This window comes from Triturus cristatus, chromosome 1_1, assembly GCF_964204655.1.
Source record: "Triturus cristatus chromosome 1_1, aTriCri1.1, whole genome shotgun sequence".
In the NCBI taxonomy this organism is placed as follows: Eukaryota; Metazoa; Chordata; class Amphibia; order Caudata; family Salamandridae; genus Triturus; species Triturus cristatus.
In genome coordinates, this window is record NC_140579.1 from 981,366,648 (window position 1) to 981,438,736 (window position 72,089).

Sequence of the window (72,089 nt, forward strand, 5' to 3'; positions counted from 1 at the left end):
ATCAACGTGAAGTTCAGATGCGATGGGAGACGGCTGTGTGTTTTTTCACATAGAAGGACTGTTTTTGTTTTAATGAATGAAGACCTATAGAGACGCTTTGCTGCGATCGGCGTAGATATGTTCTGAGTTAGTGAACAGTAATAACCTGTAGCTGTTGCTACAATATATGAGTTTGGCAGTAGAGTTTCCAGTTTAACCATTAGAGGCATTAGGAGCATTCAAAAGCTTGATTCATTTATTTTGTGTATTCATTTAAACATGTATCCAGATATCTATGAGCTATTTCTAGATGCACCTGAGTTATTGCTTTTACATGTATTTAGAGAATGCAGACTTTATTTGCTCTAAAGTGATTATCATATACTTTTGATGAGTTTTTCAGGTTTGCAATGTAGCATTTCGATTATAGTTGCTTTTTAATCATGATTTGTTTTGAATTATGTATTTTTGTGTAGCCACTTCAACACATGAGTTGCTGTTTCAACATGTGCTTTTTAGTAGTTGTGACTTTCAATTTAGACATGTGGTTTTAAATGGTTTTGCTTTCAATTGAGATATGCAGTGCTTCAATGATAGTTTTGTTTTTCAGTTATGATATACGGTTGCTATTTGCTTTGCAATGATTCCATATTTGCAGTTAAGAGATGTAGTGCTTCATTACATATGTGAATGTTGATGATCAAGGGTCATGGGGTGCAATGTAGTGAATCAGCCACTTTTGTGGTCTGACACCCTATGATGACCCTCAACCACCACCATTCTGTACTGACTTAAGTGTGTTCTGTTTTTTAGTGGAATAGTCTTTCCAAGAATAGAAGGTATGGGATGTTGAGGTGCAGTCTTGTGGGTGGTGGTGCACACATGTGCTCAATGTTGTATACTGAGGGATTAAGTGTATAATGTTATTTGGGTTAGGTGAATTATGACTTTGACCTATTGGCTTTGACGTGGTCTAATGTCATTCTGCCTTCTGACTTTACCTTGCTTCAAACTTTTCTGTGTGCACAGTGGTGCTTGTAAGTTGTGTGGATGAGAATTATAGGTGCTATTTGACATGGTCTCATGTCATCTTGCTTGTCTGATTCCATCTTGCTTTGGGCCTTTGTGTGCATGGCTTAACTAACTCTGAAGCCATTTTCTGTGCCTGCACGAAGCTGCAAAGTGGGAGGGCATGGTCTGCTCTTTTTTCCGCATTTTACTGACTAGAGAGAACTGGTTCTTATCAGAGGAATGTACATGGTTTGACTTGTAGCCATAGCAAAGGCCTGATCAACCGTTGCTGTGACCTTAGAGCAAGCTGGTACGGGCTCTCAGGAGAAATAGGGGCGTGGCTTGCTAGAAGCTTCGCTGTGTTTTGAATGTGTATTAAAAAGGAGAGTCTATACTGGCTTGGTGGAAGTTCATCCGTGGAGCAGACGTGTTGTCACGGAAGAGTAGAGGCTGGTGTCACCTCTGAGCTTTCACCTGGTTCAAGCAATGGACTCCCCTTGAGCAAAGCGGGGTGAAATGATGGAGCATTAGGTGAGGTGTCTCTGCTACTAACTGTCTCTTGATTCTTTTCTGAATTCTTTCCTTTCCTTCTTATTTTCTGATTCTTATATCCATACAGATATATTTGCCTTGATTGGGTTTCAATCATACTATTGATAATTTAGAGTCTGCTATGTTAGGTGCATTTGGCTCACTGTGTAGTGCTATTTACAAATAAATACATCCCAGATATACCAATTCGTCTTTTCCTTGTAGCAGGAGGTGTGGACTCTTCTTGGCCAAGTATTCTGTTGTAGAAGGATGGGTGAATTCCCTTCTAGCAGGTAATTGTGTTATAGGAAGTTGGTCTAATCCTAACAAGTGATGCGCAAATTATTGTTTTCTTGCCTTGCCTTTGGGGGAGTGTTGAAAGTTTGCCCACCTTAGGAAGTGCTGTGTATATGTTATATTCCATAAGTTTGGAACTGATATTCTCTCCCTGGGAAAGTGACGGTACATTCCTTGGTCCAGGGGAGATCTAAAGTTTGTCATTACACTCACCAGTATACAACATTAGGATTTATAAACTTTTCTGTGGTCCCTGACCATTTGTGAAAGAGGTGGGGTGTAATACTTACCCTGAATTCCTCTGAGCGCTCCCAACTTTTAGAATGGGTTGACTCGGGAACAGGCAATGCTCCATTCCCTCCCAAGAACATTTTGAAAAAGTTGGGTGAAATAGTATATTTTAAAGCACACACTTTCACATGCATTTGCTCAAAAACAATTATCCCTTGAATGGCACTCATTAAATATTAGGTTACTTTAATGGTTTGTCAAGTCACTGATTTGACGTCATTTTTTCGACTGTGCAATGGGTGCCTCTGTATGTCAATAATTACCTTAACTGTGCCAGGACCAGCATTGTGTCCTGGATGCCTCCCACTGGATTCAAGCTAGCCTGGCTGATGAGAGTTGATGCCCTGAAACCGGTCCCAGGATGCTTGTTTCTGGTTCAGGGAGGACCTGGCTTGGTAGTTCTAACTGGACTGTTCCCATTAGGCACAGGGTGATGCAGCGGAGTTTACCAGCTCAACAAATTCATACACACAACACTCATTTGGGCCCATATACATTCATACATTCAATGAGCTAGTAAATATCCACTGGTCATCAATTTTGTTCACCCTAAGAAACCTCTACACCAGTACTCTTACCATTCCTGTCTCCTGAGTAAATGCACATTCGAAAGATCTAGTAGTAGATTAGATTAGGGAGGAATTAATATAATACATTTTATCTTTTATTCAAAGAACCACAGACTCAGAAGGAGTTTTAAAAGTTTATCTGAATTAATAATTTTTGTGAGTCAAATCAGAATACACATAGATATACCAGAATTCTCCATAAGGAAAATAGTACTGTCAGCTTATAATCAGTTTGCATTAATACATTCTTGCAATGACAGCACCTGAGGGGAGAGAGAATAGAGAGCAAATACGGAGCATTTAACCCTACATTTATATTTACCTAGAATGGTGTGGGGACCCCGACATCAGAGTGTCAAAGATCCAGGACCAGTTCAGGACAGGGAAGGTGACCTCTTCTAGTGTAACGCCAGCGTTACACCCCTCTCTGGTGCTACTCTCTCGGGCTCGGGCTCGTCCGGACCCCTTCCTAGATGTGCCTCCTCGGTTGTTCTGCAAAATTTCCCTAGTGTTGGATTCTTCAATCAGATTGCAGCAAAATTGGGCAGCATCTCAGCATAGCATCAGCATCTCAGCATCAAGTGTGTCTAACTATCTAGAACTTACCTCTGTTATACCAATTCAAATGTATGATCCACCCCCAAATGTTTCAATTCCATGTTCACCCACAATTTGATTGGGCTAGGCAGTGGGGTGAGGACATCACACCATACTAAGTGCAATCATTTTCTTTAGTCTATTGTCTAATTCTCCGCTCCTTAATTTTAATACCCACAAGCTTTATTCCCACAAGCATTTCATATGTGGATCGATAAGTCTGTAATACAATGTTGCATCTTCTTCCTCTCGTAGGGTCAAGAGTTGTTCTTCCCATGTCCTTGCTGGGCTTAGGGTTTGGCAGTCACCCAAGGAGTTCATCGTTTTTCAGGACAAGCAGAAGTCGCGCAGGCGTAGTTGCCACAAGAAAACAAAGACATGGTCACCCTCCAAGGCCCAAATACGAACTATTAATAAAGTCAGCGAAAAACATGTTAGAATACAAATTTAAATGAATTCACTGTATACCACTTACTTCTACTCTCACCCCATTTACTTAATAAATCTTTCGCATTAATGGCTTAGTAAAACTTGCATAGGTTAGTTTCAGCACAGCATGTGCGTTAGTGCGTTACTTTTAAGCAGTCATTTTAGAAGCTATTGCGCAGCTGCCAAGATTTCCCCCAAGCGGCAGAAAACGTCATATTACGTAGATGTAGTAGATGGATGCGCAGAAGAGTTCCCGCGTTTTTAGCGGCCATTTTAGGACACTCGGGTTATTCATTAGTGAAGGACATAGGAAAGCGTCCCCTAGATACAATATGTAGAATGTGGATCAGAATTAATAATCATGAACAGGTTGATTACAATGTTAAAGGTTATTCGAGAGGATTGCCTACGAGCAAGTTTCTTTCATACGAAACCTTGCTCCATCAATCCCCTCTCTGATGGCATTTTATGCCATCACTAGATTCTATTAAATCAGATGCCAACTTTAGTATTCTACCATTTCAATGTCTTCAAAACTTTTATTCCTTCCTTTATCTTTCTTAAATTGGGATCCTTTCATTCTTTTGTAGATATTCCCTTTCAATTCTTCAAGTCGTATTTCTTCTAATTTTCTTTTCCTACCCTTCTCATTCACTTCGTACCTCTTTCTTTTCCCACTGCATTTATGGCAACACATTATCATCAAAACTAACAAAGTCATGTCCATAATTGGCAATAATATTTGACCTAAGATACCCTTACCTATGTTAGCAAACCAACTACTGATAGTGGAAAAGCTATTCGCTATTTTCTTCCATACACTGTCAACCTCCAGTGGTTTCAGTTCCTCTTCCAAATGAGTAATATTTTTAATATATCTTCCAATCTCTACACTTTTGTCAGGTATATATGTGCAACAATGTTGCGCTTTCAGCATTTTACAGACTCTATCCTCTTTTGCCAATAAGATATCAAGGGCAAGTATGATTTTGCAAAACCATAGATCTAACACTTCTTAAATGGAGTCCTTTCCATCAGCCAGGACCGGAGCCCAGGTAGGCCCGAAGGCCTTCGCCGACGACCGGAATCGAAGACTTAGATTGTTGAGAGTCGCGTCGAGTGTTGGAGAACGCGATCGAGACAATGTCGTCGAAGGGGGGAGGATTGCGCGCCAAACAGGAAAACTGGAACGGTTCCGAACTGGAGCATGAAGAACACATCTGAGCCCGATGGCGGAAAAAAACAATCTGAGGATGGAGCCGAAGCCCATGCGCAATACGATCCAAAGGAGGAGTCACATACCTTGTGACTTCCAAAGACTTTCCAAGAGAAAAACAACTGCAACATCCGGGCCCAACACCAGATGGCGATCTATGCACAGTGTGTAGATCTGCAGCTCTACATGCCAAGAACAGATGCATACTGGTAAGTAGCATATTACTTTTGTCTTCATGTAATTTACAGGTTAAGTTGCGTTTATGTGCATCAACTATATCTATTGTCTTCATTGTTAGGAAATATTCACCCATGAATTGTGAGTCTCTAGAAGTAAGGACAGGGTTCATGCTCTTTCACATGGGAACTTCTGAAAATATTACATCTACATTTGAATAATTATACTGCAGTTTTCCAGTTCAATAAAATAAACTAGCTAATACACTACATGAAATACCATATGTCAAGGGTAAATGATGATAAGTTACCCCTTCAGCTACTGAGTTTGGCAATTTCATGCAAACATAACAATCACTAACTTCCATAGTTTCTACATAATGTACTAAGAGATTTGCAAATACATTTAAATCAGTTTCATTCTTATCTGCAGTGTGGTGTAATTCTAACTCATCTGGTGTTTCTAAGTCTACTCTGTCTCCTTTAATGTTTGCAACTTTTGTATGTGTGTTAGTACTATTCTGTTTGTCAGTAACCATCAAATAAGGAATAGCTATGGCTAATATTACCCATATTACAAGGATTAATATTAGACTACATATACATATTTTACAACACTTCTTTATACAGCTTGGTTTGGGGTTTCCAGTAACTGTATCATCAGACACTTTTGGCGAAGAACATTTTTCTCTTCTTTAATTCAGAACCTGATATGAGATAACACCTTAAGCGTCTTCTCTCTTTTAAGTCGGTCTCACTTCTTCCTCAATTTGTTCAACATTCAGCTCCTCATCACTTTCTTCATTTAAGTTGAGGTTTTCAAAGTCTTCAAGAATAACATATGTCCATTCAGGACCCTTGAACTTGTTATTCAATGTCTTCAATCTTTGACTCCTTCACTTTGGTATTACTTTGGAAGGTCCAGATTAAAGAGTTACTTCATTTACTTGATCAGGTTCTTCACTGATTGTCTTAAGACAATATCTCAATCTCTTGATAATTCTTGGCCAATTATCACCTTTTTGACTTTTCTTAAACTTCACAGCACTGCCAGGTTTTTCAAGACTCTTTTTATTTTCTTTAGCTTTTGGCACAACTTGATCAGCTTCGACTTCAGACTTCCTCTCTATCTGACCTTGTCCAGGGCTTATTGATTTGGCCTGTTCTGCCTGGATGGGTTCATCTACCTCAATCTGACCCTGTTCAGGATTAGTGATGTCTGTTTTTTCATCTGTATCCTGAACTTGCGTTTCTATGCCTATCTGGTCCTGTTCAGGTCTTTTTATCTTCTTCTGCCTGAACGTTTTCTCTAAATCCTAGCTGTCCCTTCTCAGATTCCGGAATGGGGCTTTGAGTTTCTTCTGTCTGAGTATATTGTTCTCTCCTTAGCTGTTCCTGCTCAGGCTCCCTAACAGTTGTTTCCCTACTTTCCTGAGCGAGTTCTTCTATATTCAACTGCTTGTGTCGTCGATGAGGAAGTGCGTGTCGACGAATGCTTCTTCTGCTTAAGTCAAAGGCACCGTAGACAACAGAGGCCTCACCTTCACTGACACCAACGTCGATGGAGATGTCGCTGACGACAGAATCATAGCCGGCATCATAGATGAAGAAGTTGAAGTCGTCGTCGTAGAAGCCACAACAGCAGTCCTCGTCCACGGAGGAAGCGACGACGAGCTCGTCGACGAGATAACCAGTTTTTTAGGCAAAAACTGTTCAGATAGAGTCTTGGACGCCTGAGAGTCAGATCTTGGGGGCGTAGAGGGTGTAGACAGACTCTGGCTTTGTCAGCGGTGGCTTCGTCAACGGTGGTTTCGTCGACGTTGGCTTCGTCGACGGAGGCTCAACAACGACGGCACCTTCTCTCGTCGACAGTGACAGCATCGACGGCTGCATCCATGCATCTGGTTCCTTTGAAGTCTTCAGGTTCTCTGCTTCAACGGCGACGGTCTTCTTTGGATACTTTGATGCCAATCCAAACTGCTTCGCATCCTCCAAAAGAACTGTTCTCTTCTGACGCTGGTGACGACGAATCAGAGGAGGATGAAGAATTTAGGGCTGCTCGCAGTCCCGCTGAGCTTCAATTTAAATGTCAGGATTTTGATGACGACCAGGAGTATGAGGACTTTTCAGACCGTGCCAACCAGCCTGCACTGGATCTTCCTATGGCGCAGATGCCTATGTCCCTTATTTCCAACCTTCAATTCATGCTGGACGATTATTACAGACGCTTTCCAAACTCGGTCCAGTCTTCTCCAGCACCACAAGCACCTCTTCCACCTCCGCTTCCTACAGAACCGGTTTCTACGCCTTCTACTTCGGTGTCCAGGTTGCCACACCAAGACGCTCCTCATGTCATTGAGGAGGATGATGATGATGCTGATGTTGATGACAGAGAGGAGGGTGAGCTAGATCATAGATCCCTGATCACGGAATGGGACAATTATCAGATTCAAACACCTTCCCCCACCGCTCCAGCTCCTCTTGATTCTCCGGTGGACATAGGTGGATTTCATGTCCTCATGGAAAGAGCGGCAAAAAGATTTCACCTCCCGATGGTCACTAGAGAGGAGGATTGTTTCTTGTATGACTTCAAGGATCAGCCACAGAAACAAGTGCGTGCAATTCCAATCATCGATTTTATGTGGCAAGAGGGTCTCAAGCTCATGAACACCCTAATTCCATTCCTGCAGTCCTGCCACGACTAGATAAAAAATACAAGGCCCCAGAAAATTCGCCTGCTTGTCTTATTGTACAGCCGAAACCTGATTCCGTTAATACTCAGGCAGCACAACGTTGTGCCAGGAATCCCTCGTCTCCAGTATCGGCTCATCCGGATTGTGAGGGGAGACGCCTTGACGCCATCGGTAAAAAATTCTCCACTATGGCTGCAACTACGGTCAGAGCAGCCAATTCTCTGGGTATCCTCGGCCGTTATTACCGACAAATGTGGTCAGACATTGCTCCCCTTGTAGATTTACTACCAGAACCTTCTAAAGCAGAGGCACTGAAGATTCTTCAAGAAGGGGAAAGGATTTCCTCGGAAATTATTGATTGTGCTGTTGACGTGTCTTCTACTGGTTTCCGGCAACTGGCGGGTGCTGCTGTTCTCAGGCGGCAGGGCTGATTAACAGCCACTTCTTTCCGTCAAGAGGTATAGACGAAAATATTGGACATGTCTTATGACGGTGAATCGTTGTTTGGCCAACACATCGATGATGCCCTTGAGACGATCGAAAAGGACACCGACACTGCTTGTGCTCTCGGTACACTTCAATTTAAAAAACAGCCCTTTCGGGGTGCGAGGGGTCGAGGCTCCTCCTCTTCCTTTCGGGGAGGTTCCAATCAATACCGACACTACTATTCTTCTCAAGGCCAACAACGTTGCTCCTCCCAGACTCAACAGAGAACCGCCAGCCGCGTCTTACCGGCAGTACAGAGGTAAATCCTCTTATAGAGGAAGGGATTCCTCCAAGAAACAATGACTTTTTCCATCTACCATCCTTGATGCCTTCCACCCTTGTGAAGGTTGGAGGTCGAATCTCCCACTCCTACTCCAAATGGTCTCTGATTACTACAGATTAATGGGTTCTATATATTGTGCGCATGGGGCACGTTCTAGAGTTTGTCAAGATCCCTCCCAATTCTCCACACAGAGGTCCTCCACCCAGAGGCCCAACTGAAGGAACTTTTAGGTCAACTAAAAATCTTATTGAGAAAAGGCGCGATCAAAGTGGTTCCGAACTTACAAAGGGGCAGAGGATTCTATTCGAGGTTCTTCCTAATACAGGAAAAGTCAGGAGAATGGCGCCCTATTCTGGACCTACGCGCCCTAAACAAATACATCAAGAAGCAAACATTCTGCATGTTGTCTCTTCAGGAGGTCCTTCCTTTACTGTCCCATGGAGAGTACATGACCACACTGGACCTTCAAGATGCTTATTTTCATGTTCCTATTGTGGAAATGTGGATTCTCCTGATCAGTTATGTCCCCTATCTTGGACCCCAACGGTTCTATATGCATGTTACAAATACATGTATGTTCCCTCCAGTTCCAGTTTCTAAGAACGCAAATATATGTGTGTCTACCGTCGACATGTTCTCTGTCAGATCCGCCATCAATGGGCTGGATATTCGATTCCTAAGTATGAAAGGCCACCGACTTTATATGGCTAAGTTACTCCATTTTTACAGTTCAGGCAAGTAGGCCCGATTCTGTCCTCAAAGCCTTTCCCTGCTCTCTGTCTCTGACAGCTTCAGCTTGAGCTCGCATCTGTATCCATGAACTTTGTCCTACTCCCTGTGCAGCTAACGGTGCCTGCCTCGGCCAGTTTTCGCCTGCCTGCCAAGAAGCTGTATTTCACCTTCGAATTATCTATCTTGCTCTTCAGCCGATGCATTCCTGTCTAGTGATTTAGGTAAACATTTCCTTTAGCTCACAAGCAAAGGACTCAGCCTTTCCGTCCTCCTGCAAGTGATTCATAGCCCTGCTGCCATGGAAAGTTTTCTGCCTCTCGCATCTCATATAGACACTTAGGCGTTTGTGCACGCACACAGTCAGTATAGACTAGATTCTGTCCGAGAGTCCTTCCTCGTGGATAACATAGTTCTTTAAACATAGGATGTTAGATATGATTTGGGATTAGGTTGACTTGACCCCCCAGACTTCTCGTCTCCACATGTAGAGCTAAATGTCAAGTCCCCTTCACCCCCTAGTTGCACGTTACTCACACGTCATGCTGCTGCGCGCGCATCTATGCCAAGTATTATCTTATAGATCCACCTATGTCTGATAATCCTAACCAATCATGTTTCTTTTATTCCTTATTACGCCTAGTTTCGATTACGTACCTGTTATGTCACTTTTCTTATCAAATGTTACGCCTTCTACATTCGTTTCATTGTAATGTACTTATTATAAAAATGCATGTCTGTCAATAAAGTATTGTACTTCACTTCCTGAACCCTCGTGGTGACGGAACCTGAAGGCCGCGACTCGAGTCGGCCATTTTGAGTGGAATAAAGCCCATTTAGAAAACCTCTTATACCACGGATTCTGCCTCTTGTTATTTTGAGCTATTTTACTTTATTTTAAGATTCCGTATGAAATTCAGTCCGGTAAAGAAGATTTTATTTACCACATAATGGCGCCCGAACAGGGACACTTTCTCATCTCACGCGCCGGCGGTGCGTTGCAGGCCCGGTCTCCTGCCACAGCTGGACGGACCATAAACGCGTACCAGCAGGATTTCCTGTAAGCTCCCTCCGGTCAAGCGGGGGCGACTGAGGCTGCGATCAACCCAGACGAGGCGGTGAGAAGTGCGAAGTATCCCGACCAGAGCCTAGCTGAGAGAGCAAGGTCCGAGGTATACAGAGGCCCACCAGATATTTCGAAATCCCGATGTCCAGAGGGTCCGCTGTCCGCAGTCATCGAGTCCTGTCCATTCTCTGAGGCCTTCCGTTTCAAGGAGCTACTCGGTGAGTACCATCGCCGGGGAGGCGTGTTGACGCGCACATAGGTTGTGCCGGTCAAGACGGATTTGGGTACACAAATCCGGTCTGCACTGTTTAGCAGTGTATATGTACTGTTTAGCAGTATATCAAGTATTCCGAAGTATGCAGTTATTGTCAAGAATTCAGCGTGGTGATTAGTTAGGCAGACTGTCATCATTGTCGGTCATTGTTAAATGTTTAATGTTTAATGTTTTCAGAAATGTCTTGCATATTGTGGTATGAATGATTGTTCATTGTTCACTGTTCATTATTGGGGTTTTTTCGTATTAAGTAAGTTCAAGAGTAAGTATCAGATCAGTTGTCAATATGCCGCTCTTCTCGAAGTTAAGACAGATTACTACCAGAAAAGGGGTGCTTGAAGAAGCAGTTCCTATTCCTCCTAGGGACACTCCAGGGCATTTTATGTACCATAAGCATGGCTTAGATGCCATATTGTTTCTTGATCTATGGGTAGATTATACCAAGGGATTGCCGGAAAGTCAAAGGTGGCCCGTAGCGGGAACCTGGGATGCAGAATGCATCATGAAAGTGGAGGAAGAGTTATGGAAAAGAAAGGTCAGACAATCACAGAAAGACGCTGTTGAGTTATGGCGTAAAGAATCTCATAGACGAACAGAAAAAGCACGTAGACAAGAAGAGAGGAGTAAAGAAAGTTCAAATAAAGTTCAAGAAAATCTATTAATTAAGGAAGGTATCCGAGTGAAATCAGAACAAGTAAATAGACAAAGAAATGCTCTTATGAATGGTATGTATCCCCTTCTAGCCGAAGGACTACCTAAGGCTGCTCCAGAGATGCCAAAAGACTTGCCACCCCCATTATTTCCAATTAAGGTACATCCAAAAGGGCATCCCAGAACCGCAGAAGATGTTTTTCTTTCCTCATATCTAGACGACGCAGCTCCCGAGTATGCTAACGCCGCACCACATAGACCGTCTGGTGGAGGGGTTCAACGTCAGGATCAGGTATCTGTCCCCGTGCAACAGCAAGTCCCGACACAAGCTTCGGCAAGCACATCTGTTTCCGCATCTGTCTCCGCAGTCGACTCTACAGAGGTATCGACACCCATAGTTGCTGTGTCACGTTCAACGAACCCATTCACACCCGACGCCCCAGATGGGGCCACGGGAGGTGCTAGCATTACCTTTACACCACCTAGAATAAATAAACTTGTCTTTCAAGAGTCAGCACATTCACGTACACCTAAATTCGTAAGTGAACGTACGCTTAAGGAACTCCTTGTAAATTGTAGATATGACCCGGTGGTTGGTAAAGAGGACGAAATGGTCCTGGCATCATTACGTATCAGGCGAGCCGCAGAGTATTTAGCAAGGTTACCAGGAATGACTACGCATCTAGATAACATATATCATTTTGTTCAAACAGGACGAGATCCAGGATGTATTAACAGAGCTATGGAATTCCAGAAAGTAGAAATACAGGGGGAACTGTTACGTTTCCTCATAAACTGTGTGATCAGAAATCAAGACCGCCCGGGGGTAGACCCGAATGCAATGCTTATTCTTACAAGATGGAGTCAGAATATATCAGAAGGGAGACACGATAAGCAAAATTGTATAATAGCCATGTGCCGAAAAATCCGTAAAGAAATAGAGCGTATTCATGAAGAAAGATTGGGAACAGACGAGTTTGAGCAAGATGAAGTGTCCGAATCAGGGAATTCCGCAAGACAGTCAGAGACCATAGCCTATGTAGGCAGAGGAGGATCCTGTGATAATGCTAGATGTTTTTCTGATCCCATACACTCTGTATGCCCAAATAATAGCAGAACGTATCCGACGCCTATAATAAATCTGAAGTCTCCTGAACATTCGTTTCAAGCCGCAGATAAAATACTACGAGAACGAAGGGGTTACCACCTCCTCGATTCCATGGATGAGCAAGAATTAGCCAGATCAGCCGTTCACTGGATTGACAGTCCTGAAAAATACGGTGATGAGACCGTAGCACACACGTTTTTTAATCTCAGTACAGATGAACAACGTTTAGCTGGAATCTATATGATTCAGCAACTCCTCATATTATATAAGAGCCAACATGCTGACCCTGGTCCTTTACCTGATATATTAACGGAACTACTCACGAACAGATGGAGAGGTTCTAGTAACAAGCTAATTAAAGAGATATTAGTGTCACGTAAGCAGTATGTCCTTTTTGTAAGTCCGGATTCTCTCTCGCTGCCCCGCAGAGAAAGAGCGCCGTACTATATGGATAGACAAAATCCCCTACGAGAAGTGCACCCAATAAAAGGCGAAGACAATGAGTTTCACCGTGTATTTGTTTACACACCCATATCAAAAATGGAATTATTAGAAATGAAAAAAGTAGTACCTAGTCATGACAAAGACCCAGCGGGTTTCCACCGAGAAATTAAAGACATGTTACTGATGGGAGAGTACACCTTTCCTGAATTAGGGATGAACAAGAACACGAGCATAGACGCATGAAGGATACAAAAATGAAAATGCTAGTTTCTCAGACAGTACCAGCAGATGGTCACAAAAAGGGTGTGACACATTCTGGTGATTCTGCAGTTCCTGTAAAGGGAACCTGCAATTACTGTAAACAACTGGGCCATTATGTACACGATTGTCCAGTCCTGAAACGTAATATAGCTACAGGTATTGCAAAAGAGAGACCACGATTAGTTAGACAAGATCAGAATGAACAAGGAGCTATGCAGCATGGACAGTCCATGCCAGTTCAACAACAGTCCATGCCAGCCTCACAACAACCCATACAGTTTGTGCCAGCTGCACCACCGTTGCCTGCTACTGCCACACAAACCACAACACGACAAATGTATCAGACTGCACAGTATGAATACCCTGAGTATCAGCGTTACGCATGAACCAGCCTAGAGAGGGAAGTTGACTTACCGCTTATCGAGATTCCTGTAGATCAAGAAGGACCTTATGTACATAGTGAATTATTAGGTCAAGATAGAAAATTCTTACTCGATACAGGGGCAAGTCGAACAACCATAAAACGTAGTGAAGTTCCAGGGGCACCCCTCTCAGGCTCTCAAAATGTTTCCCTTGGTTTTTCAGGAAAACCTATTGTTAATGAAGTATCACAGCCTCTACCACTTACGATAGGACCTTTGACACGAACTACAGATTTATTGCTTACTAAATCATGCCCAGAAAATCTGTTAGGAATTAAAACTCTGAAAGCACTAGGAGCCATAATATGTTGTTCTCCGGAAGGAGTAAGGTTGTTTTTACGTGATTTTAAAGGTCACTATGTGTCTAGAGACATGGATCCCCGACTACAGACTTTACCAGTACATCTATGGGCACAAGGCCCTACGGATGTTGGCTGCATGAACATTACACCCTATCGAGTCACACTGAAAGCAGGAGTGGTACTACCACGAATGCGACAATACAAGTTACCGCATGATGCTGTAGTGGCTTTGCTGAAAATCATTGATGAGCTGATTGCCCAGGGAGTAGTTGTAGAAACAGACTCCAATGTATGTAATTCACCGATAATTCCGATTCTTAAACGAACTGATCCTACTGCCCCACCAGTGTACCGATTGGTTATTGATTTGCGTGAACTAAACAAGTGCATTGTACCACAATTCCCTGTGGTCCCTGATATATCATCATTGTTGACAGCAATTGATTCCGAAGCAACATTCTTTACTGTAATCGATCTCAAGAATGCCTTTTTCAGCGTCCCAATAGATCCGGAAAGCCAATACTTGTTCGGATTCAGTTTAAATGGGCGCAGCTTTAAATTCTCACGCGCTCCCCAAGGATTCACAGAAAGCCCCAGCATCTACAGCCAAGCACTGAAACGAGAACTTGACAGTATCCACATGCCAGTCAATACTGCACTGCTTCAATATGTCGATGATCTGCTGATCACAGCGAGAAGCGAGCCAGAATGTGAAAAAGCTTCTCTGACAGTTTTACATTTCCTAGCCGACAAGGGGCACAAGGTGTCTCCTTCTAAGCTGCAATTCTGTGTCCAGCGAGTTATTTATCTTGGTCACTCGCTGTCCAAGGAGGGAAGGCAGCTTACACCAGATCGCATCCAGTTAATTGCTAACATGTCAATACCCCAGACACAAAAGGAGGTGCGGGCTTTCATAGGCCTCACTTCATATTGTAGGCAGTGGATCCCTCAGTACGCATTTCTAGCAAAACCACTCATTAAGTTAACCACACAGGAGGCAGCCACATCGACTGTTCTCCCTTGGACTCAGGAACATACACAAGCTTTTGAAAGCCTAAAGGAAGCTTTATGTCAAGCACCTGTTTTAGCAACACCATGTTATAGCAAACATTTTACACTCTTTGTTACAGAACGCGAAGGTACTGCCTTGTCAGTACTCACTCAGGATCAAGCAGGATCACGCAAGCCATGTGCTTATTTTTCCAGTACATTAGATCCCGTAGCTCAGGCTTTGCCTGCATGCCTGAAATCAGTGGCAGCGACAGCTTTAGCAATCAGACAAAGCGATGCCATAGTATTAGGACACCCATTGACAGTACAAGTACCACATGCAGTAGAGGTTCTTGTGAACCGAACACAAACACAACACTTGACCATAGCAAGACTTACCGGTTATGAACTGACATTGTTTCAACCACACATAGAGATCCGACGGTGTAATACATTGAATCCTGCTACACTATTACCTGTAATTGGAACAGACCCACTAGCTCATGATTGTGTTGAAATCATTGAAATAAAGACGAAACCTAGACAAGACTTGACAGACGTTCCATTGTTAGATCCAGACCTGACGTTGTATGTAGACGGATCGTGCATGAGAACAAATACAGGAGATTTAGTGACCGCGTATGCAGTCACAACAGACACTGAAGTTATTGAGACAAATTGTATAGATACTTTGTCAGCCCAAGCAGCAGAACTTATTGCTCTAACACAAGCCTGTATTCAAGCCACAAATAAGAAAGTTAATGTATACACTGACTCACGTTATGCATTCGGAGTTGTACACGACTTCGGCGTGCTGTGGCGAGAGAGAGGTTATTTAACCTCCCATGGTGCCCACATTCAGCACGGACCCCTCATTCATGCTTTGTTAGACGCAATACATCTACCCACTGCTATATCGATTATGAAATGTAAAGCACACACGAAGGTTACTGATACCATTTCTCAAGGCAATGATTTAGCTGACAGAACAGCTAAACAGACTGCTCAGAATCGCACATTAGACATGACAAAGCCAATAGTTCAGACACCAACACAGTGTATGACAATTAAGGATCCCGCACTTGACGTAATTGACATACAGACACATGCCACAGCAGAAGAAATAAAGAAGTGGACTGAACTAGGAGGGATCCAGACAGATCAAGGATGGATGACGAAGGAGAAATCTGTATGGTTTCTCCCTGATTCCATGGTTCAAGCCATTATAGCTACAGTTCACAGTCCAGCACATTTAGGAGAGAAGGCTATGCTAGACAGCATTCAGCACATTTGGTTCAACAAACATTTACGAGCAGCAGCTAAACAAAAAGTTCGTACCTGTATGATATGTTGTCAGTTTAATCCAGGAAAGAGTGTTCCCGTAGAGCAGGGTGGATTTCAGCCTCCTGACCATCCTTTTGAAGTCCTCCAGATGGATTATATTCAGATGGAACGTTGTCGAGGATTCAAATATGTTCTCGTAGTTGTCTGCGCTCTCTCCCGTTGGACAGAGGCGTATCCCGTATCAGATTACACTGCCCCGACTACTGCCAAGCAGCTAGTTCGAGAATTCTTCCCACGGTACGGTTTACCACGTGTTGTATATTCAGATAACGGCCAGCCTTTCTCATCCGAATTAATGAAACATGTCTCACTTTTGTTGGGATATCAGTGGAAATTCCACTGTGTCCGACACCCCGAGGCAGCAGGTCTCGTGGAACGACATAATCAACTTTTAAAAATCAGACTGTCTAAAATATGTCAGGAAAAAGGTGTGGACTGGATAGTAGCTTTACCAGTTGCGCTATTTTACATGAGGATGGTAGCACACTCTCGAACAGGGCTATCACCTTATGAGGTGATCTTTGGTAGACCACCGAATATGTGGGGGACGCCTATACCCCGTAAAATAACTGATGTTGACTGTAATATGCTGACAGATTACCTGGCTTCCTTGATGTCTGCACTACAATCTTGTCGTTCACAGGTAGTCGCAGCTTTTCCCGACAACACCGAGGTGAAACCTCATGATGTAATTCCCGGCGATTATGTTCTCGTCAGGAATTTTGATCGGAAAACCCAACTGGAGCCAAGGTGGAGGCTTCCTGAGTTGGTCCTGCTGACAACCAGAACAGCTGTGAAGATCGAAGGGAGAAAAGGCTGGGTGCATTCCAGCCATATAAAGAAATTTCATGGACTTCCTCCTGACACAAACAGTACTCCTCGTGTGTCTTCCCCCATTGACTCAAAGCTACCTTTGGCTGAAGCCAGTAGCACCGAACTCTATAAGCAGAAACTCAGGTCCAGATCCAAACTGTCGGACGATTTGATTGTTTAAGTCCTCTCCAAGGTGAAGCGGTTGAATCTGTCCCGACATGTATCCCTTAGGTCTGAATGATGTAGAGTCCAGAATCATAATAAAACGACATGCTTATTGTAAATTACTGCGTAGCCACTGTATTGTGACTTTATTAATTTTGTTTTCCTTGAGTTTTTTAATAGTTACTGCAAGCATATTGTTGCATATGTATTATCCTGTTTCTAAACGTGCTTTCAATATAACTGATGAACATTCTTTTAGTGAACTACCCCCACATGAGTTGTCCTATAGACTTGCGCTGCGCAACAACACCTTCATTAGTATGTTACATCATTCCCATCAGACTAGTAATGCCACCAATTGTTGGGTGTGTGGCCGACTCCCTCCCTATCAGAATAACAAAGGAGTTCTGCCTTTCTTTCCACATCCGTTCACACACAATGGCTCCTGTGGAGCATGGTTTAGTTTATTAAATTCCATAGACCCAGACACAGCAGTTTATCAACAACATTGGATATGGGGAAATCTGAATCTAGTTTTATTCAAAGTCTGTCACCCTAATAAGGAGGGTCACCCCAGTAGAACAGGAACTGATTTAGAAAATGAAGTGTATAAATTAGGTAATTTTACGCCTAATCTTATGATTTTGAATGTCAAAACCGAAGTTGAACTAATTCTGCCCACTATGTCAGTATTTCCAGTTAAGGGTGAATTATGTGTAAGAAAAGTTGGTTCCATACACATGGGCCATAGCCAATGCGTTACTACAGTAGAATATAGTGATCAAGGTAAATCTTCATTTAGAGCTTCTCGCCATTCTTACTTTATATGTGGTCAGACTGCATATATGCGTCTGCCTCTAGATTGGGATGGTACCTGTTACATAGCATTCCTTTTGCCACCTGTTTTTCTAGCTCCCCCTGATTATTATCGAAATGTTCATTTAGTACACAATAGAGAGCGAAGAGATCTCCCAGTTGTCGATTATACTGAGACGGCATGGGACAAGTATGTAGATTTCAATAAAGGTATCTTTCCCTATATAGGTACAATATCAAATAGTAAGCTGATACGCAGACTAACCAAGACTCTTGAAGCTGTAGTAAACGAGACTATAGCCGCCCTAGGCAATCTGACAGAAGAACAATCAGTGATGAGAATTGTTGTTCTCCAGAATCGTCTTGTCCTTGACGTCATCCTGGCCGATAGGGGCGGAGCTTGCAGGGTCATCGGATCCAGCTGCTGCATATTTATACCAGAAAATTCGCCATCTGTATATAAAGCTATAACACGCCTTCATAAGATTGTGAGCCAGATACACGAGAATCCAGGCACTTGGACGTGGTCCGGGTGGTTTTGGAGTGTGATATCAGCCTGGGGATGGAGAGTTCTATCCTTCCTAGGTATTGGCCTTCTTATGCTTTTCAGTTGTTGTTTATGCCTGCAATGTGGACCAGCGATTTGTGGTCTGTGTGCCACATCATGCATTCCATATCACAGTTCTCGTTCAAAACACCGGAAGAAGAAGGAAGAAGAAATGATGCTCCATGAGCAAATCGATGGAATGATGAAGATTGATATCTCTTAAAGGGCAAGTAGGGGACAAGGAGGGAATGTGGAAATGTGGATTCTCCTGATCAGTTATGTCCCCTATCTTGGACCCCAACGGTTCTATATGCATGTTACAAATACATGTATGTTCCCTCCAGTTCCAGTTTCTAAGAACGCAAATATATGTGTGTCTACCGTCGACATGTTCTCTGTCAGATCCGCCATCAATGGGCTGGATATTCGATTCCTAAGTATGAAAGGCCACCGACTTTATATGGCTAAGTTACTCCATTTTTACAGTTCAGGCAAGTAGGCCCGATTCTGTCCTCAAAGCCTTTCCCTGCTCTCTGTCTCTGACAGCTTCAGCTTGAGCTCGCATCTGTATCCATGAACTTTGTCCTACTCCCTGTGCAGCTAACGGTGCCTGCCTCGGCCAGTTTTCGCCTGCCTGCCAAGAAGCTGTATTTCACCTTCGAATTATCTATCTTGCTCTTCAGCCGATGCATTCCTGTCTAGTGATTTAGGTAAACATTTCCTTTAGCTCACAAGCAAAGGACTCAGCCTTTCCGTCCTCCTGCAAGTGATTCATAGCCCTGCTGCCATGGAAAGTTTTCTGCCTCTCGCATCTCATATAGACACTTAGGCGTTTGTGCACGCACACAGTCAGTATAGACTAGATTCTGTCCGAGAGTCCTTCCTCGTGGATAACATAGTTCTTTAAACATAGGATGTTAGATATGATTTGGGATTAGGTTGACTTGACCCCCCAGACTTCTCGTCTCCACATGTAGAGCTAAATGTCAAGTCCCCTTCACCCCCTAGTTGCACGTTACTCACACGTCATGCTGCTGCGCGCGCATCTATGCCAAGTATTATCTTATAGATCCACCTATGTCTGATAATCCTAACCAATCATGTCTCTTTTATTCCTTATTACGCCTAGTTTCGATTACGTACCTGTTATGTCACTTTTCTTATCAAATGTTACGCCTTCTACATTCGTTTCATTGTAATGTACTTATTATAAAAATGCATGTCTGTCAATAAAGTATTGTACTTCACTTCCTGAACCCTCGTGGTGACGGAACCTGAAGGCCGCGACTCGAGTCGGCCATTTTGAGTGGAATAAAGCCCATTTAGAAAACCTCTTATACCACGGATTCTGCCTCTTGTTATTTTGAGCTATTTTACTTTATTTTAAGATTCCGTATGAAATTCAGTCCGGTAAAGAAGATTTTATTTACCACACTATTCTGCCCAGACACAGAAAATTCCTCAGATTCAGAGTGGCCGGGAAAGATTTCTAATTCAAAGTCCTTCCATTCGGCCTTCGTTCTGCACCCCGAGTGTTCACCAAAGTCCTCGTACCGGTGGCAGTTTACCTTTGTCTACAAGGCGTACAAATATTTCCTTACCTCGACGACTGCCTTCTAAAGGCACTGTCGTTCGAACTGGCATCCCGACACACTCTACTTTGCAGGTCCCTCTTCCAGTCTCTGGGCCTTACGTTCAACATGGACAAGTCTCAAATTGTCCCCGCTCAACTCAGGACGTTTTTGGGGGCCATCCTGGACACCAAACTGGCAAAGGCCTTTGTGTCACACGAAAGGCGTCAATGACTTTGCAACCTAGCGGTCTCCCTCCGGTTAAAAAAGTCCCTTTCTGTTCGGCAGTTGAAGTCCTTCCTAGGGATGTTATCCTCTTGCATTCCACTAGTCCCTCACTGCCGCTTGAAAATGAGACCCATCCAGGAGGAACTCGACAAGCAATGGGCTCAAGTCTCAGGATCCTTCAACGATATGATCAAGGTCACATCTCGGATGCAAACGGCTCTGTTCTGGTGGACTCTCGAAACCAACGTCTCTTCCGGTCGTCCATTTCTGGTGGACACTCCAAGTTTCACTCTCACAACGGACGCATCTCTCGAAGGGTGGGGAGCACACCTTCAGGACCTCACAGTAAAAGGACGGTGGGATACCCACCAAAGGACCTGGCACATCAACCTTCTAGAGTTACTTGCCATTTTTCTGGCGCTATCATCCAGGGAGCCTTGGTGTTGATCCGGACGGACAAAACAACATGCATGCACTATATAAACAAACAGGGAGGCACATGGTCCATCTTGCTATCTCTTCAAGCTCAACAAATCTGGGATTGGGCAATCCAGCATCAAGTCGCTCTGATGGCAGTGCATGTTCCGGGAACGTCCAACATTCTGGCGGACTCTCTAAGCAGGTCAACCTCGTCCAATCACGAGTGGGAGTTGCATCAACCCACTCTGGATCGCATCTTCCCGTTATGGGCCCCCCGGAATCTGGATCTGTTCGCAACCCATCTGAACTGAAAATGCCCATTTTACACAAGTTGGCTTCCCCAACCAGAGTCGTGCGGGAATGCCTTTTTGATGAACTGGTCAAAAATATCTGCCTACGCTTTTCCGCCGATTCCTCTGGTCCCCAGGGTTCTTTGGAAAATGAAGAAAGAACCTTGCCGCATTCTTCTAATAGCTCCCAGGTGGCCTCGACAAGTCTGGTTTATGGAACTCCTGCTCCTATCGCAGTGCGACCCGATTCTGGTCCGCCCACTTCTGGACCTTCTGACCATGGATCAGGGACTGGTTTGTCATCCCGACCCAACCTCTCTTCGCTTAGCTGCATGGAACCTGAGCACTATGAGTTTGCCAATTTAAACATTCCTTCCGACTGCAGGGAAGTTCTTGCTAAGGCTAGAGCGGCCTCCACTGTGAAAACATACAAGCTCAAATGGAACCGTTTCTGTCTGTGGTGCGATGCTGCTCAGGTGCATCCTGTTCATTCCACACCAGACCAACTTTTGCCTTTCTTTTTACATCTAGCAAAATCTGGCCTCTCGCATTCTACTCTTAAAGTTTTTCTAGCTGCAATCTCAAGATTTCGACAGGATAGTTCCACCTCTCTGTACTCTTCCAGAGTCATTCAGCAGTTCTTCAAGGGTCTTTTTAGGATGTTTCCTCCAATTCGTCGACCGCCTCCTCCTTGGCATTTGAACATTGTATTGGCTCAACTCATGAAGCCACCGTTTGAGCCCATCCATAAAGTCGATCTTAAATTCATTATGTGGAAAACTTCGCTGCTGTTGGCTCTCACTTCTTCACGTCGAGTCAGTGACATACAGGTGTTTACTACTAAACCGCCTTTTCTTCAATTCACCAAGGACTCTGTATTGCTCCGCACAAATCCGGCCTTTATCCCCAAAGTGGCATCGGATTTCCATCTTAATGAGCCAGTCATTTTAAAAACGTTTTTTCTTAATCCTCAAACGTCAGCAGAGAGGTCTCTACATTCTTTAGATATCAAGAGATGTCTGAAATTTTATCTGCAAAGGGCAGCTAGTATCCGTAAGTCTGATCAGCTTTTTGTGATCTATGGACGGATGTTAAAGGGACATCCAGTCACCAAACAGACTATTTCACGCTGGATATCTACTACAATTGCCTTTTGCCATCAGCAGGCTGGGAAGCCACTTACTGCAAATGTTTGAGCGCATTCTACCAGACAAGTTTCCTCTTCTACTGCGCTATTTGCTGGTGTGCCTCTTCAACACATCTGCAGGGCTGCAACATGGTGCAGCAGGCACACCTTTACCAAACATTACTGTTTGGAAGCTGCTGACTACGCTGATTCAGCCATGGGGCAAGCGGTCCTACGTAATCTCTTTAAGTAAGGAGAGCCTCTGTTGCTTCCCTCCTCCTGTATACAAGGTACCATGTTTTGTCTTTATGCTTCAGTATCTCGTTGTACTGTGTATTATGATGATTTTATATGTACCTTGCATCATCTTGGCATCACTGCTTACTATTCTTATTCAAGCATGTGAATTTATGAAAGACACCCCAATACTGGAGAAGAACAAAAGTTACTTACCTGTAAACTGTGGTTCTCCAGTATTGGAGTCTTTCATAGATTCACATGCGACCCACCCTCCTCCCCTCAGAGGCTCTCCTCTTCTACTTGACTCTTTGTTACTCTTTTGCTATGAAAATCTGAGGGCCTGAGCCTCTGAGGAGAACATTCTGGAGGGTGCTAGCGCCTGATTGGCTGGAGTTTGGACTATTCACAATGACTGTAATATGTTATAAAAGTGACAAGTTTTTTCTATCTAAAATCTCTATGATTCAATGCTACTCTATGTTTTTTTCTTACCTATCTATGGTTGTGTTATTGTTACATTGCTATGTTATGTACCGTGGGACTCCCACTTCGACGACGGGGAATATTCAAGCATGTGAATCTATGAAAGACACCTCAATACTGGAGAAGCTCAGTGATACTTCACGCCATAGGTGCCGGCAGGCTTTACTGATCCCAAGAGATAGTCTTGAAATAGCAAAATGTCTCACACACCTGTACCGTACTGATGTAGGATAGGGCTAAGATACAACCCAATAGAGCAGAACCCCATAGAGCAGTAGTAAACATTACCCGGTATGAGCAACCCCAAAGCATTGTACATTTTTCCCAAACCTAGCGACCTTCAAACCTAGCTAGACAGGATGAGCAGAAGGGGCACTACAGGGGAGGACACTGCTTAGCCCCGAGACTTTGTAGAAAAGAGGTTCTTAGAGGTAGCAAAACCACCACATCAGACTCCCACTTCGACGACGGGGAATATTCAAGCATGTGAATCTTTGAAAGACACCACTACTGGAGAACCACAGTTTACAGGTAAGTAACTTTTGTTCATATGTAACATGACCTGTTCGTGGTTTGAGTGCCCATGGTAGTCATGTGCTGATACCATAAGCTGTGTAGGAGTGCGCTGTGTAGTGCGTGAGGAATGCTAGCATTTGGTTCAGTGTAAGTGTGGTGGGAGAGGTCTCTACGCAAGCGCTGGAAGGATGTCGAGGTAGGTTCGATGAAACTAGGCAGATTTCTGGCTTCGGAGGGGCACAAGATCACCCATGCTAGACAGAGAGTGTACAAAAATACATAAATACTTACCTTTCAAAACATACGAAGGTCTTGGAATGGTCTCCAGATGAGATGTCAGTCGTCTGGGCGCCCAGGGGTGTCTTTGATTGGTGCAGTGCAAAAAAGAGTCTGTTTGTAAAAAGTGTGCATAAAGGCAGCTTGCAGTCTGTGTTCTTGATCAATTGGACCTCGTTGAAGTTCTTTTGGGAACTTTGACTGAAGGGGTGGTACGTCGCTATACCGATGGTTCACATGCGACTCAATTGTAGACCTGTTGGATAAGAGCTATGGGTTGTAGGTTAGCTTGGAAAAAACATATAGTTATACCGTTTTTGGGTGATTTCTGTGCCCTCTTTCTAGGGGTATATTCTGTAGCATCACTGTGCGTGAAACGTTTTAGTGGAGTACAGTAAGGTGGTGGCAGTACTTTTGAGAATGGTGAGGTTAGGTCACCTTAGGGTTATTTTGTGTGTACAATGTCCCCCCTCCCCCCATCGTTATGGCAGGGGAGAGTATTACACTGTAAGTACTGCTTCCTTTAAATTGATATGTGTGTATGTATTTTATCAGTGTGGGGGTATCCTTTTGACCTGCATGTGTGTCATGCAATGTGAAGGGAAGTAAATGTGTAATGACTTTTAGGGGATTTGGGACAATGGCAATGTTTCTGTTGTTACATACATGTCCCTCTGGTCTCTGTACGTGGTGTGTAATGAGGTTCTCCTTAATGGAGTTGGATGATTAGGTTATACCCTTTTTCCGGAAGGCTCAAGGCTTTTTTTGGGGGCTACTTTTGGGCTTCGTTGTGTGGGTTCCATTGGGCGTTTACCTATGCTTTTGGGCAATGTGGCTTCTAATGTAGTGTACTGGAGGTAGTCGAGGAGCTGTCTGTGGCCCCTCCATGGCCCTACAGGGGAGTGACTGGGATTGTGCTTATTTGCTGTGCTCTCGATGAGAGTCAGGTGCGTGGTTAGGACTCATTGTGATTGGCCCGATGCAGGTAATGCTAATTACTTTGATGGATTTTTTCTACGGACTGGGTGTCATGTGGTTGCTTGCTTCAGAGTTTTGAGGACATTGTCCTAGGTGTGTGGGAAACCTAGCTCCCAACACTGGAGCGTTTGCCTTGTTTTGGAACTGTAAAGGGGCCTCCATTTGGTGGAAACCCTGGGGCAGGTGAGACCTACATAGCTCTTCCAAGCTGGATTTGGACGAATGGACCTGGGTGCTGGTTTTTATGCACAAGTCGGGCCACCCTGCCCCTCGTCATACTGTCTTCCCCCTCGGAGGCGTGGCCAGCCAACCTCGCCCCAGGGATCAACAGCAGAGGGAGATCCAGGCCCCTACGGGAATCTGGATGGCGAAATCTAGCGTGGATGCCCGATCGATAGTGTACTGCAGCCCTAAAAGTGGTTCACACATGCAGGTAAGGAGATGTTTCTGAAAAGTGTATGAAGGAGATACATGATCTTGGGGGTGGTTTTGGACTTACTGCGTGCTTGCATTCTGTGATTATGCAAGAGCATTGCCTCCCCAGACTTTCATCCCTCCCTACCGTGACCCCGGTCCATGCTGGGCTGGGCTTCGTGTCTACTGCAGGTGTTGCTATGTGCTCGGCCAGCCACCCAGTTCCTTCTGCGGCAGTGCGGCTATTGCCTGATTTCCCTGAGGCTGATTGTACAGGGCATTTGCGTTGCTCTGGGCTTGGCTTTGGAAATGGGTATTCTGTGGGGACTGTTCTGGGATTATTCCTTTCTGCTCGTGATACGATTTATAGGTGGCATTAGTCAGCATTGTGGCCCATTCTGTGTCAATAGTAGCATTCTATGAGGCCGAGCTGTAGCTATCTTCCATGACTTCAGCCTGTAGGACGGGGCAGAAACCCTCTGGAGTTCGGAGGCTGAGCTGCCTTTGGTACTGGCGCTATTTGAATGTATGCCGCCCCCTCCAGGTCGGTCTTTTTAAAAAATTTGTTGCACCAGTTTGGCTGTATCTCGTTGGGCTTGCTCCTGCTTTTCCCAGTGCTTTTCCTGTATTTTTCGGTAATACTGTAATATGTGGGCCTGTATTTCTTGCCAAGGTTTAGAATCTTGCCCTACTACGCCATCTAGTCTTGTCTGTATCTCAGTGGGTAGTCCCTTTTTGAGGATGTTGTAGAAGAATGTAACCTGGGGACCTGTGTCAGTCCAGGGCTGTCCTGTCGTTTGTCCCCATTGTTCCCTCATTCTGTTTAGGAAATCAGTCATGGTCTTCCCAGGCTTCAAGCTCTCTGCCATCAATACTCCTACATCTGGGCGGTCAGGGAACATCAGGGCTGTTCATATCCGCTGTCTAAATGAGTTGAATGCGGCCCGTCATACTTGGTTTTGGTCAGCATGACTGTAGGAAAGTAGGATCTGCTTTCATGGTTACCCCCACTTTTTGCTGGTGTCTTATGTTTTACTGACTAGTCTGACAGGAATCCTGCTAATCAGGACCCCAGTTTCTGTACTTCTCCCCTAAATTGGACATGGTGAGTACTTAGTTACTCTCCAGATTGACTACTGGTGTATCCTTGTAAGTCCCTAGTATAAGGTACTAAAGTACCCAGGGCATAGGTACATCAAGGGTATTCCATGGGCTGAAGCATGTATTATGCCACCCATTACAGACCACTCAAATTGTGACTACAGGCCTGCTATTGCAACCTGTGCAAGCTGGTGCTAGCACCACTTAAGGCAGAGTGCTCAGTTCTAAGTGTGCGGGTGCCCCTGCATTAGTAGGAAACCCCTACAATCCACGCAGTCCATTCTCCGGGTTTGTAAGTGCATCTTCCATTTCTATATATAGAGTGCCCATGCGTCATTACGTAATGACCATCTCTAAATTGGCTGTAACAAACCCTGTCATGTTTGATATCAAACATGTTGGGAGGTATGATTCCATGCACAGTAAACCTCCTCCAGTAGGCCCTCACTGCTCCCGGTACCGATCTTAGAGACCCGGACAGCAAACTGTGGCTGCTGCCAACCAGAGACATGGTTCTGCCCTCCTGTTGCTGAGCAAAGCTAGAGCAGAGGAAGGTAGGACAGTAGGTATCCTGTCACAGAGAGGTGTGACCACCCCTCAGACAGGACTTAGTGTATTGGGACAGGGTGGGGTCGCTTTCCAGCGCAGCTCAGACTGCTTGACAGGCACAGTTGGTGCCCTCCTTTCATACTCCAGTTCAAACCAATTCAAGGAGCCATTGGCTCCCGCTCTGGTGCGAAACTGGACAAAGGACATGGGAGTATCCTCCCCACTGTCCAGCCCCTCCGCTGGGAGGTACCCCTGATTGTCCCAACCCTTTCCTTAGGATACCTAAGGGTTTACCTGTGGGTGGGTCCCTAGATTCGTCATAAGACAAAATTAAGATCCAACACCACTTCAACTTCGACCGTCTGGGCACTCTGAACACCGCAGGAGTTCGCCCTTGGGACCCGAGACTGCAAATGGGAAGACTCCTGCTGCTCCTGGTCTCATCGTCCTGGTTCTTCACAAGGCCTGTGGACATCCAAGACACCTGAATTAATCTCCCTTGGAGTGATGGTGTCACTTCCCTGAATCGGCAGGCTCTGCAATGAAGCTGACCAGTCTGCTGTTCCTGATCTCCTAAGGACTTCGGAAGGTCCAGCAACACAGGTGGCGGTTCTACAACTCCCTCAAGGCCTGCACTGTCTTCCTAGCTAGTTGGAGACCAATATCCCTAGTCAGAACCGCTGGAGCAGTACCTCTGTGCATCACGTCGACTTGCTGTTGCCAAGGCTTGTTGACTCTCGACTCCAGAAATTTTCGGGCTCCAAGAAGCTCCAGCCTCAAGAATTACCTACAGCCACGATCCTCACCTGCACCTCATCCTTTGCACCACGGGCCTTCATCCTTTGGTGAGCTGCTCGAGGTCCTCTTTCGACTCCTGTGCCTCTGCCTTGTAGGTCCTCTTGAGGGTCTTCTTCAACTTCTGTGGGTTTCCCTGCTTGCTCGGGCCTGTTCTGACTTACCTGATCGTGGTGAGTCACTAGGACACCGCACTTTTTTTGTCGACTACATTGTTTGCTGCTGCCAAGGCTTATTGGTGCCCCTGCCGGACACTGACCTCTTGGCTCTCGACATCTGAAATGGGACAACTTGTGAGCCGCTCCTGGTCTTCTACAGCATCAGCTTGGGGAAGCTTCGAAACATGTCGGCACCATTAGGAGGCACAGCTCATTGAGGCATACTTCCTCCTCCCCCCACTATTTTTACTAATACCAGCTCAAACGGTATAATAAATCTCGTTAGACCAAAGAGCCAGGTATTTTTTAATTCACTTTTCCATTTCATCCCTGACCCTTCCTCTCACACCCTTGCATCACACATAGTCATCTCATTCATAACAGTGCTCCCGCGTAGACGCAGGTCGTAGCACGCCCCGTCCCGTAGAGGGGCGGGAAGACCCCCATGATGAAGCATGACACCAAGGGCCCTTTTGGTGTGTGAGGGGTATTTAAACAACTGATTTGTATTCTCCACGGCTGTGGGATACATCTCATTCCCCTTTGGGAGTCTCTTTACATATTCAACCTACGGGTGGATCCCTATGTTTACTAGCATCTGACCGGGAGGAAGTATCCACCTCCACCACTCGGATGAGTGGTACCTCTCTACTCCCTTTTTTGTTTTTGTTTGTCTTCTACAGCATCGCCTGGTCTGCACAGCTGCAACTTCAAGGGCACCGTCAAACTCTCCTGCATCTCCGACATCGGTGGGCATTTGTCTCCCGTGCATACTGGTCACTCCTGAGTGGCATTGACTGTCCCCTTTGCTTGCAGGTACATCTCATCTTGAATCCACCTTTGGGTTCCGCCGGACTCTTTATCCTTCTTCGCCAACGGCATCTTTTCCAAAGTCCTCCATTGTGGTCTACAGCGGTTCCAGACGTAACTTTGCACATGGTTTCCCTGGTGTAGGTATATTCTGGTTCCTGGGATATCCACCGGGTGGGGTGACTCTTCAACCTTCCATCTTCCCTGGGGTTTCTTCAGGGGCCACTGAGAAGGGTCCTTCTTATTTAAAATTGCAACCGCGACCCATAGACTTCCATTGAGTACGTGGTTGTGTTTCCACTCTGCACACGGCCTCTGTGGGGATTATCACCTTGGGTGGTTCCCTGGGTCCCCTACTCTTCTACGTCTTCTAAGTCCATTCCTGACTTAAGTTGTGGTTCACATTCCACTATTTTAGTATATGTTTTGGTCTCCCCCGGAGACCACTGTGTATTCTGTGCTATTTACATATTCTGTTGACAAAGTATTGTGTGTAATGTGCATATATCTCCAGGTAGGAGGTATTGCAATGTGTTAGCGAGTGTTAATAATAAATACATATTTTTGATAACTACACTGTCAAGTAATCAACTCAAAACAAATTCAGGAACAATGTAACCTGAAATCTCCTGGAAGCACTGCCGTTACTATTATCAAAATACAAAAATTGAATTTTAAATACACCACATCAACAAAATAAATCAGGTGATTTATGCTTTTATGTATTTATTTTTTCTGGTTGTTCATCACCATGAAAACTTCATTTACATTTCAATAACCATATTACAGTGATAACCAATGCAATATTTACATGTCAAATATATGTAGCATAACTATGATTTGACAGTATGTTCATGATTCATGTGTTCAGATGTCAGTCCTTTCAATGTTTCAAAATCACAAAAAATGTCCAGGAAACACACTACTCCTAATCCAACAACCTTACTGCCAATTTACCATGCAGTGTGAAGAAGAACTGTTGTGCAAATCTTGTATATCGAACAAAGTGTAAACACCACAGCGTACCAATTGTGTTTCAAACCCTTAGTGTCACCCTTCGTTTAACGCCTTCCTGACTTAAAACCACTTAGAAACATGCAGTGCGTATTAGCCAACTACTCACACCGCTTTGAGTCTTTTTCACTGGTAGACCTGGCACCATTGGCGTGGGTCTCCCTTCCATTTTTTGCTGTTACCTCATATGTTTTTGCTGGTTTTAGATGCTTTGGGCACTGTGCCACTGCTAATCAGTGCCACAGTGCAAGTGCTCCCTATTGTAAATTGATGTATGGATTAGTGACTCTGTGATTGGTTTATTTGGTTTACCTGTCAGACCCTAGTACAGTGCACTGCGTGTGCCCAGGGCTTGTAAATCAAATGCTTCTGGTGGGCTTGCAGCACTGGTTGTGCCACCCACAGAAGCAGCTTGTAAAGTGTGTCTCGGGTCTGCCATTGCAGAGCCTGTGTGCAGTCTGTGACTGCCATGTTGACTGGGCAAGTGCACCCACTTGCCAGCCCCTAAACCTTCCCTTTGCTTCATATCAGACACCCCTAAGGTAGGCCCAATAGCAGGGTGCATTGTAAATATGAGGTAGGACATGCCCTGGTGTGTGTGGCATCTCCTAATAGTGAATTACAGCCATTTTCGTTTTTCACTATTGCAAGGCTACCTGTTCCCCAATAGGCCGGAATGGGCATTTTGATTATAACATCCTATAATCCTAACTGACCCAGGGAACATGGTAGAAATTCGAGTTTAGTATGGCTGAACTCAGAATGATAAAATACATCTTTTAATGAAGTTGGTTTTAACATTCTGTGTTTGAAAATACCACTTGAGAAAGTAGGTATTTTCTTGCCTAACTATCCAAGCCTGCCTCTGCTAGGTTGTGTATTCCTTGTCTGGAGTTTGAGTGACAGGGGCTAGGGGATTCCAGGAGCAAGGATCAGTCAGCACAAGGCTGAATAGAGAGATCTGCATGGTGGGAGGAGTTGCACCTGGAACCTGACTAGGGCTGTGCCTGACTTCCACAATGCTGGCTCCACCTCCAGTGGTGCGGCTGATGTCCCTGGCCCACACTGTCAAAGGAAGGAAGGAAGGAGTCCTGTAAACAAAGTGCTCCAAGACTGACCAGAGCTGGTTTGGACTAGGCAAAGGCCTCTCTGCCATCAGAGAACAAAGAGAATATGAGTATAAATACTGGGGCCCAGACCGCAAGACTTTAGATCACTTCTGGGAAACAAGAAGAACCTTTGCTGAGAAGAGGAACCAGAGAGAGAGACTGCAGGAGGAGACTATCCTTATGCTGTGTGCTGTTTGAGGATTGGCCTGCAGTGGTTACCTGATTGCCTAAGAAAGGAGAAAGGACTTTGTGCTATTTTCATCAGCTTGTAAGAAGATCTCCAAGGGCTTGAACTAGAGCTTGCCTCCTGCCTGAAGTCTCAGGGATACAAGACTTCACCAACCAGCTCCCCTGAGTTCCCTTGCTGGGAATCTGAAGTGCCTATTGGTGAGCTGGGCCTTCTGAGAGACTGTGTGTCACTGGGAACTGGAAGCATGACTCAAGACGAAGAAGCGTATCGCCGCAGCAGCAGTTGTCGCATCGCTAAGGAAGCGTGCCGCCACTGTCGCTATCGCATCGCCGAAGCGCCTCGCATCACCGGAGAAGAGTGTCGCCGTCGCATCACCGGAGAAGCGTGTCGCAGCCGCAGCAGCTGTCGTCGCATCGCTGAGGAAGCGTGCCGCCACTGTCGCCATCGCATCGCCGAAGCGCTCCGCATCACTGGAAAAGAGTGTTGCAGCAGACGCCATCGCATCACCAGAGAAGCGTGTCGCAGGGCCTGTCGCGACTCAAGAAGATTCACCCAGTCACCGCACGGCCGTCGGGCGTGCACGCATCACCCCTTTGTTGTCGCAACATCAAGAAGACACCATTTTTGTTCATTCAACCGGGTCGTCATTGCATCGTGGCGTTGCTGGTCTCATCACCACAGAAGCGCAGTAAGAAACCAACGCATCACCTCCCCACGGGGTGAAGAACCGATGCATCACCTCCTCTCCGGTAAGGAACCGACGCATCACCGTCCCCTGTGCAGCAGTAGGGAACCAACGCATCACCTCCCCCGAAGCAAGGAACTGACGCATCACCGTTCTTGCGTGTAAGGAACCAGCGCATCACCTTCCCTGTAACTCTTTTGTTTGTATAGCGTTACGCATCCAAAGGTACATTGAACGTAAAGTGTTGCATTTACCATCTAAAGAGAACTAAGCTATTTCTACCATTCTAAAGTACAGTATTGTAGATTTTTGTCGTTTGTGGTCTTGTGTTAAGTCTATATAAAGATACTTATTTTTATAATACAACCTGTGTGGTGTCCATCTGTAGTGTTGGCACTGTATTACTGTATGTGTTTACAAATGCTTTACACACTGCCTCTGAGATAAGCCTGTCTGCTCGTGCCAAGCTACCAAGGGGGTGAGCAGGGGTTATTTTAGGAGTGTACCCCCCTACCCTGACTAGAAGTAAGGGCCCCTATTTGGTCAAAGGTACCTACCTCTGCCAACTAGACACCCTCAAATCTAACATTCACTTAACCCATACCATAAGATTAAGTGCTGGAAAGACAATCTGCTTTACACTCCGCCTGAACTTAGCCTGAAGGCTGCTCTCCACAGCTATGACTTAGAGAGCTTTATAAGGTTGTCTAAGACCACTAAAAACACCATAACAGTTGTCTGGATTATTGCAGGCTGCTACACTTACATAAGTGAGCACCATATACTAAGCCAGCCTTCTACAGTGACTGCAGGAATGTGAGCTCAGGAAAACACTGTTGGTCTGCTCTCTGATGAGGCTGCTGAGCAAAAGTTTTACATCACCTATAACTAAGTTAATTCTCATGGTGCTTTTTTAAAAAACATTAGATACACTTTCCCGTCCTGTCCATCAATGGGGAGAGTGTGTTCCTGAGCCCTTCTTTCTCCATCTGTGCCCATGGCACATAGATGGTCGCTGGCGCAACCTTCTGTAGCAGCGGCCATATTTTGGCATGGAGCGGCTCCATTGGTTGCATCCCAACGTAGCGCTCCCATCTTCTCAGACATTCCTGCATGTGGGGGAAGTTCCACCGTGGATCTCCCGCTCCATTCCGGATACAGTCTTCCGCAATGGTATTGTCTTCCGGTTCGAAGGAACCCTCTTCTGGCCAAGATTTATCATACAGGCCTTTCTTTTCAGTCCAGTAGGCTAGCAGGTGACAAAATGGTCGCACATCGGCCTCGCTTTCTTTTCTGGACACTATCTCTCTAGGGGTCGGCTTTTCTGACCGGCGTGTTTGGTGGGAGCAGTAAACGTTCTGATCGTCGCTCTCGTTGTGCGAGTGCAAAGGTGTCATTCTTCTTCTCCTGTGTCTCAATTGTGTTTCAGGTAGGCTACCCTGATTTCTTATTTCTTGGTCAGTCCCTCTCCTGTGCTGAGGACCAGGTGGGGTTTAGATGTCTGTTAGGGGCCTCTCTTCTGAGTCTCCTCTGGCTTATCCTCATGTGGAGCCCAGGACCTAGCTCTGGCTGTCTCCAGTGGAGGGTGCATTGTTCTTCCTTCCCTTTGGGCTTCCCAGGCGAGAGCTCTTTCTGACTGTATTCTCAACTTGCGCCTCTCCTCCAACTCCCACCTGAGCTGCCTTCTTCGCTCGGTTCTGTGTGCGGTTCTCCTTGGTAGCATTTTGACTTCAAGATCACTCCCTGATGCTTCCTCTGCAGTCTTGAGCATACCCTTGGACAGCATATCCTACAGCTCCCCCCTCAGTATTGGATTTTGTAGGGCTGGGCCCCTATACCGTCCCCCCAGGCACTTTTGGTGTCATCGTCCACAACTGCTATGAACCTCCCTCTGACTCTAGAGCGTTCTGTGGGGTGGTTTGAAGCATGTGCTCCTCATTCCGCAGGGGCTTGATGGGCTGTGACCGATGGATTGGGGAGGTCGAACTTTGAGGGAGCCTTGCACCGGACTGGGGGCTGGATTCGCTTGGGCTGGTTGGTCTGCCTACCCTGGGTCTGGCTTGCTTCCAGGTGGGGAGCCCACTGGCCCCCTCTACTGGTTGATTGGTGTAACCCAGGGCAGGGGCGGCTGGGTTGGCAGGCATCAGAGAGAGCACCTTCCTGCTGGTGTATGGTGGGGGAAGTGCAGAAGCCTTGCTTGCGAGTTTGAGGACAACTTTGCAGGACGGGCCACCTCAAAGATGGCCCATGTTTCTAGTAGGGCCTCTCGTTTAGTCCTCTTTTGACCTGCATATCTGCTCTGTATGTGTGATCTTGTGTGCTCTATTATGTTGGTATCGAATGTTCCCCCCTCAGGCCAGGGGAATGTTTATGCCTTGGTGTGTGCGTGCCACTTACAGCAGTGTGGGGAATCTAGTGTGCATGTGGTTTAGTGCTGACTCCATGATGAGTTACGAAACTATTTTTAATGAGTTTGTGAACTTCTGACTCTCTCAACCTTTAAATAATTCTAATTTCTACTGTGATCGTGGGAAAATTGTGTACACAGGGTTGTGCCAGCCACAACTACTCGTTATGAGCTCTATTAAGAAAAACGATGCATCACATAAAAGCACTTAACAGTAGACAAAGCCAATGCAATGAAATAATAACAACCTGTGCGAAAGTGCAATGGTTAGTTCAGAACAATGCGAGTTACGTTGTAGTAGTGGAACAGCAAATAGGGAGTACTGACGTGGGAAAAATGGTCACTGTTTCATAAACACATAAACCTTCTAACAGGACATAACATTTAAACATAAAATACTATTGCAAAATGTTAACTGCACCACAACATCAGCAATGCATACATTGAAACCCTTAATGAAAGTAGAAGGCAAAAAATTGACAGAAAAAATTATTTTTTCCAAAAAATCATAGCCCACTCCTAGCGCCTACTGCCTGATGAAGTGGGAATACTCTGCGCGGTAAATGGAGCTTAGTGGGCCAGATAGTCTGTCAGTATCGGCTTGGGGACAAAAATAGCGCAGAGAAGAAAGAACAGCCTGACAATTATTGGCCCTCTCTGGCCAGACACAAGCTATGCCTTATTCACCAAGGTCCGGATTTTCCCTAACACACCCTATATCACACTCAGGGGTCATGTGTACCATCTGTGTGACGCCCAGTAGTCCAAGGGAAAAAAAACACCACTTAATTTATTTCATGCAGGTCAGTGTTAAGAAACCGCCAGTACCTAAGAAAACTCCTTTATACTAAATAATAAGATCAAGGTGGTGACCCTATGGGCCTATCCTTACCATCTGTGGCATGCCCAGAGGTCCAAGCGAAAATAAAAAAGTGGCCCTATATCACACCCAGGGCCTATGCGTACCCTCTGTGTGACGCCCAGCAGTCTAAGAAACTAGACTATAAACTATCTTCACCTTCCCGAGCGTGCTGACGAGGGAAAAAGAGATGTATGCGCTTGTCCTAGTTTGTCACACGCCATAGGCTCTCCCTACTGCAAAAGCATCAAACTACAACAGCATGTGTGAAGTGCTCAATTGCCAATTTTCCCAAACAGATAATCTAAACTATGAGAGATAATCTTTTAATATTGCCTCACAGGAAAGACAGGAGCCATTTGATGAAAACATCACACAGCTCCGATGACTGTACTGTAATTTTAATAAGATTAATGATTAAGATGCCATTTGGTTGCGCATTATGGACGGATGCCTACCTGAGTCCCTAATATGGAAACTATTGAAAAAAAGCTACACCGTTAAACAAATACAGATAATAACCTGCATCAATCATCATGCAGAACTATAAGTCAACAAAATTTAAGCCAGTAGGGCAGAAAAGAGGGATCAAGCATTCCGTGTACATGAGAGAGATCTGAAAGAATGAATAAAGATCACCATGGGAAATCATGATCCCCGCCACAATCATTATCATCTTGATTACTCAGCCAAACATGACTCTATATCCCTTCCTACTTGAAGACAAAATACCCAGAATTGTGACACATGTCGCCTGGTTTGGCTAGAACAGCCATTGTGATTCAGTCTGGAGAGCTGACCGAGACGACAGCCCGAGATGACACCTGGAAATCCCGCTGCAAAGGAGAAACATCACTATGCCAGAGCTATGAGGGACAGTAGCAGCAGTTCTTCCTGATCTCCCACTACCGCCGGGGCAACCTCCATTTCCTGTCATCACAAAGCTCTTGCAGAAATACATCCTCATACTCGAAATGCACAGTCTAGATGCGAATGAGTGACAACATAGCCACTCTTGTCAATGACAAAATTATGACACACTAAAATTAAGTTCTTTACTTGGATGGCCCACAAACCACTGCCATGCCTTGGTGCATTCAAGATGACACTCACATAAAAAGACCAAAAAAAAGAGACAGAGGTGCATTTCATGGACGGCTCTGTTCGGGCAGTGTGCCAACTGAAGGTAATTGCCATCCTGTACACCATTTAAGATGACACACGGCTGGCTGAGCAACACCCCAAGTTGTTCACTGGCCTGAGAAAGATGAAACACTATCAAGTGAAATTACACATAGGCAAAACTGTCAAACCTGTAGATCAGCATCATGGTAAGGTACTATTCCATTTTCAACAGCCTGTCGAAGACAATTTTCATGATTTCTTCAGCACAGACATTATTGAGGAATCAACAGAACCTACCCCATGGTTATTCTTGTTAGTGTTGGTACCATAAAGAAACTCAGGTGGAAAAGTGAGATCATGTGTGTATATGAGGCAAACCGACATAGTAATTAAGAGGGTACAGCACCCAGGTTCCCACATCAACGATATGAAGCAAAGATGTTCTCTAAATTAGACTTGAACAAAACCTATTAACTTGAACTTTACAAGGACTTCTGATACATCACCACATTCAGCATGCACCTAGGATTGTTCAGATACAAAAGACTTTATTTTGGCATGTGATCTTCAGCAGAAATCATTCAGGAAGCCATCCGAAGGGTAATCAGACACAACATAAATGCCTTTATGTTGAGCGATAACATTCTTGTTTTTGGAGAAACAAGGGAGCAACATGACATGGCACAGTAATGACTCTTCCACAATGTGTCTTCCACGCGCTACAGGAGGCAAATTTAACATTCAATGTCGACAAGTACAAATTCTACAATGGTCACCGGAATTATATGGAAATATCTTCTCTGACCAAGGCTTGAAACCCACCCAGACAATAAAAATACTCTCAAGAGCACTCCATCAACTTGAGATGTCAGTGAGCTGCAATTCTATCTAGGAATGCCTATGTAATTTTCAAGATACGTCAAGGACTATGGTACCATCAGTGTGTTACTGAGAGAATTTACAAAAGAAGGCTTAGCTTTGAAGTGGAAAGCCAATTGTGAACAAGCCTTCTAGATCATCAAAAACAAAAGTCAGTTGTGTGGCGAATATGGCATATTTTTGCCCCTATCTATGCATGAAATTACAGAGGACACCAGTTCGGTCGGACTAGGTCCTATTCTAGCCCAAAATGAATGAGATGGCAACAAACGGTTGATAGTCTCCTATGCCAGTCAAAGTCTTACAGATGTAGAATAGGCATAATTGCATCTGGAAAGGAAAAGCCTGGTGGTCGTATGGCATGTGAATACTACCACACTTCCATCTATGACAAACAATTCACCATTGTGAATGATAACCAAGCTCTATAAACGATATTTGGCAACCTCAGAGCAAAAAGAGTCCAACTGCAAGAATATACTTATGTCATGAACCACTAACCCTGAAAGGATCAAAACCTAGCAGACTACATGTTTCGATACCCATTAACACCAACAAGGGTGAGACCATCTGTAAGAAAGTAGGATCTGCTTTCATGGTTACTCCCCACTTTTTGCTGGTGTCAGTATGTTTTTTTTTACAACTCTGGCTAGGATCCTGCTAAATAGGACCCCAGCCACTGTGCTTCCTACCCAAATTTGACATGGCAAGTACTTTGGTACCTTCACAATTGGCTACTGATGTACCCTTGTGAGCCTCTAGTTTATGGTACCCAGGGCATAGGTACACCAGGGGACTCCTATGGGTTGCAGCATGTATTATACCACCCATGAGAGACACCTTAAACTGGGAATACAGGCCTAGCATTACAGCATATGTAAGCTGGTGCTAACACCACTTACTACAGATATTGGTTTCCTTATATCAGAGGTCACTATTCTTAAAACCCTTAAGTCACCCTTAAGGCAGGCCTTTCAATCCTAAATGCAGGGTGCTGGGTTATAGGTTTTAGGCTGCATGAGCAGGACACCCCCTACTAACCCCAAAGGTTATTATCAAGCCTTTGCAACTACATCAGCCATTTCGATATATATATCGGCCATGTGTCATTACGCGGTGGCTAACTATATTGGCTGTGCCGAACCTGGGCATGTTTGGTATCAAACATGATGAAATCATGCCACAGCACCATTCTCTTCCAGGGGATCCTCATCAATAGTCATAAGCACTGAATATTCCCGCACATTTGCGGGGACCCCGGAAATAATAAAAATTCTATATGAAAAACATATATATACAGCTCTATATATATATATATTCACTGAAAAAACCATAGGTTTCACACATGTTATAGTTAGCTGGACATTTCACTCGTACAAAACCATTGAAATTCCCCCGTTATAGTTAGTTCAGCTAAATATAACTCGCGCAACCGCAATCCGCTGCTGATGACGTCACATATTACATCACTCATGACATGGTCAGTGACATCACTCATGACATCACTGATGACATCTCAAATGACATCACTGATGACATCATCCTTGTGTAAGAGTGGCAGACCTCCTCTTATCCTAATATAAACTTTGATACACACATTGAAAAATACAAACTAAAGTTTTGAAAACTATAGAGATACCAATACCAGTTAGAACAACCTATTCAGTAATTCCAAAATCTACATACGCATCCACTCATTCATCAACGCTTCTGTATAGTCACTCATACATGTACTCAGTCATCATATCTACTCATACACCTATACATCCTGTTATACACCTACACTCATACATAGAGTTACTCACACACATACTCACACATGCAAATAAACATCCATTTACTTGCATATACAGCTATACACACACCACTACACTTACTTCTACAGAAACGTACACATACTTACTCTCTTAAACAATCACTTATAGAAACACATACTTATTTATACAGGAACTCTTCCAATCTCTCACTCTCATATATCCTCACTTATATACATCAATACTCACATATACTACTTTAAAACATATGGACTTACTCATAAAGACACTATTGAGACAGTCATTCACTGTCTTACTCACCCATACACACACTCATCCACCCATACTGTCCTGCTCACTTACTGTCTTCAATACACATACAAACAGTGAGTCACTCATTCATGCATCTATACGCTAAGTAACATCTCCCACTGAACCATACAGACACTCATACTGATACCCTAAAAACGAACTAATAACCCATATACACACGCATGTAGCTACTCACCAACCCATGCAGCCACTTATACACAAAGTGAGACACTGATACAGATATTTAACCTCTTCTGTGCCCATGACGAGATGGTCTCGTCATGGAGCACAGTCGCGCTGTGCCCATGACGAGACCATCTCGTCATGGGACCCACCCTTGGGGGAAGCGCTGGCGCTCCCCCCGTGATTCGTCGATCTTTTTTTTTTTTACTGGGGAGGCAGGGGAAGACCTTCCCTTGCCTCCCCCCGCCCCCCCACCCGCGTCATCAATCACGTCAGCGCGCGAGGCGCGCTGACTTCATCGGAGGCTTCCCCTTTGCTCTCCGAGGCGCAGGAAGCCATTTGCTTCCTGCGCGTCGGAGAGTAAAGGTCAGTTTTGGGGCTGGGGAGGGGGGCTATCTTGTGAACGGTGGGTGCTGGTAGCGTAGGGGGGTGGGGGGTGAAACAAAATAAGTCAGAGGGGTTGCAAAGTGCCCTGATTTTTTTTTTAGTATACAAATACACCAGCATCACAGAGTTTGCCAGTGAAGTGCTACTTTCGTTTACTCGTGTAACGTTGAAGAGAATTGTTGTTCCCAGGGGGGGCAAAATAAAGTGAGACAGAGGGGTTGCAAAGTGGCCAGATTGATTTTATTTGCATCCAAGTACACCAGCATCAGAGTTTGCCAGTGAAGTGCTACTTTCGTTTTCTCGTCTTCCTTTGAACAGTATTGTTGTTCCCAGGGGGGCTAAATAAAGTAAGACAGAGGGGTTGCAAAGTGGCCATATTGATTTTATTAGCATCCAAGTACACCAGCATCAGAGTTTGCCAGTGAAGTGCTACTTTCGTTTTCTCGTCTAACTTTGAACAGCATTGTTGTACCAAGGGGGGGCAAAATAAAGTAAGACAGAGGGGTTGCAAAGTGGCCAGATTGATTTTATTTGCATCCAAGTACACCAGCATCAGTTTGCCAGTGAAGTGCTACTTTCGTTTTCTCGTCTTCCTTTAAACAGTATTGTTGTTCCCAGGGGGGGGCGAAATAAAGTAAGACAGAGGGGTTGCAAAGTGGCCAGTTTGATTTTATTTGCATCCAAGTACACCAGCATCAGAGTTTGCCAGTGAAGTGCTACTTTTGTTTTCTCGTCTTCCTTTGAACAGTATTGTTGTTCCCAGGGGGGGCGAAATAAAGTAAGACAGAGGGGTTGCAAAGTGGCCAGATTGATTTTATTTGCATCCAAGTACACCAGCATCAGAGTTTGCCAGTGAAGTGCTACTTTCGTTTTCTCGTCTTCCTTTGAAAAGTATTGTTGTTCCCAGGGGGGGGGCGAAATAAAGTAAGACAGAGGGGTTGCAAAGTGGCCAGATTGATTTTATTTGCATCCAAGTACACCAGCATCAGAGTTTGCCAGTGAAGTGCTACTTTCGTTTTCTCGTCTTCCTTTGAAAAGTATTGTTGTTCCCAGGGGGGGCGTAATAAAGTAAGACTGAGGGGTTGCAAAGTGGCCAGATTGATTTTATTTGCATCCAAGTACACCAGCATCAGAGTTTGCCAGTGAAGTGCTACTTTTGTTTTCTCGTCTTCCTTTGAACAGTATTGTTGTTCCCAGGGGGGGCGAAATAAAGTAAGACAGAGGGGTTGCAAAGTGGCCAGATTGATTTTATTTGCATCCAAGTACACCAGCATCAGAGTTTGCCAGTGAAGTGCTACTTTCGTTTTCTCGTCTTCCTTTGAACAGTATTGTTGTTCCCAGGGGGGGGCGAAATAAAGTAAGACAGAGGGGTTGCAAAGTGGCCAGATTGATTTTATTTGCATCCAAGTACACCAGCATCTGAGTTTGCCAGTGAAGTGCTACTTTCGTTTTCTCGTCTAACTTTGAACAGCATTGTTGTTCCCAGGGGGGGCGAAATAAAGTAAGACAGAGGGGTTGCAAAGTGGCCAGATTGTTTTTATTTGCATCCAAGTACACCAGCATCAGAGTTTGCCAGTGAAGTGCTACTTTCGTTTTCTCGTCTAACTTTGAACAGCATTGTTGTTCCCAGGGGGGGCAAAATAAAGTAAGACAGAGGGGTTGCAAAGTGGCCAGATTGATTTTATTTGCATCCAAGTACACCAGCATCAGAGTTTGCCAGTGTAGTGCTACTTTTGTTTTCTCGTCTTCCTTTGAACAGCATTGTTGTTTCCAGGGTGGGAGAGTGTACCATTTCTGGAGGTACTGCAATACCTGGTTGATGGGTGAATTGGAAAACACAATGTGCACCATGGTTCTGTGTTTATGGATGTGGTCTACCATACTGCTTATGTTTTGTAAGGATGTAAGCAATGGACAGTGAAACGGTTCCCTTCAGGGCCCTCTAGTCATGTCCATAACTTTTCAGGTGAAACCACTCGCTGATTTCTGAATAGTTAGTGAGAGATCGTTTAGGTAACCATGTTGTTTCTGCTTACATTTCACATGCTTTGCAATCCCTAGGAGTGTTTTTTTTTTTTTTAGGCAGCGTATTACTCTTATCAAGTGCATAATTTGAATTGAGCCACATCCAAGTGTTTATAGCGGGCACAATTAGGTTATAGCTGAAGGCAGTGCGAGTTTCTCTCAGGCGGCAAGTATGGCGTTCAGTGGGGATGTGGCACTATGGCCGGAGCTGTTGAATTTGGAAATGGGGAACCGGGTTCAGCATTCATGACCAGTCCACCACACCACTGTACTGAGGGAGCACATTCCCATGCTAGACCGTAGAAGGCCCCACTAGACCTTAGAAGGCTTGATGTCTTAGCACAAGCAGGTGTACTGTAGTGGTGTCAACTTACAAAAGAGTACAAAGTACAAGTAGAGGTATAAAAGTGCAATAAATGGCAGACACGCAAAACACAGGAACACACTGGGTAGGCACTTCTACGGGCATGGAGAACAGAATTTCCTATAATGTAAAGACTTCCTTCACACAGTAGAGAGGGTGTGAATTAAGTTTGGAATTGTCTTTGCAGGAGGAGAACTTTGAGGTTAGTTTTGAAGGACTGGGAAGAGGGAGGGGGTGGTCCGGAGCTGAGGCTCAGTTCCAGATTCTCGCCGCGTTGCTTGTAAAGGATTGGGCCATCGATCTTTCCTTTTTGAAAGTGGGAGGTTCAAGCAATACATTTTGCGCAGTACGTGATGGTCTAGAGCATTATATGCATATGTTACAATAAAGTTTTTTTTCTTCTTTTTATTCTAGTCTAAAGCTTTTCGACGGTGGCTGTTCTGCAGTTTTGTGTAGTTGCATTGTGTTGGTAAGAAATTTTTTGTTGTTGTATTTACACCAAATGAGTAATAATATAATGTCTGAATGAATTTTTTTGTAAGTGATGTCATAATGGCGGCATATTTAGTTAGTGGTTTGAGCATGAAATTCTTTGCGATGTGTTTTGCATAGTCTTATGTGTAATTGCTTTTCTCTTTCTTTTTTAGTGGGATATTGTTGATCCATACTGTGTCTGTACAGAGTTGGTGGTGGTGAGTAGTTTAGCTGCCTCTGGCAAGTGAGTGGTATTGTTTTGGAGTATATTTGAGTTTTTGATAAAGGTGCTTTTTGTTTATTACTTATTTTACAAAGAGTTTGTTGTTGTTGACTTGTTTGACAAGTTACCTTTATTAGTAAGCAATATGGCTAGCCGTAGAATGACTGCTCAACAGGTGGTCGGTATGCTTCTTGAATCTTCCTCTGAGCATGATTATGAGACTGACAGTGCGTCTGAGGGAGAGGAGGGAGGGGAAAATTCTGGCAGTGAGTTTTCACTCAACATGGAATCATCGGATGATGAAGGTACTCTCAGTGCAGATGAAGGTACTCTTGGTGTGGATGAAGCAACTCTCAGTGCGGATGAAGTGCCTGTCTTAGAGGAGGAAACTGCTGTGCCGATGGTGCAAGAGGCATCTGGATTGCAGTCTGAGGCTGCTAGGCTTCCTACTGGAAGTGCTGGACTTTGGGTTGATCCAAACATGGTGCAGCTGGTGTTGCCTGACTTTAGTGGTGATGCAGGGTGTACAGTGAATTGTGAAAACTTTTTGCCTATACAGTTTATTTCAGTTGTTTATGGATGATGTATTTTTGGGTGAGATTGTTGAGCAGACAAATTTGTATGCTGAACAGTTTTTGAGGAACAACAGCGACAAACTTAGGCCCCAGTCTAGAGCTACCCGGTGGACTCCCACATATCTGGAAGAGATTAAGAAGTTTTTGGGTTTGACTTTATTGATGGGTGTGGTAAGGAAGCCAACCTTGGCTTCATATTGGTCTACTAGCCCCTTGTTGGCAACTGCCATATTTCCTGCAGTTATGACTCGTAATCGGTATTTACTTTTGCTACGTATGCTGCATTTTGTTGATAATTCTATGGCGTTGCCACAAGATCACCCTGACTGTGACCGTCTTTTTAAGATTCGGCCCGTTCTTGATCACTTTGTGGATCGATTTTCTGAGATCTATACTCCAGGGAAAGAAATATCTATTGATGAATCTTTGGTCTTGTTCAAGGGCCATTTGGTTTTTAGGCAGTACATCCCTAGCAAGAGGGCACGCTATGGAATTAAGCTGTATATGTTGTCTGAGAGTAGGACAGTATATGTTTTTAATTTTCGTGTGTACACTGGTAGAGATTCTGCTATTGACCCCCCAGGTTGTCCGTCCACTTTTGGAGTTGCAGAGAAAATTGTGTGGGATCTTGCTAGGAGACTGTTTAACAGAGGCCACCATTTGTACCTTGATAACTTCTATACTGCTGTGCAATTATTTAAGGAATTGTATAAAGTGGACACTTTTGCATGTGGCACAATCCGCTCTAACCGTAAAGCTTATCCGAAAGAGCTTGTTTGCAAAAAACTTCAGAGGGGGCAGTGCAGTTCCTTGCGTAGTGATGAACTACTAGCTGTAAAATTTGTGGACAGGAGGGATGTGTACATGCTGACTACCATCCATGATGAGAGTACTTCACCTGTGGCTGTTTGGGGTCAGGTTGCTGAAGTGCGCAAACCTGTGTGCATTCTAGACTACAATAAGCACATGGGTGGTGTTGACAGAGTAGATCAGAGGTTGGAACCTTACTCTGCTATTCGGAAGGCTTATGTTTGGTATAAGAATTTGTCCATCCATTTCTTTGAATTAGCAATGTTCAATGCTTTTATTGTGTTCAAGGAGTGTTCTCCTGCGTCAAAGTTGACATTTCTTCAGTTTCAGCACTCTGTGATAGCTAGCCTTGTTGTTGTGGAACAGGCAAGTGTTCCTAGATTTGGAGTGGTGGAGGATGTGGTTCGATTGAAAGATTGCCACTTTCCTGATTTCATCCCTCCCACACCGGCAAAAGATTTTCCCACTAGGAGATGCAGAGTCTGTTGGCGAAGAGGTACGCGGAAGGAGATTCGTATGTACTGCCCCAACCATCCATCTAAACCTAGGCTGTGTGTCCCTGCTTGTTTTAGAGCGTACCATACGCAAAAGAATTTTTGGGAGCATTCATGAGTGGTAAAGTTAACTGATTGGTTTGTATTCTTTGAAAAATTTGATTCTGTTTCAAGGTTGGCGTTAGTGCAATGTGTTTAGTTTCTGATTTTGTGTTTGTAGATTTGTATCTATTTGTGATTTGTTTGTGTTTTTATTTTTGTCTAAAAAAATCCTAAATGTGTTGGCAGTGTGTGTGGACTGGCACTTATTTGGCGGTGTACGTGGAATGGTGCTTGGCTGTCGGTGTGCATGGACTGGTGCTTGGCTGGTGGTGTGCGTGGACTGGTGCTTGGCTGGCGGTGTGCGTGGACTGGTGCTTGGCTGGCGGTGTGCGTGGACTGGTGCTTGGCTGGCGGTGTGCATGGACTGGTGCTTGGCTGGTGGTGTGCTTGGACTGGTGCTTGGCTGGCGGTGTGCGTGGACTGGTGCTTGGCTGGCGGTGTGTGTGGACTGGTGCTTGGCTGGCGGTGTGCGTGGACTGGTGCTTGACTGGCGGTGTGCGTGGACTGGTGATTGGCTGGTGGTGTGCGTGGTCTGGCGCTTGGCTAGCGGTGTGCGTGGACTGGTGTTTAGCTAGCGGTGTGCGTGGACTGGTGCTCGGCTAGCGGTGTGCGTGGACTGGCGCTCGGCTGGCTGTGTGTGAGTAGTGACTTGCTGCTGGTCACTACACACACTGCTAGCTGAGTGCCACTCCACGCAATCCATCTGCTTGTGTAGTTGCTGTGTCAGGAAAGTGGGCGTGTGAAAGTGATGGGCCCTTGAATGGCGCTGTGTGCTGGTGTGAGTTTTGTTATGTGATGGGCCCGCGGCTGGCGGTGTGAATGGTTTTGTATGTCTCACGCGTATGAAAGGTGTATGAATGGCCTGTAAAGAGGTTGGTGCCTTGTCGAGCTTTACAGCTCACGAGCTGTGAGTCAATGGTTCAGTTTCTCGCCCTTTCAATTATTAACAGTGCATTTCATTTTTGTGAAATCACTTGCTAATACAATTGTATATTCTGAACCATCACTCACCCTCGTGCCAAATCCAAGCAGTATGTGTGTGTGCTTGAGGATTAGATGGCTGTGCAGTAATATTTGCCTTTCTGAAGCAGGGTGTACCTTGTCCCTTTTGTGAATTTTGTAATGTGTTGTTGTTGTGCCTGGTGGTGCGAATGGTCTTGTGTGTATCACGTATGAAAGGTGTGTGAATGGCCTGTAAAGCGGTTGGTGCCTTGCCGTGGCTTTACAGCTCACAAGCTGCGAGTCATTGGTTCAGTTTTTTCTCCATTGAATTATTGACAGTGCATTTCATTTTTGTGAAATCTCTTCTTAATAAAATTTAATATACTAAACCATCACTCGCCCTCGTGCCAAATCCAACCAGTATGTGTGTGCGATTGAGGAATAGGTGGCTGTGCAGGATTCTTTGTCTTTTTAATTTCTCTGCCAAGGTGAATGTTCCATGTAAAAATAACCCACCAACTGTAGATATTGTCGTAAACCCATGGGAGTTCATGGTGATGTCTCTCTTGTGAATTCCAAAAAGGTTTTTTATCCTCAATGTCCTGCAAACCTCAAAATATCTGTCACATTGTCCATGCAATATTGTGCCGAAATTCTCACGTTGTAGAAACAATGTCAAAACGTTCTGGTTTTGCAAGGGGGTCAACTGTCTTTTTGACCCGTGCTCGGTGGCCATCTAGGGAAACCTACCAAACCCATACATTTCTGAAAACTAGACACCCGGGGGCTTCCAGGGAGGTATGGCTTGCGTGGATCCCCCAACGTTTCCTTACCCAGAATCCCCTGCAAACCTCAATTTTAGCTGAAAAAAAGCACTTTTTTCACACTTTTTTGTGTGGGAAGTTGTGGCATCACCGGGCTCACTCAAATTTCACACCTCCCAGCGTTTCCCTGGGTCTCCCGGTAAAAATGGTGCCTCACTTGTGTGGGAGGCCCAAGTACCCGCGACAGGCAAGGGCCCAAAACGTAGTGATGCGACATCAACATTGCCTATCTCAAAACCACCTGGTTTTGCAAGGGGGGTCTCTTGGGTTTTTGGCCCGGTGCACGGCGGCTATCTAGGGAAACCTACCAAACCCATACATTTCTGAAAACTAGACACCCGGGGGCTTCCAGGGAGGTATGGCTTGCGTGGATCCCCCAACGTTTCCTTACCCAGAATCCCCTGCAAACCTCAATTTTAGCTGAAAAAATCACTTTTTTCACAATTTTTTGTGTGGGAAAGTTGTGGCATCACCGGGCTCACTCAAATTTCCCACCTCCCAGCATTCCCCTGGGTCTCCCGGTAAAAATGGTGCCTCACTTGTGTGGGAGGCCCAAGTACCCGCGACAGGCAAGGGCCCAAAACGTAGTGATGCGACATCAACATTGCCTATCTCAAAACCACCTGGTTTTGCAAGGGGGGTCTCTTGGGTTTTTGGCCCGGTGCACGGCGGCCATCTAGGGAAACCTACCAAACCCATACATTTCTGAAAACTAGACACCCGGGGGCTTCCAGGGAGGTATGGCTTGCGTGGATCCCCCAATGTTTCCTTACCCAGAATCCCCTGCAAACCTCAATTTTGGCTGAAAAAAATCACTTTTTTCACACTTTTTTGTGTGGGAAAGTTGTGGCATCACCGGGCTCACTCAAATTTCACACCTCCCAGCGTTCCCCTGGGTCTCCCGGTAAAAATGGTGCCTCACTTGTGTGGGAGGCCCAAGTACCCGCGACAGGCAAGGGCCCAAAACATAGTGATGCGACATCAACATTGCCTATCTCAAAACCACCTGGTTTTGCAAGGGGGGTCTCTTGGGTTTTTGGCCCGGTGCACGGCGGCCATCTAGGGAAACCTACCAAACCCATACATTTCTGAAAACTAGACACCCGGGGGCTTCCAGGGAGGTATGGCTTGCGTGGATCCCCCAACGTTTCCTTACCCAGAATCCCCTGCAAACCTCAATTTTAGCAGAAAAAATCACTTTTTTCACACTTTTTTGTGTGGGAAAGTTGTGGCATCACCGGGCTCACTCAAATTTCCCACCTCCCAGCATTCCCCTGGGCCTCCCGGTAAAAATGGTACCTCACTTGTGTGGGAGGCCCAAGTACCCGCGACAGGCAAGGGCCCAAAACATAGTGATGCAACATCAACATTGCCTATCTCAAAACCACCTGGTTTTGCAAGGGGGGTCTCTTGGGTTTTTGGCCCGGTGCACGGCGGCCATCTAGGGAAACCTACCAAACCCATACATTTCTGAAAACTAGAAACCCGGGGGCTTCCAGGGAGGTATGGCTTGCGTGGATCCCCCAACGTTTCCTTACCCAGAATCCCGTGCAAACCTCAATTTTAGCTGAACAAATCACTTTTTTCACACTTTTTTGTGTGGGAAAGTTGTGGCATCACTGGGCTCACTCAAATTTCCCACCTCCCAGCGTTCCCCTGGGTCTTCTGGTAAAAATGGTGCCTCACTTGTGTGGGAGGCCCAAGTACCCGCGACAGGCAAGGGCCCAAAACGTAGTGATGCGACATCAACATTGCCAATCTCAAAACCACCTGGTTTTGCAAGGGGGGTCTCTTGGGTTTTTGGCCCGGTGCACGGCGGCCATCTAGGGAAACCTACCAAACCCATACATATCTGAAAACTAGACACCCGGGGGCTTCCAGGGAGGTATGGCTTGCGTGGATCCCCCAACGTTTCCTTACCCAGAATCCCCTGCAAACCTCAATTTTAGCTGAAAAAATCACTTTTTTCACACTTTTTTGTGTGGGAAAGTTGTGGCATCACCGGGCTCACTCAAATTTCACACCTCCCAGCGTTCCCCTGGGTCTCCCGGTAAAAATGGTGCCTCACTTGTGTGGGAGGCCCAAGTACCCGCGACAGGCAAGGGCCCAAAACGTAGTGATGCGACTCTATCCCAAATGTCGCATCACTACGTTTTGGGCCCTTGCCTGTCGCGGGTACTTGGGCCTCCCACACAAGTGAGGCACCATTTTTACCGGGAGACCCAGGGGAACGCTGGGAGGTGTGAAATTTGAGTGAGCCCGGTGATGCCACAACTTTCCCACACAAAAAAGTGTGAAAAAAGTGATTTTTTCAGCTAAAATTGAGGTTTGCAGGGGATTCTGGGTAAGGAAACGTTGGGGGATCCATGCAAGCCATACCTCCCTGGAAGCCCCCGGGTGTCTAGTTTTCAGAAATGTATGGGTTTGGTAGGTTTCCCTAGATGGCCGCCGTGCACCGGACCAAAAACCCAAGAGACCGCCCTTGCAAAACCAGGTGGTTTTGAGATAGGCAATGTTGATGTCACATCACTACGTTTTGGGCTCTTGCCTGTCGCGGGTACTTGGGCCTCCCACACAAGTGAGGCACCATTTTTACCGGGAGACCCAGGGGAACGCTGGGAGGTGTGAAATTTGAGTGAGCCCGGTGATGCCACAACATTCCCACACAAAAAAGTGTGAAAAAAATTATTTTTTCAGCTAAAATTGAGGTTTGCAGGGGATTCTGGGTAAGGAAACGTTGGGGGATCCACGCAAGCCATACCTCCCTGGAAGCCCCCGGGTGTCTAGTTTTCAGAAATGTACGGGTTTGGTAGGTTTCCCTAGATGGCCGCCGTGCACCGGGCCAAAAACCCAAGAGACCCCCCTTGCAAAACCAGGTGGTTTTGAGATAGGCAATGTTGATGTCGCATCACTACATTTTGGGCCCTTGCCTGTCGCGGGTACTTGGGCCTCCCACACAAGTGAGGCCCGATTTTTACCAGGAGACCCAGGGGAACGCTGGGAGGTGTGAAATTTGAGTGAGCCCGGTGATGCCACAACTTTCCCACACAAAAAAGTGTGAAAAAAGTGATTTTTTCAGCTAAAATTGAGGTTTGCAGGGGATTCTGGGTAAGGAAACGTTGGGGGATCCATGCAAGCCATACCTCCCTGGAAGCACCGGGTGTCTAGTTTGCAGAAATGTATGGGTTTGGTAGGTTTCCCTAGATGGCCGCCGTGCACCGGGCCAAAAACCCAAGAGACCCCCCTTGCAAAACCAGGTGGTTTTGAGATAGGCAATGTTGATGTCGCATCACTACGTTTTGGGCCCTTGCCTGTCGCGGGTACTTGGGCCTCCCACACAAGTGAGGCACCATTTTTACCGGGAGACCCAGGGGAACGCTGGGAGGTGGGAAATTTGAGTGAGCCCGGTGATGCCTCAACTTTCCCACACAAAAAAGTCTGAAAAAAGTGATTTTTTCAGCTAAAATTGAGGTTTGCAGGGGATTCTGGGTAAGGAAACGTTGGGGGATCCACGCAAGCCATACCTCCCTGGAAGACCCCAGGTGTCTAGTTTTCAGAAATGTATGGGTTTGGTAGGTTTCCCTAGATGGCCGCCGTGCACCGGGCCAAAAACCCAAGAGACCCCCCTTGCAAAACCAGGTGGTTTTGAGATAGGCAATGTTGATGTCGCATCACTACGTTTAGGGCCCTTGCCTGTCGCGGGTACTTGGGCCTCCCACACAAGTGAGGCCCCATTTGTACCGGGAGACCCAGGGGAATGCTGGGAGGTGGGAAATTTGAGTGAGCCCGGTGATGCCACAACTTTCCCACACAAAAAAGTGTGAAAAAAGTGATTTTTTCAGCTAAAATTGAGGTTTGCAGGGGATTCTGGGTAAGGAAACGTTGGGGGATCCACACAAGCCATACCTCCCTGGAAGCCCCCGGGTGTCTAGTTTTCAGAAATGTATGGGTTTGGTAGGTTTCCCTAGATAGTGGCCGTGCACCGGGCCAAAAACCCAAGAGACCCCCCTTGCAAAACCAGGTGGTTTTGAGATAGGCAATGTTGATGTCGCATCACTACGTTTTGGGCCCTTGCCTGTCGTGGGTACTTGGGCCTCCCACACAAGTGAGGCACCATTTTTACTGGGAGACCCAGGGGAAGGCTGGGAGGTGGGAAATTTGAGTGAGCCCGGTGATGCCACAACTTTCCCACACAAAAAAGTGTGAAAAAAGTGATTTTTTCAGCTAAAATTGAGGTTTGCAGGGGATTCTGGGTAAGGAAGCGTTGGGGGATCCACGCAAGCCATACCTCCCTGGAAGCCCCCGGGTGTCTAGTTTTCAGAAATGTATGGGTTTGGTAGGTTTCCCTAGATGGCCGCCGTGCACCGGGCCAAAAACCCAAGAAACCCCCCTTGCAAAACCAGGTGGTTTTGAGATAGGCAATGTTGATGTCGCATCACTACGTTTTGGGCCCTTGCCTGTCGCGGGTACTTGGGCCTCCCACACAAGTGAGGCACCATTTTTACCGGGAGACCCAGGGGAACGCTGGGAGGTGTGAAATTTGAGTGAGCCCGGTGATGCCACAACTTTCCCACACAAACAAGTGTGAAAAAAGTGATTTTTTCAGCTAAAATTGAGGTTTGCAGGGGATTCTGGGTAAGGAAACGTTGGGGGATCCACACAAGCCATACCTCCCTGGAAGCCCCCGGGTGTCTAGTTTTCAGAAATGTATGGGTTTGGTAGGCTTCCCTAGATGGCCGCCGTGCACCGGGCCAAAAACCCAAGTGACCCCCCTTGCAAAATCAGGTGGTTTTGAGATAGGCAATTTTGATGTCACCTCACTATGTTTTGCGCCGTTTCCTGTCGCGGGCACTAGGCCAACACACACAAGTAAGGTACTGTTTTTCTCGTAAGACTTTGGGGAACGCGGGGTGGGTGGAAATTTGAGGACCCACGCAGATTCCGGAACTTTCCACGACAGAAATGTGGGGGAAATGTGTTTTTTTGGACAATTTTTTAGGTTTCAAGGGTTTCTGGGTAACAGACCCTGGTGGGAGGCAGCCAAGTCACCCCATCCTGGATTCTCCAGGGTGTCTGGTTTTAAAAAATGTATAGGTTTGCTAGGTTTCCCACTGTGCCCACAGAGCTAGGGTTCAAAAACTACAGCTAGTCTTTTTGCCAAAAAAGGGTCATTTTTCACTGCAAAATTGAGGTGTGACCACGTTGCCTTTTGCGCAGTTTCCTGTCACAGGCACTAGGCCGACCCACACAAGTGAGGTACCGTTCTTCTCGTAAGACTTTGGGGAACGCGGGGTGGGTGGAAATTTGTGGATCCACGCAGATTCCGGAACTTTCCACGACAGAAATGTGGGGAAAATGTGTTTTTTTTGACAATGTTTTAGGTTTGCAAGGGATTCTGGGTAACAGACCCTGGTGGGAGGCAGTCAAGTCACCCCATCCTGGATTCCCCTGGGTGTCTAGTTTTAAAAAATGTATAGGTTTGCTAGGTTTCCCAAGGTGCCCGCCGAGCTAGGGTTCAAAAACTACAGCTAGTCATTTTTCCAAAAAAGGGTCATTTTTCACTGCGAAATTGAGGTGTGACCACGTTGCGTTTTGCGCCGCTTCCAGTCGCGGGCACTAGGCTGACCCACACAAGTGAGGTACCGTTTTTCTCGTAAGACTGTGGGGAACGCGGTGTGGGTGGAAATCTGTGGATCCACGCAGATTCCGGAACTTTCCACGACAGAAATGTGGGGAAAATGTGTTTTTTTTGACAATTTTTTAGGTTTGCAAGGGATTCTGGGTAACAGACCCTGGTGGGAGGCAGTCAAGTCACCCCATCCTGGATTCCCCTGGGTGTCTAGTTTTCAAAAATGTATAGGTTTGCTAGGTTTCCCAAGGTGCCCGCAGAGCTAGGGTTCAAAAACTACAGCTAGTCATTTTTCCAAAAAAGGGTCATTTTTCACTGCGAAATTGAGGTGTGACCAGGTTGCGTTTTGCGCCATTTCCTGTCGCGGGCACTAGGCCGACCCACACAAGTGAGGTACCGTTATTCTCGTAAGACTTTGGGGAACGCGGGGTGGGTGGAAATTTGTGGATCCACGCAGATTCCGGAACTTTCCACGACAGAAATGTGGGGAAAATGTGTTTTTTTTGACAATGTGTTAGGTTTGCAAGGGATTCTGGGTAACAGACCCTGGTGGGAGGCAGTCAAGTCACCCCATCCTGGATTCCCCTGGGTGTCTAGTTTTAAAAAATGTATAGGTTTTCTAGGTTTCCCAAGGTGCCCGCAGAGCTAGGGTTCAAAAACTACAGGTAGTCATTTTTTCCAAAAAAGGGTCATTTTTCACTGCGAAATTGAGGTGTGACCAGGTTGCGTTTTGCACCGTTTCCTGTCGTGGGCACTAGGCCGACCCACACAAGTGAGGTACTGTTTTTCTCGTAAGACTTTGGGGAACGCGGTGTGGGTGGAAATTTGTGGATCCACGCAGGTTCCGGAACTTTCCATGACAGAAATGTGGGGAAAATGTGTTTTTTTTGACAATTGTTTAGGTTTGCAAGGAATTCTGAGTAACAGACCCTGGTGGGAGGCAGTCAAGTCACCCCATCCTGGATTCCCCTGGGTGTCTAGTTTTCAAAAATGTATAGGTTTGCTAGGTTTCCCAAGGTGCCCACAGAGCTAGGGCTCAAAAACTACAGCTAGTCATTTTTCCAAAAAAGGGTCATTTTTCACTGCGAAATTGAGGTGTGACCAGGTTGCGTTTTGCGCCGTTTCCTGTGGCGGGCACTAGGCCGACCCACACAAGTGAGGTACCGTTTTTCTCGTAAAACTTTGGGGAACGCGGGGTGGGTGGAAATTTGTGGATCCACGCAGATTCCGGAACTTTCCACGACAGAAATATGTGGAAAATGTGTTTCTTTTGACAATTTTTTAGGTTTGCAAGGGATTCTGGGTAACAGACCCTGGTGGGAGGCAGTCAAGTCACCCTATCCTGGATTCCCCTGGGTGTCTAGTTTTAAAAAATGTATAGGTTTGCTAGGTTTCCCAAGGTGCCCGCAGAGCTAGGGTTCAAAAACTACAGCTAGTCATTTTTCCAAAAAAGGGTCATTTTTCACTGCGAAATTGAGGTGTGACCACATTACGTTTTGCGCTGCTTCCAGTCGCGGGCACTAGGCTGACCCACGCAAGTGAGGTACCGTTTTTCTCGTAAGACTTTGGGGAACGCGGGGTGGGTGGAAATTTGTGAATCCACGCAGATTCCGGAACTTTCCACGACAGAAATGTGTGGAAAATGTGTTTTTTTTGACAATTTTTTAGGTTTGCAAGGGATTCTGGGTAACAGACCCTGGTGGGAGGCAGTCAAGTCACCCCATCCTGGATTCCCCTGGGTGTCTAGTTTTCAAAAATGTATAGGTTTGCTAGGTTTCCCAAGGTGCCCGCAGAGCTAGGGTTCAAAAACTACAGCTAGTCATTTTTCCAAAAAAAGGTCATTTTTCACTGTGAAATTGAGGTGTGACCAGGTTGCGTTTTGCGCCGTTTCCTGTCGCGGGCACTAGGCTGACCCACACAAGTGAGGTACCGTTTTTCTCGTAAGACTTTGGGGAACGCGGGGTGGGTGGAAATTTGCGGATCCACGCAGATTCCGGAACTTTCCACGACAGAAATATGTGGAAAATGTGTTTCTTTTGACAATTTTTTGGGTTTGCAAGGGATTCTGGGTAACAGACCCTGGTGGGAGGCAGTCAAGTCACCCCATCCTGGATTCCCCTGGGTGTCTAGTTTTCAAAAATGTATAGGTTTGTTAGGTTTCCCAAGGTGCCCGCAGAGCTAGGGTTCAAAAACTACAGCTAGTAATTTTTCCAAAAAAGGGTCATTTTTCACTGCGAAATTGAGGTGTGACCAGGTTGCGTTTTGCGCCGTTTCCTGTCGCGGGCACTAGGCCGACCCACACAAGTGAGGTACCGTTTTTCTCGTAAGACTTTGTGGAACGCGGGGTGGGTGGAAATTTGTGGATCCACGCAGATTCCGGAACTTTCCATGACAGAAATATGGTGAAAATGTGTTTTTTTTGACACTTTTTTAGGTTTGCAAGGGATTCTGGGTAACAGACCCTGGTGGGAGGCAGTCAAGTCACCCCATCCTGGATTCCCCTGGGTGTCTAGTTTTCAAAAATGTATAGGTTTGCTAGGTTTCCCAAGGTGCCCACAGAGCTAGGGTTCAAAAACTACAGCTAGTCATTTTTCCAAAAAAGGGTCATTTTTCACTGCGAAATTGAGGTGTGACCAGGTTGCGTTTTGCGCCGTTTCCTGTGGCGGGCACTAGGCCGACCCACACAAGTGAGGTACCGTTTTTCTCGTAAAACTTTGGGGAACGCGGGGTGGGTGGAAATTTGTGGATCCACGCAGATTCCGGAACTTTCCACGACAGAAATATGTGGAAATTGTGTTTCTTTTGACAATTTTTAAGGTTTGCAAGGGATTCTGGGTAACAGACCCTGGTGGGAGGCAGTCAAGTCACCCCATCCTGGATTCCCCTGGGTGTCTAGTTTTCAAAAATGTATAGGTTTGCTAGGTTTCCCAAGGTGCCCGCAGAGCTAGGGTTCAAAAACTACAGCTAGTCTTTTTTCCAAAAAAGGGTCATTTTTCACTGCGAAATTGAGGTGTGACCACGTTGCGTTTTGCGCCACTTCCAGTCGCGGGCACTAGGCTGACCCACACAAGTGAGGTACCGTTTTTCTCGTAAGACTTTGGGGAACACGGGGTGTGTGGAAATCTGTGGACCACGCAGATTCCGGAACTTTCCACGACAGAAATGTGGGGAAAATGTGTTTTTTTGGACAATTTTTTAGGTTTGCAAGGGATTCTGGGTAACAGACCCTGGTGGGAGGCAGTCAAGTCACCCCATCCTGGATTCCCCTATGTGTCTAGTTTTCAACAATGTATAGGTTTGCTAGGTTTCCCAAGGTGCCCGCAGAGCTAGGGTTCAAAAACTACAGCTAGTCATTTTGCCAAAAAAGGGTCATTTTTCACTGCGAAATTGAGGTGTGACCAGGTTGCGTTTTGCGCCGTTTCCTGTCGCGGGCACTAGGCCGACCCACACAAGTGAGGTACCGGTTTTCTTGTAAGACTTTGGGGAACGCGGGGTGGGTGGAAATTTGTGGATCCACGCAGATTCCGGAACTTTCCACGACAGAAATGTGTGGAAAATGTGTTTTTTTGGACAATTTTTTAGGTTTGCAAGGGATTCTGGGTAACAGACCCTGGTGGGAGGCAGTCAAGTCACCCCATCCTGGATTCCCCTGGGTGTCTAGTTTTCAAAAATGTATAGGTTTGCTAGGTTTCCCAAGGTGCCCGCAGAGCTAGGGTTCAAAAACTACAGCTAGTCATTTTTCCAAAAAAGGGTCATTTTTCACTGCGAAATTGGGGTGTGACCAGGTTGCGTTTTGCGCCGTTTCCTGTCGCGGGCACTAGGCCGACCCACACAAGTGAGGTACCGTTTTTCTCGTAAGACTTTGGGGAACGCGGGGTGGGTGGAAATTTGTGGATCCACGCAGATTCCGGAACTTTCCACGACAGAAATGTGGGGAAAATGTGGTTTTTTTGACAATTTTTTAGGTTTGCAAGGGATTCTGGGTAACAGACCCTGGTGGGAGGCAGTCAAGTCACCCCATCCTGGATTCCCCTGGGTGTCTAGTTTTCAAAAATGTATAGGTTTGCTAGGTTTCCCAAGGTGCCCGCAGAGCTAGGGTTCAAAAACTACAGCTAGTCATTTTTCCAAAAAAGGGTCATTTTTCACTGCGAAATTGAGGTGTGACCAGGTTGCGTTTTGCGCCGTTTCCTGTTGCGGGCACTAGGCCGACCCACACAAGTGAGGTACCGTTATTCTCGTAAGACTTTGGGGAATGCGGGGTGGGTGGAAATTTGTGGATCCACGCAGATTCCGGAACTTTCCACGACAGAAATGTGGGGGAAATGTGTTTTTTTTGACAATTTTTTAGGTTTGCAAGGGATTCTGGGTAACAGACCCTGGTGGGAGGCAGTCAAGTCACCCCATCCTGGATTCCCCTGGGTGTCTAGTTTTCAAAAATGTATAGGTTTGCTAGGTTTCCCAAGGTGCCCACAGAGCTAGGGTTCAAAAACTACAGCTAGTCATTTTTCCAAAAAAGGGTCATTTTTCACTGCGAAATTGAGGTGTGACCAGGTTGCGTTTTGCGCCGTTTCCTGTGGCGGGCACTAGGCGGACCCACACAAGTGAGGTACCGTTTTTCTCGTAAAACTTTGGGGAACGCGGGGTGGGTGGAAATTTGTGGATCCACGCAGATTCCGGAACTTTCCACGACAGAAATATGTGGAAAATGTGTTTCTTTTGACAATTTTTATGGTTTGCAAGGGATTCTGGGTAACAGACCCTGGTGGGAGGCAGTCAAGTCACCCCATCCTGGATTCCCCTGGGTGTCTAGTTTTCAAAAATGTATAGGTTTGCTAGGTTTCCCAAAGGTGCCCGCAGAGCTAGGGTTCAAAAACTACAGCTAGTCTTTTTTCCAAAAAAGGGTCATTTTTCACTGCGAAATTGAGGTGTGACCACGTTGCGTTTTGCGCCACTTCCAGTCGCGGGCACTAGGCTGACCCACACAAGTGAGGTACCGTTTTTCTCGTAAGACTTTGGGGAACACGGGGTGTGTGGAAATCTGTGGACCACGCATATTCCGGAACTTTCCACGACAGAAATGTGGGGAAAATGTGTTTTTTTTGACAATTTTTTAGGTTTGCAAGGGATTCTGGGTAACAGACCCTGGTGGGAGGCAGTCAAGTCACCCCATCCTGGATTCCCCTATGTGTCTAGTTTTCAACAATGTATAGGTTTGCTAGGTTTCCCAAGGTGCCCGCAGAGCTAGGGTTCAAAAACTACAGCTAGTCATTTTGCCAAAAAAGGGTAATTTTTCACTGCGAAATTGAGGTGTGACCAGGTTGCGTTTTGCGCCGTTTCCTGTCGCGGGCACTAGGCCGACCCACACAAGTGAGGTACCGGTTTTCTTGTAAGACTTTGGGGAACGCGGGGTGGGTGGAAATTTGTGGATCCACGCAGATTCCGGAACTTTCCACGACAGAAATGTGTGGAAAATGTGGTTTTTTTTACAATTTTTTAGGTTTGCAAGGGATTCTGGGTAACAGACCCTGGTGGGAGGCAGTCAAGTCACCCCATCCTGGATTCCCCTGGGTGTCTAGTTTTCAAAAATGTATAGGTTTGCTAGGTTTCCCAAGGTGCCCGCAGAGCTAGGGTTCAAAAACTACAGCTAGTCATTTTTCCAAAAAAGGGTCATTTTTCACTGCGAAATTGAGGTGTCACCAGGTTGCGTTTTGCGCCGTTTCCTGTTGCGGGCACTAGGCCGACCCACACAAGTGAGGTACCGTTTTTCTCGTAAGACTTTGGGGAACGCGGGGTGGGTGGAAATTTGTGGATCCACGCAGATTCCGGAACTTTCCACAACAGAAATGTGGGGAAAATGTGTTTTTTTTGACAGTTTTTTAGGTTTGCAAGGGATTCTGGGTAACAGACCCTGGTGGGAGGCAGTCAAGTCACCCCATCCTGGATTCCCCTGGGTGTCTAGTTTTCAAAAATGTATAGGTTTGCTAGGTTTCCCAAGGTGCCCGCAGAGCTAGGGTTCAAAAACTACAGCTAGTCATTTTTCCAAAAAAGGGTCATTTTTCAATGCGAAATTGAGGTGTGACCAGGTTGCGTTTTGCGCCGTTTCCTGTCGCGGGCACTAGGCCGACCCACACAAGTGAGGTACCGTTATTCTCGTAAGACTTTGGGGAACGCGGGGTGGGTGGAAATTTGTGGATCCACGCAGATTCCGGAACTTTCCACGACAGAAATGTGGGGAAAATGTGTTTTTTTTGACAATTTTTTAGGTTTGCAAGGGATTCTGGGTAACAGACCCTGGTGGGAGGCAGTCAAGTCACCCCATCCTGGATTCCCCTGGGTGTCTAGTTTTCAAAAATGTATAGGTTTGCTAGGTTTCCCAAGGTGCCCGCAGAGCTAGGGTTAAAAAACTACAGGTAGTCATTTTTCCCAAAAAGGGTCATTTTTCACTGCGAAATTGAGGTGTGACCAGGTTGCGTTTTGCGCCGTTTCCTGTCGCGGGCACTAGGCCGACCCACACAAGTGAGGTACCGTTTTTCTCGTAAGACTTTGAGGAACGCGGGGTGGGTGGAAATTTGTGGATCCACGCAGATTCCGGAACTTTCCACGACAGAAATTTGGGGAAAATGTGTTTTTTTTGACAATTTTTTAGGTTTGCAAGGGATTCTGGGTAACAGACCCTGGTGGGAGGCAGTCAAGTCACCCCATCCTGGATTCCCCTGGGTGTCTAGTTTTCAAAAATGTATAGGTTTGTTAGGTTTCCCAAGGTGCCCGCAGAGCTAGGGTTCAAAAACTACAGCTAGTCATTTTTCCAAAAAAGGGTCATTTTTCACTGCGAAATTGAGGTGTGACCAGGTTGCGTTTTGCGCCGTTTCCTGTGGCGGGCACTAGGCCGACCCACACAAGTGAGGTACCGTTTTTCTCGTAAAACTTTGGGGAACGCGGGGTGGGTGGAAATTTGTGGATCCACGCAGATTCCGGAACTTTCCACGACAGAAATATGTGGAAAATGTGTTTCTTTTGACAATTTTTTAGGTTTGCAAGGGATTCTGGGTAACAGACCCTGGTGGGAGGCAGTCAAGTCACCCCATCCTGGATTCCCCTGGGTGTCTAGTTTTCAAAAATGTATAGGTTTGCTAGGTTTCCCAAGGTGCCCGCAGAGCTAGGGTTCAAAAACTACAGCTAGTCATTTTTCCAAAAAAGGGTCATTTTTCAGTGCGAAATTGAGGTGTGACCACGTTGCGTTTTGCGCCGTTTCCTGTCGCGGGCACTAGGCTGACCCACACAAGTGAGGTACCGTTATTCTCGTAAGACTTTGGGGAGCACGGGGTGGGTGGAAATTTGTGGATCCACGCAGATTCCGGAACTTTCCACGACAGAAATGTGGGGAATATGTGTTTTTTTTGACAATTTTTTAGGTTTGCAAGGGATTCTGGGTAACAGACCCTGGTGGGAGGCAGTCAAGTCACCCCATACTGGATTCCCCTGGGTGTCTAGTTTTCAAAAATGTATAGGTTTGCTAGGTTTCCCAAGGTGCCCGCAGAGCTAGGGTTCAAAAACTACAGGTAGTCATTTTTCCAAAAAAGGGTCATTTTTCACTGCGAAATTGAGGTGTGACCAGGTTGCGTTTTGCGCCGTTTCCTGTCGCGGGCACTAGGCCGACCCACACAAGTGAGGTACCGTTTTTCTCGTAAGACTTTGAGGAACGCGGGGTGGGTGGAAATTTGTGGATCCACGCAGATTCCGGAACTTTCCACGACAGAAATGTGGGGAAAATGTGTTTTTTTTGACAATTTTTTAGGTTTGCAAGGGATTCTGGGTAACAGACCCTGGTGGGAGGCAGTCAAGTCACCCCATCCTGGATTCCCCTGGGTGTCTAGTTTTCAAAAATGTATAGGTTTGCTAGGTTTCCCAAGGTGCCCGCAGAGCTAGGGTTCAAAAACTAGAGCTAGGCACTTTGCAAAAAAAGGGTAATTTTGCATTGTGAAAATGTGGTGTGACCACGTTGCGTTTTGCGCCGTTTCCTGTCGTGGGCACTATGCCTACCCACACAAGTGAGGTACCATTTTTATCGGGAGACTTAGGGTAATTCAGATTTGTAAAGGAACTGTTATTATCTATTGACTTTCCATGCATTTCTGCTTTCCAAATGAAAGATATTGTGTAAAAAAGAAGTCATTCTAAAAAATGACTGATAATTCTCATGCTAGTATGAGTATTCCCAATTTCAGAAATGTGCAAATATCTACTGTTTCTAAACTCTATATTTTGTTCCCATTTCAGAAATACATAGGTGTCTTTCATACCGATTTTTCCATGTACACTTTTTTACAGAATAGTTACTATATACCCGGTACATAATAAAAAACCATTGCAAGTTACTATTCAGTTTTTGGCTCTGGGTTCGTCGGGTTCTTGGTGAACCTACAAGTCCTATATATCCCCACAACCAGTAATGTCCAGCGGATGCAACGTTATATTGCTTTCAAAGAGCTGTCATAATTAGAAGAAGTTACAGGTGAAAACGTTGACACAAAAGGCTGTTTTTTTCAACTGAATTTCAATTTATCCTACATGTAACTGTTTGTTTCTATAAAAAAACCTTGATGGATCTACACAAATGACCCCTTGCTGAATTCAGAATGTTGTCTTCTTTTCGAAAATGTATAGCTTTCCAGGATCCATTATTGCTTTTGTACCCATTTCTGCCATTAACTGGAAGGAGGTCAAAAGCACAAAAAATAGCAAAAATAGGCTATGTCCCAGAAAAATGCCAAAACTGTGTAAAAAAATGTTGGGTTTCTGACAAAAGTCAGGTATCCCCGAAAAGCTGGGAAAATGGTGATTTCAACCCCACAAACCCTTTTTTGATAACATTTACAGGGAAAAACCCAGATGCTTTCATTTGCAGCCCGTTTTTCCAATTTTTCCAAAAAAAAACAAAATTTTGCTGTATTTTGGCTCTTTTCTGTGACCCCTCCAGGGGAATCCACAAACCCTGAGTACCTTTAGAATCCCCATGATGTTGGAAGAAAAGGAGGCAAATTTGGCGTGGCTACCTAATGCGCTCAAAAAGTTACAGGGGCCTAAGCGCGCACTACCCCAAATAGCCAAAAAAAGGCCTGGCACAGGAGGGGGAAAAGGCCTGGCAGCGAAGGGGTTAAATATTTAAACATTACTCACTAATACTTGTATTCACTAAGATACTGTTAATAAGTCAGTTATACAATTAATTTTACAAAAAAAACATCCATTTAGACACTTATTTACCCATTTATTCTTCCATTAACCTTTAGATATACATAAATAAAAAATATTTATTTTTCAGAAAGACACATATTCACTGGATGATGTCATCAGTGATGTCATCAGTGATGTCATTTGAGATGTCATCAGTGATGTCATGAGTGATGTCACTGACCATGTCATGAGTGATGTAATATGTGACGTCATCAGCAGTGGATTGCGGTCGCGCGAGTTATAGTTAGCTGAACTAACTATAAAGGGGGAATTTCAATGGTTTTGTACGAGTGAAATGTCCAGCTAACTATAACATGTGTGAAACCTATGGTTTTTTCAGTGAATTTGCAAGGTTTTTTAAATGCTAATTCCTAACTATAACGTGTGTGAAACCTATGGTTTTTTAAGTGAATTTGCAAGGTTTTTTAAATGCTAATTTCTAACTATAACGTGTGTGAAACCTATGTTTTTTTTAGTGTAAGGTTTTTTAAATGCTAATTTATGTATGTATGTATTATATTTTTTATATATTTACTTTACAATAAACTACCTATGTATATAGTTATAGATTGACAGTATCCTGTAATATGGAGCGGCTCAGCTCTTTTTTTTTGAATTTGGATAAAGTTGAACAGCATAGTTAATATCTTCTATAAACTTATAAACAGTTTAAAATGTTTTTTTTTTTAAGGGTTTTTCACGGTTCGCGCACCGTGCGCGCACCGGCAATTGTTTTTATTAAATGAAATGTTTTTTTTGATTTACGAGGTCCTTTAGGGAACCCCTGAGAAGGTCTAGGCGGTCAGGAAGTGTCTTCCCAGCCTCCTTTTCATGTTTTAGAAATTAGGTTAAAAGTAATTCATTTCTGATCTGTGCGCGCACCGTGCGCGCACGGTGTGAGCACCGTGCGTGCACGGCAAGTCATGTGATTACGAAACAAAACTTTTCATTGGTTCATAGTAGTTTCTGTTCCAGAATCTTCAAACACCACACCCACTCCCCTCACTATTTCTTCTTATTTCCTGGGACAAGCAGCTGAACAGCTACTCTAGTAAAATCTTACTTGAAAATGGCAGAACAGCAGTCTACTTCAGGGAGTGAGGAGGAGACCTTTGTGGTACCACCAAGGAAGACCAAACAAAAGACTCTTTCATCTGGAAATTCTTCACCTTTCCAGAGGGCCAAAAGAAGGTCAATGCCCCGAAGGTGACATGCTCTATTTGTGGAACTGTCTTATCCAGAGGAGATCCCAGCAAGAAATACTCGTTTAGTATTTATTCAATGCTGAGACACTTTAAGACAGTGCATCCTGTACCTTATGCTCGAGAGTCAACTAGAGGCCTAAGGGACAACCCTCCACCTGCTCAGCCGAGCACATCATCTGCGGCCGCCGATTCTCCGTGTACCAGGTCACTGGACTTCCGCCCACTTTTCCAGAAGGTGCACATACATTGTAATGTGTGCAATGCTGTTCTTTGCTATGGTGAGAGCAGTATTAACTTGATCGAAAACAAAATACAGCAGCACACATGCTCCAGCCCATAATTTTTTTCATTTATTGTTTTTGTTCCTGTTGAACAGTTTTTCATTACCAGTTTTTTTTTGGTGCTCTAAAAAAATAAAAAAAAATACAAAATTGTTAAAAAACTAAAAAAAAAAATACAAAACAAAAAAGACAAAAAAAACAGTTCTTTTCAGAACTCACTTCACTTCTCCAAGAAGAGCTATATTCCTAATATACTGTGTTGTAATGTTATTGAATGAATGTGTAGTGTATACATGAATGATTGAAATGACTGAGTGAAGAGGAGGAAAGGACAGACAGAATGAGTGAGAAAAGGAAAGTATGATCAGTCATGAAAGGGAAGTGAAAGACTGACTGCAACAAAAGGACTAAGGGTAGAGGATACAGGTAAGAAGAGTGAATGAGTAAGGGAATGGCAGTGAGTAACGGAGAGTGATGGAGGGGGAGTGAGAAAAGGGGAGTAAGGGACGGAGATAGGAAAAGGGAGTAACAGATGAAGCGGATGAAATACAGCAGGGTAAAGGGATTGAAAGTAAGAGAAGTGGAGTGATGGTGAGATAAGGGGTATGAGGATTAGAAAAGGGGGTAAGGAAAAATGAGAGATGGGGAGTGAGGGGATGGAGGGATTTAGGAAACTGGAGTGAGAGAAAGGGAGTCCGTTTTTCAGTGAGCAAAGGAGAGTGAGGGAGAGTGAAGGAAAGAATGCGAAAAGATGAAGGGGTGTGAGATACAGACAGGAGGAAGTGAAGTAGGAGAATAGGAGTGACTATGAGTAAAGGATAGTGACAGTTAGGGAAGGTGAGGGAAGGAGAATGACGGAGAAGGTTAAACAATTAACATAGATGGAAAATGAGTGATGGAAAGAGGAGGAGTGGTAGAAACAGAGATGTTAAGGAAATTAAGGGTAAGACAGACAAGGGGAGAGAGACAGAAACAGAGACAGAGAGCAAGGAACTGAGAAGGAGTGAGGCAGTTAGAATGACTGAGACATATGGAGACAGGGAGAGAAACATGGTTGAAAAAATAGTGATGGAGGCAGTAAACCTAGGGGAGTAGTAGAGAAGGAGTGAGGGAGTTACGAAAGAGCAGTAAAGGAAGAAGAGAGAGGGAAGGGGAATGAGAAAAGCAGAGTGAGGAGAAGTGAAGAAAAGGGAGCATGAAAGTGAAGGGGTGAGAAATACAGATATTTTAAACTTACCTGACCAACAAAATAGCTTGTATGAGCTGGCTACTCACTGCGTGCATGAACAATCATGATGTCACCTTGAAAGTCATTGGGAGATTATATGTATTGGATATGCCTATGAGGATATAGCATAAATAGATACTTTAGGAGGAGTTCCCAGATCATCAGGCCAGGCGGCGAGCGGGTAATAATTTTTACAATTACAACACATAACTACGATACAACTGAATCAAAGCTGAGAAGAGAGTTTGAGGTTAATGGGCCGATCAAAAGGATTCACATTGTATTTAACAGGGTCCCGCTTCGCCTGTGGGAGCTATTCCAGACCTGTGCTCTTCTCGACACTTGATGTCCCTGGAGGGGCTGTGTCCGTTGTTTCTGCGCCGAGGACGTGAGGGTTGCTGAACGGGACTCCAGTTCCCAGGAGCCTGTGGCTACCCGCAGCTGACTTGCGCTCCACCCACAAACACTGAAATAACCTCGCGGAACCCGCTGGCGCGGGTCCCGCTTCGCCTGTGGGAGCTATTCCACCTGTGCTCTTCTCGACACTTGATGTCCCTGGAGGGGCTGTGTCCGTTGTTTCTGCGACGCCGAGGACGTGAGGGTTGCTGAACGGGACTCCAGTTCCCAGGAGCCAGTGGCTGCCCGCAGCTGACTTGCGCTCCGCTCACCCGCCTATTGGTTCCTGCTTCCTCTTAACCATCAGCGGCCACCGCTGCGCGGGACCCGCGCGGAACGTCCGAGACAAAGCCCGGACAAAGGGCGGGCCGTTGTGTGGCCGTTAGGGGGCCGGAAGAGGCCGGGCCGGGACACAACCCTAAGCAACGAGGACCCTGTCATAGCTGCAAGTATTTGTTCAGGATATCGTCAAGTGAAGATTTTGTGTGCATCACAGCTGAGTTATTATTAACACTTAGGCTACTCCTTCTTGCGTATTGATAGATATTGTTGTCATTGTTACTGGGAGTACATGTGAGTTGGATACTATTTAAATACTCCTAGTGCTCCACTGGCCCCGTGTTGGTATACTATAATTAGTTAACTATTGATAACCCTCTCTTTTACTCATTAGTAGCTGTGATTATCAATATGTGTTCTGTGACCCAATATGGCTAAAAACAAAATTACCATGGATAATTACCTGGTCAAAAGGGTGAGCAAAATCAATAGTGAAAGAAGGAAATCTTTGGGAAAGGAGCCCTTCCCAGATAATGTGCTGTTACCCTTAGACGCCAGTAGTAATACTTCTACCATAGTTGATCCTTCTATTGAAGCCTCTGTAATGGAGAATTCTGCAATCTCTCCTTTAGATCACGATGTTCAAAGTCAAGCTTTATTGGAGTCCCATAATGAGCCTGTATTACTTCTTTCTCCTCCGAAAAGAGTCGTTAGGAAATGTAGAAAAATCCAAACCAAGCGGGGGGGTGTGTACACCACAAGACATCGCTGGATCAATGCCAGAGAAGCACTGTAGTCCACAAAGAGGCTCCGATTACCACTGGGGATGAGAACTCTGTTCTTTTGGGGCATATCGCTAAAATATTTGAGGTAAAATTAGAACTTATGACCAAACCACTTGTGGAGAAATTTGATCTGTTATCAAATGAAGTACTAAGATTGGGTGGCCTTTTAGAAAAGATAAGTAAGGATCAGTCCATAAAACTGCCCGATGTACTGATACAACCTGCTTACTCTGTACCACTGCCCGTAACTGAGGGAGTGAGTTCCACTAACTCTACGAAATTATTGCGAGCAGTTGGTAGTAGTACTCAAATTAAAACAGCTCCACTCAATAGTGAGAGGTGTAGGGCTTCCGTGCTAAAATCTCATTCTGTTAACCTTCCACCAGATTGCGAGCCCTATGTTATCGTTCTTTCAAATGTCCCACCCCTAGTTCCAGTAACACCTAACTTCCGCGAGGAACCCCACGATTCACTTAAACGGAAATCAGTCGCTTAGTTAAACAAAAATTGTGGATTCCCTACAAACCACTCTGATCAAATACTGTCCACTAGACGAGTCTCTTGGATAGGCAATGCAAGGAAAACATGTAAGGGGGATTGCGTCATTATAAATTTTAGACACCCCCAACATGTTGCAACTGTCTTATTAAGAGCAGCATCACTAGTAATGGGGGAGAATGATGTGGGTGTACATCCTTTGGGTTATTTTTATAGCCATCTAGATAGGCCGACACAAACTATGAATAGAAAAAGGCCTATATGTACCAATAGATTCCCACTTTTTGATATTCCAACTGAAAATAGATACACAGTTTTGAGCTCATTAGATCAAAACGATTGACTTCCTATGGCTGATAAAGAAAATATTTTAGCAACAGCAGTAGTTACCACGGTGAGGGGGACTTATATGATTAGTAAAGACCTTGACTCTAAAACCTTAGTAGCTCCGAGTCCTATAGATGTGCCTTTAGACAAGCTGCCATATAGTGATGGGATTACTTATGCCCAGGCGGGTGAGATAGCTGGATTGGGTATGGCTGATAAGTCTCATCTAGTATGGTTGGAGGCAAAAGGTAATAATAAAGATGTTAATAAAGTGGTAGAAGTAAATTCCTTAGCCATATTAGAGGATGATACTTTCAGAGAAGATATATTATTAGGAACACCTTTATTATGTGTAAAAGGAAATCCTAAAATTAGACTGATATCTTGGAATATAGCTGGTTTATCCAGGAATCTAAAGGACGTAGTATGGTGTTCATACATTGAGAATTATGAAATTATACTTTTACAAGAAACCTGGATGGTAGAAACCCCCTATAGATTAGGATATAAAACATTTAGCTCTAAAGCTATACCATCAAATAGAGGAAGGGCATCTGGGGGGTTGGTCATCTGGGTTAAAGTTACCTTGGAAATAAGCGTTACCCAGCTATCTATTCCTTCTCCCGATTTGTTAGGTCTTAAAATTGTGACAAAAGAGAAAGAAGTTATCTACCTAATAAATATTTACAATAGACCGTATCCATCTAATAAGGAATCAAAGGTGGTAGAAATTCTGGACTCCACTTTAGAAGATCTAGGACAAAACGTTCAGGTATTAGTATGTGGGGACTTCAATTGCAAATACGAACCTATTCAGGGCCTGGAAAGATTGTTTGATGAACAAGATGTTGCTAACGATATCATGCCTTTGGAGCCCGTAAGACCAGTCAAAAGTACAATAGCTGCTACGCAGATTTTGCAGATGACTGTGTCACATGACTTAAAAGCATGTAACGGGCGTTTTCGATCTGATAGACCACCAGCTCCAACTTACTTTAAGGGAATCCTTAGGTCACATATAGACTTTGTAATGGCTTCCCGGAACCTATGGGGTATAATAATTGATTTCAAGATAGACTCCAGAATGGAGAGTGATCATTTCCACTCCAGTTATGGCTAGACTCTTTACCTTTCATTCCCAGACCATCTGAAGAGGTTTTACTAAACTCTTCGGTCGGGGAATTACAGATTTCTAACAACAGGCGTGCTCTAAGATGGTCATATATCTTGGGTAAAGAAAAAGCGTTGACCAAAATTTATAATAAATTTAACGAAACTATTGGAGCATCCCAGTTGCCCTTATTAGGCACACAGGGTGTTCTTGATCTACACTACAAGTTGGTCGACGAACTAACCCCCCTCTTGAGCAAAATTTATAAAAAAGATGGAAACAGGAAAGAGAACCATCTAGAGTCGGTAAACCCATGGTATAACCAAGACTGCAGAACAGCAAAGTCAAGGCTGATTCAGGCAGTAAAATCCAGGAACCTATTAGATATAAAAAACGGTAGACAGGTATATAAAAATACCATGGCCCAAGCTAAAAAAGCATGGGATGAAAATCTATGGGAGGATTTGTTGAGTGCAGCTAAGCTACGCGATCAGAGTACGTTTTGGAACCTAATTGCCAAGGGAAACAAGAAGGGCAGATCACCAAAGGATATTTTCCTGGATGAAAATACTTGGTGTGATCATTTTTCTAAGCTTTATTCTAACAATAAGGATGGCCCGCCCCCTGTTGATAAAGATATTAATCTAGAGAAGAGTATTGTTCCTCTATATTTTAGCTTAGAAGAAACTAACCAGGCAATACAAGCTGTTAAAATGGGCAAAGCCCCTGGCCCTGATAAAATCCCTGGCGATTTATTAAAACATGATGTGGAAGTGTGGGGTCCATATATAAACTTTTTAAGTAATTCGATTGTGGCCGGAACACCGATCCCTGAATCATGGAAAGGGGCAGAAATTATAACAATTTTCAAAAAAGGTGATCGCCATGAGCCATGTAATTACCGCCCAATAAGTTTAATAGATATTTTACAAAAAAATTTTGCCAGACATATTTTAAATAGGCTTTTAGATTGGATTGCGGAGACAAAGTTATTAACCAAATACCAAGCAGGATTTAGATCCAAAATCAGTACAGTGGATCAGGTGTTTAGGTTTATGTGTATCTGTTGGAAATATATAAATATTAGAAAGGGTAGCCTCTATGTGGCGTTCATGGATTTAAGGGCCGCATTCGACCTTGTTCCCCGTAACTTGTTGTGGTCTACATTAAGGGAGTTGGCGGTCCCAGGTGAGCTAATCATTGAGCTTATCAAGCTACATACAGGGAATTATGCTAAAATCAGATGGGGAAAGGGTGGTGAAATCTCAAGGGCCATTCCCGTAGAACGTGGTGTGCGCCAAGGCTGCGTGTTAGCCCCAACACTCTTTTCGCTGTATGTTAATGATATCCCAAGCTACCTAAGGAATTGTGTCCATGACTCCCCGAAATTAGACGGAGAAATAATCACGTCTTTACTATTTGGGGACGATACTATTCTTATTTCTCAGACTCCGAGGGGTTTACAAAATTTGGTTAACTCCTTCCAAAAGTATTGTGTGGAGAAGGGGTTAGAAATAAACCCAACCAAAACCAAATATATGTCCATAAATCCTAATAAAAGCCCTATTAAAAATCTGTTCTTAGAGAATTGTAAATTGGAACAGGTAGAGAGCTTTAACTATTTGGGTCTAACGCTGGATAATAATCTGACTTGGAAAGGGCAGCTGGACAAAAGTACACTATCCCTTAAACAAAATTCACTGCTTATCCTAAAAGTGCATGGTGCTAGCTATTCTAAAGCTATTTCACCAGTACTAGAGGTATTTAAAGCGAAGGCCCAATCAGCTGCTCTTTATGGTGCCGAGGTCTGGGGTACTAACTGTACTGCTAACTGTAACTAACTGCTGTACTAACAAATTCGGGAAGGTAGAAAATCATTTTGTAAGCAGGCTGTTTAAAATACCAGCCAGAACCCCCCTCGTCCCCGTATTCCTTGATATTAATCTTAAAAGAACAGAGTACCTAGCATCATTGAGACCACTGTTGTATTGGGTTAGGTTATGGTCAACCCCGGAGCTGAGCGATTATAAGCGTGGTTTGACTGAACTAATCTAGATTGATGAGCTCCTGAAAACCCCATGGCTAAAGTATGTATGGTATGAGAGACTAGGGCTTTCCCACTTATGGGAGGCTCCTCAGAATATGACTCTGTCCTCTAAAAATATTGTAAAGGATACTTTCTGGTCCTATGTCAACGGTGAGCTAATGCATAGATCTACGGTTGGCATATTGACTCAGAAATTCCTAAATATAAAAGATGTACCCAATTTTGAAGAATTTATGGACGAGATTGGTCCACCACTAGCAAAATCATTATATTTGCAATTTAGGTATGGGGTTTTACAGATCAGTGCCTACACATGTAGGTGGGGTGGGGAAAAAGGTTCGGATTTGTGCACTCTCTGTTCTCTAGGGGCAAAGGAGGATGACGCCCATCTACTCTTCTTCTGCCCGGCATACAAGAAACCGAGGCTTCGTTGGATCAAACCCCTTTGTAAACACGCGGGGGTTAGATCCTACAAAGTAGCAGAGCGCATAATTAAGTCCAACACCTCACAACTTGTGGGGTTTGGCATAAGTAGGTTCTTATTTAATGTGTATCTTATCAGGAAACGGTTTGGCTTCAAACTGTAATGCAAAGGGGGGAATTTATTAATTTATCCATTTCCATTTCCATATAGATTCCAGATACATTGTCTTCCTCAATTTTATTCAGCTTTTCTTTTACTTTTGTCCATTTTTAAAATCTGGCTTTTAATTAATTTAAAACTGTTATTCACATTTTTAACATGCGGTATTGCTTAACCATGGAGATAAAATCATTTTTGTCTATTGTATGTAATTGTATATTACGGTCATGTAAGAAAAATTTGTTTTTTATTGTTGTATATGGCTTTTATGGCTATTTTGCCGAAATAAAGTTAAACAAACAAACAAACAAAATAACTTAATTAGAAATAAATGGGTTTTTTTAATTACAAGAAAAATTGATTCAATTTCCTAAATTTTCTTTCTAGAGCTGGAAAAAAAGATAAAAAGTAGTAATATTTAACAACACATTTTAGAATACAGTACACATATTTTCATGTTTAACAAAGTAATTTTTTGCCCTTTTTTTGCTGTTTTCAGAATATATTGAATTTCACTGAAAATAGTGATATCAATTGTATTCATCACTTAACAGCGGGCAAAAAAATAAACAATCTGAAAGATTGTTTAAAAAATCCCTGAATCTATCCTCAGTAAAACATACCTTGATAGAAATGTAACATATATATTAAAAATATCTTCCAAGAACAATAACTATTTGCAATAAATAACGTCTGTAAATCTTGTTGCTTAAGCACATACACCAAAATAATATCTGTCAAAGAAGTCCACAATAGAAACATTTACCTTTCCATGAGGCCAAATGGTAATTTTTAAATCCTTTTTAGGTGAAATATCCAATGGTAATCCTATAAAATCGAAATAATGGTTTCTTCAGATGCTGTATCTAAAATTTTGGTTTTAGAAAAATTAAGTAGGATTTTGGTAATTCTGCAGGCAAACATTGCTTGAAAATCAATTGAGAATCATTACACAGTGTCCAGCCTTTTTCACATTTTAGATAAACTGTGTAATGACCAGAAGTTATAGAAGGTCCATCATGGAAAATTATTGCAACTGCAACAAAAGTCTTTCCTGATATTGATAATTGATTTCCTACAAACTTCTTTATTAAAGTGTCCAATTTTGTTCCATCAGCTCTACAACGTTGCATCATTAAAATTAACTTCTTTATTAAAGTGTCCAATTTTGTTCCATCAGCTCTACAACGTTGCATCATTAAAATTATATACTGTCCATATTTCTTTAAAAATAACGTTGATAACATTTTTGATTTACATTGAGAACATTCCATGTTGTGATTTGCATCTTTAACTAATTTACTAAAAGTCACTGATTTACTCTCTGGTAATGTTAAATGTATGAACCTTTCAGAATCAACATTAGTGCTGCATGTGTTCATACAGTTTTCACAATAATGTTCCCATTTATAAGAGAGACCAAACATATTTTCTATTTCTACACCTTCATCTTCCAGTACCATAAGCATATACATTAAGAATTCCTGTGCATCTTGCTGGACATTTTGTGTAAACTGTGTACATCCAGAACATACATCTAAAAGATTTCTAACATCAGAAGCACTTTCTATTTTAGTTTTATCATTACTCAACTTCTCATAAAGGAAACTCAGCAGAGAACAAAATCTTTTTTCATGATTTAGTATTATCTGCTCTTGCAAACTTTCAAGATAAAATACAACATTCAGCACTACATTAGCGTAGCAGTTGACAACAGAGCTATTCTCAAAATGACAACCAACAACCTCTTCAACATTGTCCTTTTTCTTTTTGCTTGCAATCACATCGCTCTCTTTTTTTTTTTTTTTCTTCATTTTGCCCTCGGAAGGTCACATAAGAGCATTAGGAGAGAGAAAATGAACCGTACTGTCACAGATGAACTGGTAGTGCCATCATGAACCAGAATGGTACTCAATATAGTTCATACTCTCCAAGGATGCGCCTCAAGACACCAACCATAGAAAGCAATATAGCTGCTAATAAATGCCCAATACAAAATCTGGAAAATCCTGATTTTGAGTAAGTTTAGGGAGGAGAGCCGACCAAGCAGCGTTAATCATTGGACAGTGAAAAAAAAAAAAAAAGTCACTCTCCTTTTGTTTTCTCTTCTGTACATCCTCATTACAGATATTATCAATTCTCCTTTTCCGACAAACAACACGTTTTTCAAACACAGGATACTGACCTAAATGAGGAGCATAGCTTCTTCTTAATCTATTATACTCCTTTACACAATTTGCATCAGCACTAACTTTTGAGTCATCAAAGTCTATCATGAATAAACCAGATAATTGTTTCACTCGT